Source organism: Tiliqua scincoides, chromosome 1 (assembly GCF_035046505.1).
Source record: "Tiliqua scincoides isolate rTilSci1 chromosome 1, rTilSci1.hap2, whole genome shotgun sequence".
NCBI lineage: Eukaryota > Metazoa > Chordata > Lepidosauria > Squamata > Scincidae > Tiliqua > Tiliqua scincoides.
In genome coordinates, this window is record NC_089821.1 from 193,420,636 (window position 1) to 193,492,724 (window position 72,089).

Here is a 72,089-nt window from a genome sequence, read left to right on the forward strand (position 1 = left end):
GAGGGGCTGAAACGGGAAGAGGAAATCAGGAAAGCCCTGTTCCATGAACAGAATATCTGTTCACAGACAGAATGTTGGGATCCAAGCCAAGGTTCTTTTGGGAATGGTGACTGACAATAGAGAATGACATTTCATACCACTTGACATCAGAGTAATTTCCTTTCACATAAAAGACATGTGCCACATGAGTCTTTTTCCTGAACTGGCATTTGTTAAAATCCCAAACTCGCTCAACTCTGTGAGTAACAGCACTCACTCCTTGCCAGTGCCCTTGTTAAAGTTACTTTCTATTGTGCTCCGTCTATGAATCAAGTTGTACCTCACTTCCTCTATTGTTAGAATGTTTCTTTTCCTCCTATCAGTTCTTCTGAAGTGTGATTAAATACTGAGATGAACCACCACCCTCCTCATCCGTCAATTCCACTTTTTCCATTTCTCTGCCCTCACAAGACGTCCTCTGAATTAAGATCTGAAAACACACAAACTTTTTTCCCCTGAAAACACTCATTAAACACACATTATAATGCCTTAAGGTTGTCAATTAATACTGATAGGAGTATTATACTCCTTCTGCCATCTGATGGTGGTATTGAAAGATTCTTTCTATAGGTCCTAGACTTCCTCTGCATTACATGACAAAATATGCAGTAAGAATGTGTCTCCATGATGAGTGTTCCTGGAATCACTGTACTTGTGAGAACATCTCCATGCCTTGATGTTCTCATCTGACTGTACATTATTCACCCTCCCCGTTATTCGAGAAAACCACACGCCAGCCACAACTGTTTGCCAACTCAACATGAGGTAGCAATAGGATCCCTAGCTGAAAACAATTTCTTCACTCTTAACCTCAGCCTTATCGGAATTCAATCCAATAATCAGGAAGGTCACAGTTGCAAAGCTTTGAATTAAAATATCCTCATTAAAGGGTTGTTTTTTAAAAATCTACTATATTTTTGAGTTGTGAAAAGTTGCCTCAGTCTGTCTAGTCACAGCATTAAATGCCAGAGGCAACAACACATAAAAAAGGGAATTCCTTTATTCATGAAAATGCTCTTGGTGTGCAGTTGTAGTTCCTTTTTTAGCTAACACATGAGCTGGTATCACACTATTTCAAAAAGGAGCAAGAAAATACACTTTCATCCCATTGTGCACATTATACTGTATCTAAATGTTCCATAAATCCAGATGCAAGCTGTCAAAAATTCCTTTGGAGAGTGTGGAAATTTGAGCCAGTGTCTCCTATTTATTAATAATTATTTTCAGCTGGGTTGGCAAATGATTAAAACAAATGTCAGACTTTAATGTTACAATGTAATTATTTCTTTCAAAATCTTAACCCTCACATGAGAATGATTTTCATCAGTGGAAAGGTGTTCTATCTGACAGAGAATATTAGGGAAGATGGACATATGTCACCATGTGCTGGGATTGGGGGAGGGGGGAAGAAGTTGATGAAAAAGTGACCCACTGCTTGATCATTGTGTACTGATTTTCTATTAGTTTGCAATCAACATTTTAGTTACCATATGATTTGTGGAACCAGAAGGGAAGCAGGAATTTTCCAAGTGTCGCCATGTATACTTGTAAACAGCAGTTACTACAGCAGGTACCTTAAGACGACTATGCTTTCTTATCCAATGGAAACAAAAGCTAAACAAGAAGCACTTAACAGAACATTCTTACAATACAGTAACTTGTTTTCCTGATCCAAGTAACCCACCTTGTCAAGAAACACACAGAAAGTCTGCTTGTATAACCTTACCTCTGCCATCTCATGTTGACTTATCTTCCCTGGCTCTGAATTCACTATATTTGGCAATAGCTTCTGGCACTTCTTCAAATGTACAAAATTCCCTGCATTCTGGAGTGCAGGCTGATATAACACCTTGACAAGAATGTGCATCTCTTTGAATTTCTATTCACTAACTAAAGGCCAGTTACACGTACTTGGCTACTGTGACAAGTATTACCTGAGGGTTTTGCAAACTACTTTGTTGCAATTTCAAAACAATGTCTTGTTTGCTGGAGATGGATAGTAATATTTTTAGGCAGAAAACAGCCATGGTTGGTGGGCAGGTTTCTAGGATACCATTAAATTTTCTCAGTTTGATCAACTTTCTGATCAAGAATCAGCTTCAAAACATTGCATGATTAAGGAAGCTATGAAAAACACATCTTGTTTAAATATTATAGAAACTTTCTGACGGGGTGGGCAAATCCAGCACAGCTTGAATTGAGTCGACCCCTGAGACTCGACTCAAAAATTAGTCATAAGGGGGGCACTTTCCAAGTCGCCAAGTCACCCTTTCATGACTCTAAAGCAGCGGTCCCCAACCTTTTTGGCACCAGGGACCGGTTTTGTGGATGACAATTTTTCCACAGACTGGAATTGCTAGGAAACTGCTGTCTTCAACAGTGTACATGCATCCCACCCCATTTCTTGACAAAAGCATTTCTTTATGAAGTACTTGTCCATAAAGCATTCAGTTAAATACATATTCTGCTACTAAAAGAACCAAACGTACTGAGTACCCAATCCTAACTCCCAGTTAGGCTGGCGCAAGTCCCTTGTGCTCACTTGGGGGCGTTGCAAATGTGCCGTAAGGCACACCTCCGATCACTCAGGATTCAATTTGTTCTTGAATTTGACTATCCTTTTGTCAGATCTCAAACACCCAAATTTAATCAACCTCCCCTTGGGAGCCAGCATGACCTCTCCCCTTTGGTGGGGTAGGGGGCCTGCCTGATTCTGAAACTAAGAGGAAGACCGTTTGAACTGCATACGTACTTGGGAAAGAGGGTGTATATAACACCTCACAGGATTGCTGGGAGGACAAAAGGAGGGGAGAAACTATATACACCACCCTGAGCTCCATGGTGGAAGGGTGGAAGAAAAAATGTGAGAAATATTCTGAACCTGTCTCAGACTTGACCTACACCCCCCCCCCCGTATCCCTTCAGATCTATGCCAACTAAAGAGCTGGCATAGGTCTGAGGACTCCCATAGGGAACCAGACAGTGGCCAGAGAGGTACATACATTTTTCTTTACTTACTTCTCCCAGCCAGTCTGGTCCAGAGCCTTTGCGCAGGATACAGCAGCCACTGCACCAGCCCTGTGTCCTGCACACCCACATAAGATTGGGCCGTTTGTCCAGTCCTTTTCCAAAGTCGTCTAAGGCGATCATCTGAATTACCAGAAACTGAATTCCATCAGTGATCCATGTTTTGTGTGAACCCTTTGCACTGAACAGCAGGGCAAACAGTTGTATTTGAGACCCCCCCCCCCCCGAGTTCTAGTATTACAGAGAGAAATGTTTTCCTCTGCACTGTTCATATTGCCTTATGGACCATTCTTCTATTCTGCAGTGCTGGTCTGGCTGGACAACTGTTGCTCAGCAAGTGTCACCCAGCATGGAAAATTAATGCAAGGCAAAGCTGGAGAAAGGGCAGAAATGAAGAAGTGAGAAAGAGTTCAGCTTTTCATAGCATTTTATAAAGTATATTGGAAAAGAGATAAAATACAGAAAAGGAAAATGGATTTAAGATTTCTGAAAATCTCTGTAAAAATAGTACACAGAGAGGAGGCAGAAATGGTGGCTCTGACATGAATGATGTGATACATTATTTTTAGTGATGGGTGGGCCATATTCCACTGCTCTCAGGTTAGCTTAGAACTTGTTTGACTTCTCAGGAAAATCAGAACGAAATGGGATCATTTCCCAAGATAATTCTAGGTTGAGGAAATTACAACTGCCTCCCCACCAGCCCTTCCTGTCAGCTCTTCACCTTCCCAAAAACACATTTTCCCTAGACTTTACTCAATGGTCGACAGGTGGGAGGAGCAGCAGAGGTGGCAAGGTGGGATTTTTCTCCCCCTCTCACCTGCTCTATAGAAACACACCAGAAACACTGGTGGTGGCAGACCAAGATTTTACACTCTCCGTAACTCAATGCTTTTGTCCAGAAATTGGGGGGGGGGGGGCATGTGCACACACATTGTTGAAGACTGCTGTCTTCTAGCAATTCTTTCCAATTTCAGTACAATTCACTGTGAGATCTCTTGTATTGAGACTGGAAAGAATTACTAGGAATTGCTGGGAGAGAGACTTTTTGAAATTATTTTCTTTTGAAATGTAAATTAGTGCATGGGATAGGCACCACGGCACAGGCTAAACATTAAAGCTCCCTGCTGTGCTTCCAGCCATTTTGTGTGCATCTAGGGATTGTCACTCCCAAACTGGCCTTTTCAGCCACACTAGACACTGTTCCAGAACCACCATTCAGAGCGCGATACCATAGTCTTTCGAGACTGAAGGTTGCCAACAACAACAAAATCAACAACATTTTTCATGCACAGGCCAGCTGGGGCTTGGGCAGTAGCAGAGAATTTTTACTTACCTTCTACCTTGTCCCCAATGGGCCTACTCTGATCTATACCAACCCTTTTGCTGGTATAAATTTGGTAGGCCCAAGAGGACATGGTGGGCTGTTGAAAAAATATAGAAATATTTCTGTAACTAAATAATTGCCTATAGAATAAATAATAATTCAATCCCTAGTGAATGTACACTCTGTGGTAACCCTGTTTTTTCAATGTGCAATGTATAAAATGGGCCTTAGCGCAGTTTAGATGGGAAGGGCTACATTTGTATTAGTTGCATTTTACAACTTGCATTTTAGAAGAAGTTACAAGCTGCATTTGTATTAGTTGGAGACCATTAAACCATGGTTAAGAAAAACTTAACTATGATTTTCATAGTCTCCATTGACAAATTACAGTGTGAAACACTGATCAAAAAACAGATCAAAAAACAGATAAAAAAAACAGAACCAAACATCATGGTTTGAAGTGGATTAAAAAAACCACACATATACGAAATGACACTAGACATTTATGCAATGTCTGAATTCACAGATAGTAGATTGTCCATTTGTAAGCCTGCAGAACCTCTTCACAATAAGAACAAGATTCATGATGAAGTGGAACATTAGAACAGATGGGAAATAAAAGTAAACAAGTTCTTAACCATGGTGTGCTTGTTGTATGGCTAGAAGCTCAAACCTTCTTAGGTTCCAAGTTATGGTTAGCACAAGTAATAGTTGATGAGATCTCAATTCAAACTATCTGACTCACCAAAGTAATGAGCTTTCTGGTCCTACATTTCCATGAAGTCCTCTACCTAACTTGAATTCCAAGGATGTTGACCTGTGAAGAATGAATTTTGGTCCACTTTTGTGTTAAATGATAGTAAATTTACGTTATATCACAAGTACTTTGAATCCATATGCTCAAAATACAAATGTAGGAAAATACAATCAAGTTTCTAAAGGCAGAGAAACCCTTAACTGTTTAATGTCATGGGGCCAATTTGTGCAATTATCTGACCTGTTGGCCAAACCTAGCCCAACCCACATGGAAGTAAGATACGATTACCTGCGTCCTCAACTTATATATTACTTTCCCTTTTCTACTGACGTTAAGTCATTTCAATCATACTGTGTTGAACTGAAATTTTTGGTAACTACTGAAATTAAACAAAACCACACACCATACAGTTTAAGTAGTTACAAAGTAAATAATATTGGTACAAAGAGCCAATTTTAATTCTCTTTATTTCAAGGAAAGCTTTGTACACTTAATAGCAGCTAAAGGCCTTGAAAAAAGTCATATTTAGAAGGTTGGTACATGATAAATAGGAAGAAGTTAGGCAACAATTTAGTATAAAAATCACATTCCAAAACACTGCCTTTTATTGCCTCATAGGGAACAAACAAAAAACACCAAACACATACATCCCTACTCCTCAGAGGTCTCCTTTATATCACGTATTACTTCCTATCAATATGAGACTTCAGGTCCTTCCTAGTATTTAAAGCTTCCTTTAGAATGCTGGAAAAAATGATAGGCAAAATTGTGTAGAGGAATCTCCTATCTTTACTGAATCATAATTCTGTATAAACACAGATCAGTATCAGGCATATTTTTAATTAAATGATTCATGTGCAGAGTACAATCCATTTGACTCCAGAGCTATCCTGTCCAATTTTAGATAAAAATTCTGGGAAATGGTGGCATAGAATGCACCCTTTGTGGTCTGAAATTTTCTTCCTGTAAAACCTTTTGCACATTTTATTCATTTTCCCTTCACCAGTTCATTTACACACTTTTTGGGATTTTTTTAAAATGTGTTCCAGTTTTCCTTCAAGACTATTCCTAATCACCTCAATTGTTCATAGTCATTCAAGTAAAATACAAATTATAACTGATATTTTAAAGAAAAAAAATGCCAGGATTTTAACCTATTAGGACACCTTATCTTTTGAGAAAATGCTCTTTCAAAAAAGCCTGTTAAAACTGAAGCTATAAAGAATGACAAGGAGAACAAGGGGCTGTGGATTAGAGCCCAAAGCAGGATCACAGTATTCCACAAATGCTCAAGCAAGCACTAGCAGAAGAGTTTGTGTGCAGTGCTAGCTTAGGGGGGTTTTACAGCACATTTCCATTTTCATGTCCTTTCCAAGTGAAATCTTCTCGTTTAGTTCCACTTTTAAACCTTGTACTGCAGCACTGTGTGACAGCAACACCTCTTCCACCAGAGGAAAACACTTTTGGCTCTGTGACATGGACTTGAGGTATAACATTTTATACAAGGAACTGCCCTAATTTTAAATGGTAATTAAAAAACAAAACAAAACATGCACCCAAGGAACAGTAACATAAATCAGATTTTAGGGCTAAAGGTAATCTATTGGAAATTACCATGGATCTGGCCATGATCATACATTCCTGGGTTACATCAAAGTTTGGATTACTGTAACGTGCTCTATGAATTGCATTTGAAAAGTTTTCAGAGACTTCAGCTGGCACATAATAAGACGGAGAAGTGAACAGAGCTGGGATCTGGAGATGCAACTCCTCTTTTATACCAACATCACTGGCTGCTTTTCTGTTTCTGGGTTCTGTTCAAAGCCACTTCAAAGCCCTACATGACTTGGGACCAAGACATTAAAAGAAACATTTTCTCCTTTATAATCCTTGGTCAAACCAAGAGACCCTTCTGTGTGTCCCACCAAACACAGCCTTCTCAGAAGGGATGCCAAGGCCTATGGAGCATCCTGGAAAAGTCAATGCCAGGATCTCTGGCCCCTCCCTGATGCCAATTGAAAATATTCTTGCTCCAGCATACCTTTGACCTGACCTCCAGCATACCTTTGGTTTGAATCTACAATGCCGGTTCTTACTGGTTACTAGAAATGCTGCTCTTCTTGTGTTAGTTTGTACTTAGTCGTTGATGTTTGTTAGTTGGGCATTTTTCAAGAAAATGAAAGGCAAAATATACATTTTAAAAAAAAAGTAAATTAAATGCATTTAGATTTTAGTTAATTTCCAGAGAGCAAATAGGAAGTTATACCACATGGTGAACATGATCTCACAAAATTCATGATTCAGGATTCCCTGGCAGTTTGTGCTTCAGAAGAAGCACCAGAAGAATCTCAAATGGGTTTCTTCAACCTAAAAGAGACAGGGGTATGCAACTTTAGGATTCTCTCATATTGCCTCCAATCTGGAGATTATTGGTCCTGGTTTTGATCCTGACAAGTAACTGATCTTGTCACCCTTTGGAACCCTTTGGATCTTGTCAGCCCTGTGTGAGACCTAACTTATGGGAAATAAGAGTATTATTCTGTTTTATGACAACTGTCATATTCCTATGACAGGATACGTTGCTAAAGCAGCCCTCGTGTAGGCAAAAAACGTGTTGCTGGCAAGGAAGAGAAACACTATGTCCAGTAGCTGAAGATGTGCTTCACTCAATAGATGGTCACTGCTGTCCATTCCAAATCTAAGAATCCAAATACAGGTATAGCCTCGTGCATGTGCACACACTCCTACATCACAGAATTCCAGATGGCACTGCTACCTTTGTAGCAGAATGAAAATCCTTACACAAAGCATTGTTCTGTATAAGAGGTCCCTAGAACTAAGGTGAGAATCGTTCTATACTTATTTTTAAAAGAAAACACACAATTTCAATTTTTCAAAGATCCCAGTGACTTTATACACTGAAATAAGGCATAAGTTTTAAAAAATAATTATATTCAGTGGCCATCTGCATATTATTTAACAGAACTCAATCCTAAATGCAATACCTGGAACTAAGTGAAACTAAAGCCAGAGACTAACCTTCATGTATAATACATGTTGGATCAGAACATAACCTGTGAAATACAAAACATGCTGTGATGGTTATTTAAAATTCTAACTGCTTGGTATAAAAAAGTGTAACCACTAGCTTGCATAACAAAGTATGAAATCCTGAAGAAAAGAGTAACTTGATCTTTTAACAAAGAGTTCCTGCAAGTTGACATTAATGGAATTGCTCTTTTAATTTTCTAGATTAAAGGAGAATTTTCACTCTAAAGACAAGCCATTGCAACTTTAGAAAATATCCCTGTTTATTCATTAATAAGAAATACAGAGTGGCACATTTCCATGTGTTTCCCATGCTTTCAGCTTCATATTTTTAAAAGAAAACAGACTTGCAGCAGCCTTATAAAGTTTCTCATGTCACAGTAGAAATTAGATGGCAGTGGAGAAAACATGGGTGATGCAGAATACGGCCAGCTCAACTGCTCTTATCTCATGATGGATCTTTCTTCCTGTTTGGCTTGTAGAAGCAAAGTCTTCTGGTAAGGTCGATCCCACCGAACTCAATGGAACTTAAACTTTGACTGTAACTCCAGCCCAAGATTGGCCCTCATATATGCTGACATTTCAATCTGCAGATTGGGGGAGGACACTGATGTGAAGAAAGTTATCAGGGTAACTCATATGTTCACTTAGCCACTGTACTGGTGTCTCCAACATTGGTTCTATTCCATGAATCACCACTTGATTCTTCTTTTCACCATCTAGTTCCAAGAAGAAGAGACAGACCACCAATCAAACATTTCACAAGTTGGAACATGTCTGGAATAACAGATGTTTGACTTCCCAATATACTGAGATTCTTGTTTTGTTCCTCTGATAATTATCTTGCTACTGCGTACTTAACTGAACAAGCAGCAGGAAACTATTTCATGAAGAAAGTTGAAGCTAAAAATACATCCGATTTCAAGTGAATTCTGTTAAGTCCTTAGAAAAATTCTGTTAAACTGAATCATAAAAGTACTGGTTGTTGACTGCACTTTTCCATAACGATCATAATTTTACTAGGTTAGAAACAGGTTTACATTACTTCCCATCACATAAAACTGTAACTATTGCCCTAAATAGCATTTTAAAAAATACCACCAAACATCCTAAATCAGGGGTGTCCAAACATTTTGGCAGGAGGGCCACATCATCTCTCTGGCACTGTGTCAGGGGCCGGAGGAGGGAGGGAAGAATTAATTTACATTTAAAATTCAAGTAAATTTACATAAAAGAATATATTAGAGATGGAACGTATAAATGAATGAAGGTCTTGCAATAGCTCAAGGCCTATAAAAGGCCTTGCATAAAGCAAGGCTGGCCTTTCCTTTGGTGCCGCTGCTGCATCACAGACATGAAACAGCAAGCAGTGGAGGGAGCCCTCATCCCACAGCTCAAGTGAGAGGGCAAACAGTCACCCTCACACTGAGAGAAGCTGCATTGGGCTACAGCAAGTCTCCAGAGGGCCAGAGACTCATTGATGACTTGGGGCTTCCCGCGGGCCGGATTGGGAGTCCCCGAGGGCCGCAAGTGGCCCCCGGGCCGGGGTTTGGGCACCCCTGTCCTAAATCATAAAGGAGTACATTTAGATGGAAGTGCAGCTTCCACATAAGCATGCTGTTGATAACAAGGTTAAAACAATAAAAAAAAATCAGTCATTCACAATGGGGTGGGGAAAGAGATAGAATACTGGGGAATATGGTACACAGATCAGAGTGGTCAGTGATGTGGAATATGGTACACTGATCAGAGTAATTACTATGTAAATATAGTAAACAATTTGGCATGTCTTCTTGCAAGAGACTAGAATTGATCAAGGTTGGGGGTTTCAAAAAGCATGCCAAACAAGAGATGTGTAGTAGCCTTGGGGAGAGGTTGTGTGTTTAAATATGCAGGAACTGAATAGCTGAAGACCGGATGAGAGAAACTCAAGTTGTTTAATATTAATCCAGATACAAGAGCTTTGTTGCCAGCTCTAATAATTCAATATTGCAGATGACCAACACCACAATTAAAAGTTTTCATGTTTCTGTCACTTTTAAGCAAGAGCCAATTAAAAAACACTTCTATCCTGTTAAATGAAACTGCCTGTCGATGAGTCAGACCATGGGTTCATCTAGCTCAGGGGTGCCCAAACCCTAGCCCTGGGGCAACTTGCAGCCCTCGAGGACTCCTAATCTGGCCCTCAGGGAGCCCCCAGTCTCCAATGAGCCTCTGGCCCTCCAGAGACTTGCTGGAGCCTGTACTGGCCCAATGCAACTGCTCTCAGCGTGTGGACAACTGTTCAAACTCTCACTTGAGCTGTGGGATGAGGGCTCCTTCCACTACTTGCTGTTTCATGTCTGTGATGCAGCAGCGGCAACAAAGGAAAGGTTGGCCTTGCTTTGTGCAAGGCCTTTTATAGAGCTATTGCAAGACCTTCATTCATTCATATAAGTTCCATCTCTAATATATTCATTTATAGAAATTTATTCAAATTTGCAATGTAAATTAATTTTTTTTTCCTGGCCCCCGACACAGTGTCAGAGAGAGGATGTGGCCCTCCTGCCAAAAAGTTTGGACAGCCCTGATGTAGCTCATTGTGCTCTACCTTGATTACAGTGACTCTCCAGAATTCTGGACAGGAATCTTTTCCAGCAGTACTTGGAGATGCCAGAAATTGAGACCGGGGCCTTCTGCATGTCATCCAAGTATATGCTTTACCATTGAGCTATAGCCCTTCCCCAAAGTTTTGCAGCTGGGGAATAAAAGACTCACTAACAAGAACTCCATTCAACTTCATTCAACTTGAATGAACTTCATTCAACTCCATGTGTTCTAAGTAGGCAGAAAAAACAACTTCTTGGGCCTTAGCAGAACAGAAAGAGGTTTAAACTGAAGGTTTTCGCTAACTTGGAATGCAATTTTTATTGAAGAGACTATACCAAATAAGTCAGGGAAATTATTACAGAAAATCTATCTAACTAAGGTATAAACCCTTAGGTATAAAAAGCGTGGTTATCCTGTTACAAATGCAAAATCTTGAGAATGATGGTCAGAACTAGATATGTACATATATGATTGGGCCCATTATATGACTGTGTATTTCTATATACCATGGAAGTTGCACAGGGTCAATATCGACAACTGAACTGTGGTGAGGGAAGGGGCACAACTGTGATACTGATCTGGATCAGCCCTTGCCCCCAGCAATTGCCCCCAGCAACTATGGGAACAGAAAGTCCCATATTGGTATCAACAGAAGCTTTCCTCACAGGGCAAGCACCAGCCATGGGGAAAAATTCAGATCAGGATCACACAGGGGGAAAGAGTTAAAATCTCTTTGAACATAGCCTGCATAGCTATTTCTGTTTTTTAAAAAATGCAGACCCCATTCACAGAATAACTGTATTGTTTAGTTGGGCCCCAAGATTTTGGAATGTGAAGACAACACTCTCCCATTGTCCAACCTAGACTATGGGAAAATTAGCACTTGTTCACCCACTTCTCCTGCATGTGTAGATAAGGAAGTGCCTGTTCAACTGGCAATATCCTGCCACACTAGTTCACCCCTTTCTCTTGCACTTCTTCATTCTATATAACAAAAAAAGGTGTCTAAGTTCAGCATGGAGGAAGGTCTCCAGCTATTCTGTATTCATCTTTCCATGAACTAAACAGTTGTTTGTTTTTACACAGCTTAAGTGGTCCAACTTCAATAACCTTTACAACAATGTTGTACATTTAGTCAATATTTTAATCTCCATATTACAGAGATTAGGCTATGGACAATAGCTTGCCTATGGTCACCCAGCAAGTTCACAGCTAAGTCAGTATCTGAACCTTAAAATCATCTTAAAACAATTCCTGAACCCAAAACGTAAAAAGCAAAACATAACAGCAACAGTGAAATAGATCCGTACACTAAAAATGTGGATAGTTCTTAACTGGGACTTTTTATTTCTATTTGGATCAGTAAAAATCCAGCTAATTGAAAATTCAAGATGTGATGAACCACAAGCTTAGAGTCTGTACTGCATACATCATGCTGAAAGATTTCTGCCTCAGCACGGTGGTAATAGTCAGTGGGGTCAGGTCAAAGAGGGTTAAACTGAGTCAGGATATAGCCAGCCAAAAGAATACATCAAACACTGACTTTAAAAGGGCAATTAATCTTAGGCAGAAAATGCTTCCTGGGGAATGAGATCTCAATCTTAAGAGCACACTACATGATGTAGCAGTAAAAAAGTACATATACAAGCTTAGAGAGCTTTTATCCCATGATCACAAACAGAAGGGGAGTGCTGTTTATAAGAGAAACACAAACCCTAAAACTTAAAGTTGTTTGGGACTTAGCTCAGTGGGAAGCACCAAAAATTCCTGGTGCACACTGAAACTTAAAAAAAAATATTTTGCTTAATATTTGCTAAAATTTGAACATACACAAGATAATGAATGTGCAAGGCACAAGGGAGGTTTGGAAATAGTGACAATATGGAAAGATAATTTTTAGATTGTGAGCCCTTTTGGGACAGGGAGCCATTAGTTGTTTGATTTTTTTCTCTGTAAACCGCTTTGTGAACTTTTAGTTGAAAAGCGGTATATAAATACTGTTAATAATAATAATAATAAGATACACAAGCATTGTATTTACTGAGTACATTTCAGACTGAGCGCTGGGGGTCTTCTCACATGAGTGTAAAAGCCAGAAAAGAAAAAAGCTTGCTCATATTGATTTCTAGCCACATCAGTCTTGCCCACACTGAATCCATCAGAATCTGCTTCTGGCACACCACTACAGATGTCACAGTTTGGCTATCTGCAGTGGCATGCAAAAAACCATACTCCAATATGAACTAAACTCAGGATGGTGTTAAAGTATTTTTAATAAATCAAGAAAACACATGCTTTTATCACATCTTTTTACACTCATACCTTCAGGATTAATTGCAGCAGGGCAAACTTCTTTTAGGAGATCTCCCAGCGTATGTAGCTGTCCATCTACAGCAACAGGACGAAACAGTTTCTGTATAAAAGGTCGCTCAGTTGTTGCCTGGCAGCAAGAGATAACATTAGTAAAATGACAACTACACTTATGAAGTTCTATATGCAATTTATCTTAAAGGAGCAGATAAATTTAAGTCCCCGTGAAATTCTTCCAACAATTCAGCAGTTACGAATGTCTACAAAATCTCCACTTCTAGGAAGTTCCTTACTGTACAGGTGTGCTAGTCTGCATTATTATGATCTTATATCACCAATTTAACACTTTACTTTCAACCTTTTTGGGGGGTGAGTAAGGACCACTTTGAAAAATCACCTTGGCAGGTACCACTGCCACCAGAGATGGCTACTGTGAGAGAAAAATGGGCTGCAGTCACTCCTGCAGTGAAGGAATGGCTTCTCTGATTGCTACCTCCTAATCAGTCTTCCACTGTGCACCTACCTTCCCCAACTCCTTCCTTTCTCTGTTGAAGGGCTAGTCTGTCACACAGCTGCCACCTTGCTGCTGATCCCACAACCATTGCCACATCCAGAGGTTTCCGGTCAGCCACAACAGTGTAATGCAGACCCCTCTGCAGCAGAGTCAAGTGCCACCTACCATACTACTAGACCTTGTACCACTGGTGGTAAAGCAAGGCTGTACTCACAGTGATTTAGAGGTGACAGAGGAAGCAGACTTTTAAAGTTGAGTTGTTGAATTGGGAGAGAGGGAGAAGTGGACGGAAAAAGACAAACACCATAAGGTAAGAATCATTCAACTTTAAATGCAATTCTTAAATTCTTGTATGCATAGCTGCATACAAGCCTGTACCAACACAAATTTCATGTGTGGCAACATGATTTTTGCTTGTTTTTGAAGCAGCCCATATCTTGATCCACCAATATAGTGGTATAGCAGAGAGCTACAATCCAAAATTCGGAGGGATGTAGTGACTGACCACTGCAGAATTCTCTCAATATAACATATTTATTTTAACAAAAATATTGCTCACTTTCATCAGTAAGGGACACTATATTGGTTTTAATAGTTTAAAATCCAGTTAGCCAAATATTGGACACACAAGATGTAAACATGACAAAACATAACCCACAAATTATAATTCTTAAAAGCCAGACTACTCATCTTCATTTTTAAAAAATTAGCTTTCCCAATAGTATTTAAACAAGCTCAAATTACCGTACATTTTTAACCCACACTATAACCATCTCATGATATCCACATGTGAATATTTTAACATTGTAAGAAGGATGTGTTTCGGCAGCATACCAACATTTAATGGGTAAGTCTGATTAATTTTTGAACAAGTGAAAATGTCTGACAGTCTCTGCTTGGAAAAAGTGGAAAATCTCTAAATCTTCATATTTAGTAAGGAATATTTGTCACCATACGAATCAACTAAGGAAAAAGTACATTTTTAAAAATTTAAATGCCTTCTAGAATATACTTGGCTGACAGATTTTCAAATTTCATTTCAGTTATCTTACTTAAGTAGCATCTTCAGTTTGAGAATGAGTGACAGTCCACTGACACTGAGAAAGATGGGTCTAATACAAGCTGTCGTGCATCATGCCAGCTTGATGTTGCGCCTAGGAAACTGGTGGGGTTTTTTTGGTTTGAAGGCTGCCTTGTTTTTGAGACAGGCTCTTCATTTCTGCACTTCTCTGTTTTGTTGCCAGTTTTTAGATGTGCAGTTCTCCCTTTGCACAGGATTTGTTGTTTGCTCCATGGCTGTGCCAGGAGGAAAAGGAAAGTGTGTGCATGTGTGTTGATGGGAAGGCAGAAGCAGCCTGACCTGTTGGCAAGTTGCAGTGACTTTGAGATGATATCTGTGTGCCTTGTTTCCTGGTGCTTTTTTTCCTGTGTGATCAAGTTTCTTCCCATGAGGAGTTGGCATTGGGCACAGTGGTGGTGGAAGGAAGCATTGGCAAGCAAGCACTAGTCAAGGCCATTCAGGGGTGGAAGATGTTTGTCTCTGCTAGGGGATGGGGCAGATGTGGAGATAGGGTGCCCTGGTGATCGGAGGAAGGCGCTCCCTTGGCCTTTCCTGGGGCAGTGTAAGGAGGGGGACAAGAGGGAAAGTGGCTGTGTTGTGTATGTGCTCTCTTCATTGTCTGTCCCCTCTCTCACCCACACCACTTCCTGTTCTAGATGGGACACAAGTGCAATTTCCCACTCACTCCTACAGGCTTTTGCATGTGCGTGACATCTGCTGCCCCCCCCCTTCATTGCTTTGCTGCCTCTGACACTCCAATGAGTTCCAATGCTTCTTGTCGTCCCCGCTTTCTCTTTAAAAAAACTATTGGATGTTTTCTTTTTGTTCAGTGTGGATGGCAGTCATGGTCTGTTTGGGTGGGCTGGCAGGTCTCTTCTATTCATCTCATGGTCATGATACTAAAACGCATTCATTGTGTTTCCATACTGCTTCTGTTTTTGTTATTCAATCATTGTCTTGACTGTGTGCACGTAGTTTTCAGACATTTTGGAATTTGAGTGTGGAAATGATGGGCCTGTGAGGATTCCTGTAGCTTGGAGAAAAACTGGGAAATTCTTCTCATCCCTCATGGTGCAATGGTGAGATGTTGCTGGCTCTGAATCATCAGTTTAGCATGGTGGTACAGTTGCCCTTTGGTGCCGATTGCTTAAATTTTAGCCTGAAGGAAAGCTGCTTACCAGACCCCAGGCCTAAGTGGTGTGGCATGGAATGTGCTCTCTCATTCATGCCAACTGGGCAAAGAGGCATCTTTTAAAGTGGTATCCTCTTTTATTTAGGAGGGAGAGAGCAACTATCCCTCCTACCCCAGCATAGTGTCTTTTCCAGTGGCTGTTGCTGGTGTCTCTTCCTTATCTTTACTTTTATTTTTAGAGTGCAAGCCTTTTAAGGGATAGGACACCACTGATTTATTTCTATGTAAACTGCTTTGTGAACTACTCTGTTGAAAAGTGGTATATAAATATTCTTGATACTAATACTAATAATGCCATGGCTTATGGGAGAGTTTGAAGTGGACACCTGAATTGAGAGTTACGTTCCTCAGGACATGTGCCCCTTGGCTCTGGATTGCCATTTCCTGGTCTAGGATGCTTAGGTCTTTGGAAAAAGTTGACCAGTTTGGAGCTGGTGAATGTCTATGACAGTGGTATTCAGACTGTGGCATCACAACGCCCCAGCCTGAGGGCCCCGGCCTCTGCCCCCTGAAGGGGCGGGGTCAGGAGGGGAAGGCAGTGATGTGAGCCCCAGGATCATGTTACTAACAGGGTTGCAGGGACTGGAATGTACTCACCAGGCCCTGCAGCAGGTCCTGGGGGTGCAGGGAGCCCTGCGTGAGCATCTGCAGGGCTCCCCAGCATGCAGAAAGTGAAAGTGGAGCAATTGCGCTCCACGATCGCTGTACTTTCACTTTCTGCAGGCTGGGAAGCTCTGCAAATGCTCGTGCACGGCTCCCCACACCCCCAGGACACTGTTGCAGGGCCTGGTGAGTACATCCCAGTCCCTGCAGCCCCTTCCCTCCCTGCAGCCCCTTCCCCCGCTACCTCCTCCCCACCCCTGCAAGGACTTACAGCAGTTTTCAAACTCCCTGAGAGTTTAAAAACCACTGGTCTATGGGATTCTTCTTCATGTCTATATGTATGTAGAGTTTTATTTGTGCCAATTGCTAGTGGTACACAATGATGGATTTGAACTATGCTGAAGCATAGAGCCTGGGAAGTTATGGCTTCCAGCTTTTTGGGTCAGCTCCTAGAGTCCAAGCAAAATTTGTCAAGCCCTGGTCTAACATATCCAGCAACATCATTCACACTGCAGAGACAATAGCTTGGCTGAAGGGTGAGAAGATCTAGAGCCCAGCTCTCATCTTCCCATTTCAACCCTGTTTAACCAAGTCATTGTCACAGCTACCACTGTAACAGTTGCATTGTGGTAGAAAGTGAAGGTGACTGAGGAATTAATGGAGGAAATGGCACGGTGATATCCTAAGGTGATGCCTGCTTCTCCCCTCAATATGCAGCCTGTTCATACAGATTATGTTTTAGTTAAAGATACTAGCCCTGTACCACATACAAACACTCCAACAATTTTCTCCTCAGTTATATGTTGGCAACCTTCAGTCTTGAAAGACTATGGTATCGCGCTCTGAATGGTGGTTCTGGAACAGCGTCTAGTGTGGCTGAAAAGGCCGATTCGGGAGTGACAATCCCTTCCACACCGGGAGCAAGTGCAGTCTGTCCCTGGTCTGTCTCCCTGGCTATGGGCCTTCCTTCTTTGCCTCTTTGCCTCAGACTGTTGGCCAAGTGTCTCTTCAAACTGGGAAAGGCCATGCTGCACAGCCTGCCTCCAAGCGGGCCGCTCAGAGGCCAGGGTTTCCCACCTGTTGAGGTCCACTCCTAAGGCCTTCAGATCCCTCTTGCAGATGTCCTTGTATTGCAGCTGTGGTCTACCTGTAGGGTGCTTTCCTTGCACGAGTTCTCCATAGAGGAGATCCTTTGGGATCCGGCCATCATCCATTCTCACAACATGACCGAGCCAACGCAGGCATCTCTGTTTCAGCAGTGCATACATGCTAGGGATTCCAGCTCGTTCCAGAACTGTGTTTGGAACTTTGTCCTGCCAGGTGATGCCGAGAATGCATCGGAGGCTGTACTGCAGCGAGTCATGGACTCTTCGCTCACAACAGGAGAGGAAACTGAACGCTTTCCACATGCGCTCAGTTATAATAGCTGAGTTATAGATGGTAAATCCATTTGGACTGTCTAAGAAGTTTTGTCAAAATATGTTTCTGTGAGACCACAAACTTCTACATAGCTAAACAAAATGCAGAGAAGTTGTTCAGAAATTGAATTTAGTGAAGTCAAGAAACCCTACTCTGAAACATGTACCTAGATACTCACGTATAGTACGTGAAATTTTTGCCAAGTAATCAAGCTCCAATTCTCACTTCGCCTGGTCAATCAGAGGGCAAAGCCTTTCAACTCTGAACAGTTTCGTTTCTCAAGGCAGACAGGCACCAAGTTTCTAAAGCAGCAGGCAGGCGGGCAGGGCAGAGATCGTTTCTACGGCAACTGGGAAATTCCAGTCAAAGTTAACCTTTTATTCTCCTTCCTTCTGCCGCAGCCTGGTTCTGCCTGGCAAATGCTTGCAAAGCAGGTCTGTTTTTGAAACACCAGGATGGGAATCCTCCTTTCCATTTGAAGCAGGCTACAATTCAAAGCGCCCTTACTTAAGAATAACACCCACGGAAAGCAGTGGGCCTACTTCTGAGTAAAAAGGGCTGCAAATATATGCAGCTGCCTCTCTCTGCTGTGAAATGAATTGCACACTCCCAGTTATGCGTTATATGCTGCATGTAGAGCTTCTGGCTTAACACACCAGACACCTTAAAGGTGGATTTGATTCATGGTTCAACCTTTTTCACTTGCATATCCCTTGGCAGCCCATTCCCATAAATTGTACCCTTCCTATTAGCAAAATGTTTGTAATTAATAATACAAGCCCTTATCTCCCCCATATGAAAACCCAAACTTCATGTATTTATTACAGTGTTTTCTCTTTTCATCAGTTTGAAGAACAGAAGACTCTGCCTTTGCAGAGTTTTGCACCAGAAGTGTGCTGAGAAATTCTGGGTGATTGATCACTTTCCATATTATGTTTCAGCTTTTTTACTGTGCTGGTTTTCAATCACTGGTTCATGCATGAATTGATGACCAAAAACTAGCTATTGGTGGGACTTTCACAGCCAACTAGCAAACTTCCTTCCAGGCCGTGCATTCTGGAGCATGGCCTGCCTTTTTCTGCCATTATTCCATTCTTTTTCAAGTACCCCTAAAGGTCCTGTTGAGTGTCCCTGGGAGTACATGAATACCAGGTTGAGAACCACTTGTATGTTGTTTATAGTGCACTTACTCTGATAGTGTTTACAAAAAGGTGGTGAAGACCAGAATTTAAAAAAGAGTAAAAATGTATCTTATGATCTTTTACTGTGTTTTTAATAAATTAGAGACTACAGTTCTTAGGTAACAATTAGTGGTAGGTTATTTTTCAGGATCTGGCCTCGGGTAAAATCAGACAAAACTATAGTCAGACAACCCCCTAAGTTTCACCCCCGACTTATCTGAGGGTCATAGAAAATTCCATGATTGTTGACTCAAAACTTGCCCTCGGCTTATCTGTGGGGTCAACTTATAGGCGAGTATCTGTGGTACTTATGATGTCTGAAATACAAGCTGCAGTTACTCCAAGTACCCCAACTCCATTACTACATCTACCCTGGATTAAAAGATGTGTGGCTTGAAGAAAATACAAAAACAGAATAAACATCCAGACAAGTATGGCAAGTTCAGGTAAAGAGGATTTACTACCACATTAAGTCATGCTAAATAAAGTTTTGAAAACAATTATATAACTAACTGTGCTTATCCTAAAATCTTTTTACTATAGTCAGAATTCTGAGGGCTCACTATCAATAGGCAAATAGAAGACAAATGCAAAAATTTGAGCTCTGGAGCTCAAGAATTCTTAAGACACAACTGCACACAATTCAAACTAACTTTCTTCCTTTTCTTACCTTGCCTCAAGTAACATTATCAAAATATCTATGATCACAAGCCATTCCATGATTGCAATTTGCGTAGCCTCTCTTCAGCTGTATTCATTCTAAGTTCTTGCATAGTCATGGCTTCCAACCAACAAGAAAATTAGCGCTGACAGGACGTTTTAAAATGTTGTTTCATTTACACAATATGTCCCCACTCCCTTCCCTAAATCATCTGTGCAAATATTTTCAGTTGTCTTTGAATCACAATATTGTCAAGGATTGAAACTAATCAAATGTCACATAACCCATGAAGACAAGCCTGCATACAACCATTTTGAAAAATATTTATACTCTTAATGTTAGATCAATTCAATTATGAAGCACTGTTGTTCTTTTGAAAGCTAATAATTACATAGTTCTTAAGAATTTGAAACAAATGTATATGTAGCATGCCCATAGCGGAAACCTTAAGTTGTCATGGTCTGTTATTTAGCAAAATATTATCATTATGTCTACAACAGTATCAAAGTAATGTCAGCAACACTTAACCTAAATAATATGAATGTCTCAGAGACTGTGGTTGAATTAAAGGCAGCCATTAGAATTACACACACATCTGGAATGAAGTTAGACTTATTTATTTTTATGTAGTAAGGTTTATTACAATTTTGTCTAGACAATAATGCTGAAATGATTTTGGTCACAAATAGTTTAAGGACAATTTTCCTAATCATATGTGGGCAACAGCCCATGTCTTCCTCACATCCTTTCATTTGGCTGGATATGTTGTAAGGAATAAATGCAACTCTCCTGATCTCCTACATGATTAAGAACAGCATTATTTTAAGAACTAGGGATAAATTATGGCAACTGTTTAGACTGAGTCTTCCACACAGACTGCTTATGAATCTCTTACCTCCCTCCTTCAAAATTCCACCCCCCAAAACCCTAAATTCCATTCACAGTTTATTCAAGTTACAAGTATTGTTCCCATAACTTTAATACAAGCCTAAACTACACTGCCTGCAGCATTAAAAAAAACAAAACACCACACTGTAGCTGTTGTGGCTCAGCAGATGCAGATACTTGAAACATGGTCCAAGAACACAACACCGAATCTGCTGCTCCCTTCAAGGTAGAAATATCTACAAAGCCAGAAACTCAAAAACACTCTAATAGATATGTTCATGGTTAATGGACGTGTGAGCTAGAAGGCCAGCTGGCCTGCCCCGTATCCAATGTGGGGCTGAGGCAGGCTGTAGCACAAGTCGGAGTAAGGGGAATGAACTACCCATGTTGCACCACTGCCAGCCCTATGGGGCTACTAGGATTTGCACCAGCAAAATCACCAAAACAAATCCGAGCAGCCTAGGTTAGGCCGATTCGGCTGGGGATGGGGGTTAGGATCCTAAGTGCTGGAGTCCAGACCCACACCCCCATCTAGGCCAGCCCACCCACGGCCCATTACTTCATTCTTCCCTCCCCCCCACCATCTCCAATCCCCCCCCCCACCAGTCATCCTTAGCCAGCACAACCTTACCTTCTTTGGCAGGTGCAAAAGCTAGATGCAGCCTCCACAGGCTGGCATGCATTCTTGCGCTGGCCCAGTTGACTCTGGAGGAGGCGTAAACAGCCTTATGACATGTTTGTGATAGTACTGGGCCAGCGCTTGGATTGCACTCTTAGCTACACTAGTAGCTAGTACTAGAAGTACTCCATTCAATATTGTTGTGGGTAAACTCAATTTAAACTTATATTTGCATTTCTATTGCAGTATTTACTTACAAATTAATATCCTGACCTTCATGTTCCTACTTCAACTTACAACAGTATTCAAATCAAACCCCAATAATAACCAATATGTATTTAAAACATTATAATATCAGAGCAGGTGAAAAAAGGGAAACAAAGTAGCAGCATAATTAAAAAATAATGAGGACCAAGAAATCAGACCAGAAATCTGAGGACCAAGAAAGGCGGTATAGAAATACCTGTATAAAAAAGCCACCTTCTTTTGCAAAGGAAACCAAGATCTGGCATTATGTATTAATTGATGTTTAGTCTTAATTCAGATTGCAGTTTGAGGATGTTGCAAACTGACTGAAATTTACTTTGTCAATGTCAGTTTTCCTACTGAAGAATTGACTTTTACAGCAAAAATACAAGATGGGAAGTCTGTAATCCCAGTTCCATGTGAATTACATGTTCACAAAAGCCTCAGAGCAGCGAAGGCTATACAAAGAATATCTGTAATTGAACAACTTTAACAAATTCAAAAAATCTAATGTCCCCTGATCCACATATACAAAGACACTCTAAAATGTGAAAAACTGGTAAGATATTAAAATCAGCATTTTACAAATTGGGAGTAAACACTTTTTATTCTACAAAGACTAGAACATCATGAACTAAGACAAAATTATTCTGCAAGCATTCAAGCTTAAGAAACAGGAATCCAGTTTCCCACAAAATTAAAGTTGGAACCAGAAGTGTTTGAAATATATAGAAACACCACAAGGATGGCCATTTTCCCTAGATTTTTTAAAGTAGTTTGGCATGCCAGAATTAACCCATTTTAAAATTGGTTACCCAAGACTGAACAATATTACCCAAGATAAAATGTATCTCTTACCTGATATATTCTAAATGGAATATAGCGAAATCCACTATCTTCTGGTGGATACTCCATGAGTTTCCGGTTTATAGCCCAAAATTGGTCAAATTTGTCTAAAAATAGAAAAAAATTCTTTCTGAAGCTTATAGCAATGGAAGCATTCAAACAGAGGCCTGCAATTTTTTTTCTACATCAACCTTCCCTCAGTGCTTACAATGACAAAGATGCCTCTATTCACATTCAGGAATGAAAAGATGGACTCAATCACATAGTTATTGGTGAAATTAATCACAAACTATGTTCACTGAATTTTTGTAACGCAGGCTCATTTTTGTGACAGCCGTTCAAGTAAAAAAGGTAACCTAGATTTTTCCCCTGCCAAATTCACTGAAGACATCTTTTATCCAAGGTGACCTTCTCATCAGGCTTATAAAACACGGGTGATCCCTCACATCAAAATGAGAGCTCGTCTAGTGTCTTCTATGATAATGAAATAACCACACACGCATACACAAACACACACACACAGGGGGCTGTCTGAATCAGAAGATTTTCTGAGAGCTCTGCGGGATTTTTCTAATGCTAGGGCTACCAACTCATCAGAATCCCTGGTTGCCCTCTGGAATGAGCCATGGTCAAGGCTATGGATCAGATCATTTGAGAGTAACCTCCACACCTTCTCATATAGTCTATGCCAGTCTCACACATTTAGCACCAGGACCCACTTTTTAGAATGAGAATCTGTTGGGACCCACTGGAAGTGCTTCTTAACAGAGTAGCTTTAACAGAGTAGCTTGTTAAAAGTACAGGTCTGTAGTATCTCACCAAATGCAGTCACATACCGTGGTAGCATCAAGTCTAATATATTAAAAATAAAACACTGATATGAATGAGGACCCACCTGAAATTGGCTCACAACCCACTTAGTGGGTCCCGACCCACAGTTTGAGAAACACTGCTCTATGCTGAACCCTCATTTTTAGCTGCAGGCGATGAAATGGCTTGGCAAATTCTTGAGTGACAGTGGTGGAAAATTCTCAAAGAATCCAACTGAACACGTTAGAGCTTGTAATTAGGGCCAACTCTGTGGCAGTGATAGCAACCAAGGTGTTTTTTTCTTCTTCTACTTTTTAACCTTTTTATTGTATTTTAATGAGCATTGTAAGCCATCCCAGGCATTATGGGGGGGGAGATAAATAATTCAAAGCTATGTCATCAGGTTATCAGCCAATTCTTTGTATCTTTGAGAGGGGTTCCCTAACAATCCATAAAGCATTCAAACTACAGCAGACCCTTGCTTTATGAGCGGTTCAGCATACAGCAAAATCACTTATGATGGAATCTCCATAATAAAATAAGGTTCATTATACGATAAGTTAAGCACTTTATGAAAAGTGTGCACCACCATGACTAATGTGAGATAGGAAAGAGGGAGTAGTGGCCAGTTAGTGTATGACATGGCTGAGCACAGGAGCTCCTCACATCTTTGTTCCTCTCCTGGCAACAATGCCACTTTTTCTGAAGTGGCTGAGGCAGGGCCATGGTGAACACTTGAGAGAATAGAGGAGGAACGGGCTGAGTGAGCGGCTGCAGTTGGTTGCACTTTGCAGGCAGCTCTGCGTTGTGTGTATGGTTTAAAGATGTCTAAGCTCACTAGCAAACTTGAGATGCAAAAATCTGGCAACAGTATTCTCTTGAGTCTCAGTGAGGTTTTAAGTACTACACCCTAGAAGCAGGCTGGAGGATGAAAGAAAACTCTGTTCAGTGGAAGTGCTCCTGGGATCTTGGAATGAATGACCAAAAATCAATTACTGGATACACTTTATGGAATCTTTGGAGCAGATTAGTATTATACAGTGTACGGTTCCCTGTATCCAATTCTGTTGCAGTCTCAAGAGGTTAGTGATAAGTATATATACATACAACCGCAGATCTAAACTGGAGTCTGCCGCAGTAGTGTATAAAATGGAGGGTCAAGGTGCAATTTAAAAACACAGGACCTGACAGCAATGTTGCATCTGATCAGTGTCATGAAGCACTGCAATGGTGCTTACACAAGCAGTTAAACCAAAATGATACAGGTATGAAGACAAAACACAATGTTTCATAGAAAAAGCAACTTGCAGATGTATCACTAAATATGAGGCAGTTATCACAACTGCTACTTTCTTTTCTTTTTTGTGGTCATGAATTTTGTTTCACAGGAAGGTTTAAAATCATCCTATTTAGAATGAAAGCCATACTGAAAGATACAGCATATATTAAAAAAGTTCTCTTGGTTTCATAAGTTTTTCCTTATTTCTCTTTTACTAAGGGCTGAAATATAAAATTAGCATTTGAAAGCTTTCAAAACATTATCTGTTGGGTTCCACAGGTGCAGTTTCCAGTGACACACACTGAAACCCATACAACTAACATTTCTGGGCAACCTCTTATCTTGGATTACCACAATGTTCTTCCAAACAAACCAAAATACATTTCTGCTTGAAACCTACAGTGAAGAGGATCTTTCATAAGCTGAATAAAGAATGATAGTAGCAGAGCAGGCCTTAGAACTTCACCTATTTGCTTGATTAATCCATTTTAACTTGATTAACCCATTTTTGCCCAGCCCACACATGTACACATTTGGTCCCTGTTGTATATATACAATGTTGGGCAGAAATGGTTCAAGCATACTGCTTGGTATCCAGGGGTGAAGCCTGTCATAGTGATGCCTGTACTTGGTGATACATCTACCAAGCTGTTATTGTTTTTAAATTGTTCTCCCTGTCTTCTCTAAATGTTTCATGACTGCCCTGCATTACTTCCTAAATGTTCAGGATCAAATAGGAAGTAAACTGAGCAGGCAAAGTATTGCAGAAACACCAAGTCCTGCAATTTTCAAACTTTTAAACATGGGACATTTAGACCCAGGAAGACTAAGATGAAAGCTTGCAGGGACAGAACCAAGGGAGATCTTAAAAGATCCTACCACTAAATGCAATTTTTATAGTTACAACTTTTTCTAAGAGAGATTTTTTTTTCACTCAAATACCCACATATATTGTTTTTATGGAAAGTTTATAGTTTCATCTCCTACGCCCTCCTTACAATAGGTCATGCACAGTCAAAATACCTAGCCTGAAGAACATGTAAGAGATAAGTTCCTTCATGCAGCATTTAAATAGCATATACGACTAATACTGAAAATATAGGATAGAAAAAGAGAAATTAGTCACAAAAGTCACATCAACAGAATCCCAAGCAGCTCCAAAAGATAAACACTTTGAGTTGTAACCAATTACAAACTGTAATAAAATTGGTCAGTTGTTTGATATTAGGTACATCACCACTATACTTTTTAGTGGAAGATTCACAGTAAACCACCATTTTTGCATCAGAGATGCAAAAGATGAAAGAGATGAAAGACTGGGTGAATCTTATCCTAAATGCAAAGCATTCTTCATCTCTAATTAAGGAAAAAGCTGACAACTACATCACCACTTTAAAATAATATCTTACGGTATAAATATAGCAGCCTGCTAAAAAACAATCCAGTCATTTTCTTTAGAAGTTGTACTTACCATTCTGTAATCCCATCCAGAGTTGCTTATGATCTTTTTTTTGCATTTCATTGATAACTTGACTCTTATGCTTCAAGGCATCTGCTTCTTTTATACAAGACATGAAATGGGCTTCTATAACATCCTTAGAGGGACAGTGCAGAAGATCTTTCTCTGGAAAGTTCTAGAAGCAATAAGTACAAATATTTCATAAGAACAGTTCATCAACTCAGAGGTCTTTAGAGCAGGGATGTCCAAACTTTTTGGCAGGCAGGCCACATCATCTCTCTGACACTGTGTCAGGGGCCAGGAAAAAAAATTAATTTACATTTTAAATTTGAATAAATTTACATAAATGACTATATTAGAGATGAAACATATAAATGAATGAAGGTCTTGCAATAACTCAAGACCTAGAAAAGGCCTTGCACAAAGGAAGGTCAGCCTTTCCTTTGCTACCACTGCTGCATCATAGACGGTAAACAGCAAGCAGTGGAGGGACCTCTCATCCCACAACTCATGCAAGAGGTCGAACAGTTGGCCGTCATGCTGAGAGCAGTTGCGTCAGGCCAGTGTGAGCTCCAGCAAGTCTCCGAAGGGACAGAGGCTCATTGGAACTGGAGGCTCCCTGCGGGCCGGATTGGGAGTCCTCGAGGGCCACAAGTGGCCCCAGGGCCAGGGTTTGGGCACCCCTGCTTTAGAGTAACCACAAAGGCATGGTTCATAATCCCCATCAGCCTTAGGGTCTAATCCTATCCAACTTTCCAGAGCCAGTGCAGCTCCAAGGTAAAGGAACAAATGTTCCCTTATCTTGAAGAGGCCTCCACAACTGCCCCCCCACCACTGGATGCAGCACATGCCCCCCTTCCAGCATGGTTGCATCAGCGCCGGAAAGTTGGAGAGGACTGGGCCTTTAATGGCTTTAATTTATAACTTCAGTTTAAGATGCCTTGCACTAGGGCAGCCATTTTCAACCACTGTGCCATGGCACACTGGCTTGCCAAGGATGGTCTGCTGTGGGGCTTTGGGGTAGAATTATTTGTTAGTAGGGCCACTGAGGGATGTGAACCCCTGCTGTCTGTGCAGTGTGCCTGGTCAATTGTCAAAAAACCGATGGTGCACCTTGATAATTTTAGTGTATTGTCAGTATGACACGAGATGAAAAAGGTTGAAAATTGCTGCGCTAGGGTAAGTAGGATGTTCCAGGTTTCCAGCTCAGGTTAGCAACAAGCAATGGAAGATTTCCAACAACATGTCTAGCCACCATATTCCACCTGCTGGAACTTGCTCCTAAGGATGTGAGATATTGTCTCCTATAACCCGTTCACAGCAAAGCAGGCAGGAGACAAAGTCACTAGAAACTGGGGGATAGTGAGACTTCCTATCCCTAGGATCTAGGTCTTAAGTACCCTTTGCTATCCCTAAAGGCAAGGCTACTAAAAGCATACACAGGCATGTCCCAGTATCCATGGGGGGAATCAGTTCTGGAACACCCTGCAAGGTACCTGAATCCACGGATACTGGAGACGCCATCGCTGAGTCTACCCGCGGCCTCTGCAAGGCTCAGAATGGCTGTTTCAGTAAGAAAAAAAATCACTTCTTATATCTTGTCAAACCAGAAACGTTTTTATCCTTTAAAAGGCATTTTGAAGGTCTTTTAAAGGCATAAAAATGTTACTTCCAGTATTACGAAAATAAGAAGCGACTTTTTTCCTGTCGAAACAGCTGTTCTGAACCTTGCAGGAGCCGTGAGGTGTGTGGCCTCTGTAGGGCTCAGAAGAGCTTCCGGAGGCGAAGGGAGCACAGTTTGCCTCACCTCTAAAGGGTGTGGCGGGGGGAGGGGGTCGCATCCACAGTGAAACAACAGATATAGGATCTGTGGATTCCGGCCCCCCATACTCTCAAAAAGCACATTCTGTGCTAGATTATTGATATACAGGTGGGACCTAGGTATCCACTGATTTTACTCACCACTGATACTGAGGCCCACATTTAAATGCTTTATAACAAGGAAAGAAGCACCAAAATCCAACTTCCCACCTTCGTGCTGTTAATTATAATTTCATTCCATGAGATTCCATTATTCACCACATCTAGTGGCTGAATGCGGTATAGCGTCTATACCAATGCATTCTGGAGTAACAATGGAGGAACAAGAAACCTAGAAGTGGATCTTTAAAACTATTTTTCCACTGCTTTGGTATCCACTGATTTTTTTATCCACTGGGGTTCCAGAACAGAACTTCAGTGGGTAACAAGGCATGGCCTGCATGTGCAGTTGGCCTGAGTACTCACAGTAGCATACGTACATAAGCAGCAATTGAACTTTGTCACATTATAGACCATTGATCTAGTTTGCCAACAACTGCATACCTTTATATAAAGCTCAGTGTGTGAGAGATGCCTGAAAGACTTAAAACTAAAACTCTATGCATTCTACAATTGAACTAAAGTCAAAGTGTAAATGATAATGGGGAAATGTTTGTAGGCCCCTAATAATGAGTGACAGATTATGACAAAGCATGTGTAAAATCCCATTTTCTACCTACCATTAATTGCTCTCTCTTCACCACATCCATCCAAGAAATGGCAACACCTGCATCTGGTTTCAAAACACTATAAAACTACAAACTGGATTGTATCCGTACCTTAAAGTGTACTGTGATATTCCAAGGAAGAGCTGTATTTGATGCATGAAGATCAAAAAGCAAACCAATAGGGTAGTGCCTAGAAAAAGGAGAAAACGTTAAAAGCAAGAAACTTAAATGTTAGACTTGCAATAGTAACCATTTTTAATACAAAATTAAATATAACAATATTTAAAAGGATCCAATAAAATTACTGAAAAGAAGAGGCAACTACAGAATTCAGCACTTTCCCAGGCCCTCAAAATAATTTAGCTCAGTGTAATCCAACTTTCTGCAGCCAGGGGGCCACATGACCTCTGGTTCTGCAAACCTATAAATCAGTGGTTCTCACATGTTTTAGGCTGAGACCCACTTCTGAGAATGACAATCTGGCCGGGACCCACCGGAAGTGATGTCATGACTGGAAGTGACATCAAACAGGAAGTGCCATCATTGTTATACCAGAGCCTGAAGTGATGTCATCAAGCAGGAAGTGACATCACTGTTCTCACATAGGAACTCAAATGGCAAATGATAAAATAAAATATTGCAGCTCAGAAGCTTTGTCCAATTCTCCTCCCCTTCTCCCCCCCCCCCCCCCGCTACCAATGGCTTCTCAGAGCACAGTAAGCCACAAATTGAAAATCAGGCTCAGAAAATGGTGTCTTGCTCAGTATAACTAGAAAAGCCAAACAAACAGCAGTTTGCAAAGAGAGCCCAAGGAAGGATTGTTGTCTGCCTTGCATTTCAGAGACCATTCTTTGCAACAGATGCATCTTTCCACATACATCTCTAAACTATGTCATCAACCAGTCTCTTAGAGTTGTATTGCATACTATGCACATGTTGTATTAACAGGACAATCCAATGCATGTCTACTCAAAAGTAAACCTCATTGTGTTAAGTTGGGCTTACTCCTTACTCCCAGGAAAGTGTGCATAGTATTGCAGTCTAAGGGTATGGGGACAGAGGGATGGAAAGGGCTGGAGGGCAGGGTTCAGTCATTGCAGAGGTTTGGAGTTTTTTTGTTTGTTTGTTTGTTTTTTGAAAGAACCAGAAAGAGAGAGAGGAGGCAAAGGGGTGTCACAACATGGACCACTGAGTATCACACTGCAGTTCCAACTTGTGCGAGTGCATATTCCACCCCCCCCCAATTAATTTGCTTAAGAAAAGGAAAAAAAGATCAACCTTCAGTCTGACTGCCCCATTTGAAGTGATTCAGTCTACTGTTCCTATCCCAGAAGACCAATTGAAAAGCAGTGAAGCAATACTTGAATCTACAGTAGGCTATTTACACTTCCCCTCAGTGGCAGAAAGATGAGGTCAAATTATATTAAATACATACAGGTGGAGCCTATTTATCCGTGTTAATTCCATTCCGTGACTCAGCACAATTAACAAAAACACATTGTGCTAAATTCCATAGAGTTATGCAAATACACTGCAGCCTGACACTTCCGGATGGAAGGAAACTAAGGCAGCTGTTATCAATCCCCTCCCCTCCATACTCAGCCCTCCCCGTTGCCAGCTGCCCAGCTTCTTTCACATGAGATGCTGATCTTTTAATACTCCAGCCCTATGCATTTCTACTCAGAAGTAAGACCCATTCCGGTCAATGGGGCTTACTCCCAGGAAAGGGTGGAGAGGATTGTAGGTTATATCTCATGATTTGCTTGGTGGGAAGGCTTGCTTGTGTTGGTGATTGCCTGCACCATCTCAATGGGGGGGGGAATTTGGCAAACACTCCCTGGGTTTTTTAAAGCAATCCCCTCTGTTGCTACCACACCTGCCCCATGTGTGTGTGAGTGAGAGAGAGCGAGATCGCGAGCGAGCACGCATGCACACACACTAGCTCCACCTTGCTGCACGTGTTCTGGCTACAGAGATTTTCAGCCCCCCCTCCCCCTCTTCAGCCTCTTTGCTGGCTCAGGGGCTCCAGGAGTGTTATTGTTTCTTTGCAAGGGGAACCTCTTCCAGGGCTCCAGGGCTATTTCCCTGCCTGGGTGAGGCAGAGCCTTTTTGCAGTGTTTTGGACTGCGTGCAAATGGAGTGAGATGCCAGTGCAGGGCAAGGGAGGCAAAGGTGTGTGTGACTTTTGGTTCCCCGCCCCATTTTCATTGAGACAAATCCGCAGATAAAAAAATCCATGGATAAATAGGCTGCACCTGTAGTTATATTTTAGCAGCAACTGTTACCCTGCAGATGCCCAATCTCATCTGATCTCGGAAGCTAAGCAGGGTCAGGCCTGGTTAGTACTTGGATGGGAGACCACCTGGGAATACCAGGCGCTGTAGGCTTATACCATAGTCTTTCAAGACTGAAGGTTGCTAACCAGTAGTTATATTTTGTATCTGTGTGATCCACCTGACTTGAGAGTAAGTCTCACTGAACTCAGAGTAGAGCTTGCTTCTGAGTAGACTTCTGAGTAGATCTGCAAAGGGTTTGTAGCACCTCAATTGGAAGTTAATCAGCAAGCTCTTTGTGGCTGGAGGGGGGTGGCAGGGGCCTCCCTTTGTTATTCCAAGGAGTAGAGAAATGGCTCTGCAAAGAGACCCTCACCCCCGCAATGACCAAGGAGAACACTTGGAGGCAAGTAATTGTCCTGTTGCTGCAAAGTAATAACAAAGGCAGGCAGGGTGACTCCCTGCCGCCTCAACTGACTCCACTCAAAGTGGGATTCAGCCTTGGAAGGTGAAAGGAGGGAGGGCAGGTCCCCTCAGACATCTTGAATAATTAAGGGAGGAGATTATTATTATTACTATTAACAGTATTTATATACCGCTTTTCAACTAGGTATATAACTAGATTCAACTAGATTAGGGGGACATTCAAATGGGGGGACATTCAAAAAAAGAGAAGGGCTCTGCCACCCCCTCCCAAGGATTGCTGCAAGTAACAAAAGAAGCCCTAGAAGGAAAGGGAGGAGGTCCACTGCCCTGAATAATTAAGGGGGGGGAGAGCAAAGACCAGGAAGTGCCTGCCTTTCCAGGCACTTGAAAAAGCAAAGCATGCAGCTCACCTCTACATCGAGAAGCACACACTCTGACTAAGCAGGCTCAGCCTTGCTCTTTTGCGCCTGGGTGGAGCTTACTGCTGTTCTAGCCAGGGAAAGGCTGTAACAGCTTCAAAGGTGGAGCCGACAGTCTATTTTGCCAGGCTCCAGTTTCCAAGATGGCAGCACCCACTTCAATTGCCAGGTTCCAAGATGGTGGCTCGCACCTTCTTGGGACCCACCTGACATCAGCTTGCAACCTACTTGGTGGGTTGCGACCCACAGTTTGAGAAACCCTGCTATAAATAATTGGTGGTGACATGACGACATTGCCACCATTATTTCCATGCTCTGAGCCTGCTGAAGTCATTCAGCAGGCTCAGAACATGAGTGGTGGAGGCAGGCGCGGCAGGGCTTTTTGATCACTATGCTGCACTGTTCTGGCTTCTCCTTCTCTAAAGGAGAAGCAGGAACGGTGCAGCAAGGAGACCAAAAAGCTTTTGAAGAATGAGGTGGTGGTGAGGCGACTGCAGCTGGGCTTTTGGGGCCACTAAAAAAAGGCATCAGCCCAGGTGCCTCACGTTGGACCACACCAAGTTAAATGAATATAAAATCATTCTCATATATAAAAACACTCCCCTATACTAACTGCAGAATGTTGTCAAAGTCATAACACGTGACAATGGAAAAAGCATAATGATAATGTAGATCATTAACTCTGTAATTTATACCCTACCATCTGACAAGAAGCACTCTTATGTGAAAGTGAAACATTAAGTTTTAACATAGAATAAGGCTGCAATCATATACAGGCGTGCGTTGTTTAACAACCATCCGCTTAACGACTCACTGCATATATGTCAGCGACCAAAGCACAACAAAGAGGCTCTTAATGAGCCAGTCAGGTCTCCTATAGCCTGCAGCAGAGTGTCTGTTCACACAATAAAGAGGTTCTTAATGCAAAGAGACAGCAATCTACCTTCAGTAGCCTGTGCAGCCAGTGTCTGTTTATACAACAAAGTCACTAGATTGGGCTGAATGTTCGCTTAACATAATTGCATAATAACATAGATTGGAAAATGTATCCCCATCGTTAAGTGACGCACATCTGTACACACTTACCTGGAAATAAGTTCTATTGAACTCAGTGGGACCCACTTTTAAGTAGACATGCATAGGATTGTGCTTCAATGCATTCATACACACTCAGGGCTAGTTCAGATAACCAAACCACCAAAAATTTTCGAATCATGAACACAACCTAGATCATGCTCTCCACTCTATCACTTCAGGTCACATACGGTATCTTGCTTTGTGTAAATAATAGCAGCCTGATGGCTCATTTGCCCTGAGGGCTGGGGATAAGAATAGGCCCTCAGTTTGGCTGTACTTGTCGTAAGAGGCGACTGAACAGCCACCGGGTAGATGGGACTTGTTAGCCTGGGAAGGCAGCTCATCTGAGAGAAGGAAAACTCTGATCCCAAACCTCCGCTGCCTTGTGGCTACATCCAGTTATGGAAAAGGCTTCAGGAGTCAACCTTGAGGCAAAATCCGGAGCCGGAGTCCCTGAGGCAGTTCATGGCTGAACACAGTCACGTTCTGGCAACTCCAGCAACGTCGCTGGAACCAACCGTATTGGCTTCTGCCTTTCCATTGGACCATTTCAGCGATGTGGAGAGGGGGGATATGCTGCATGGGTAACAGTCTATCCTCCATACCTACTTTACCCAGGCTTTGCGCACTGGAGAGGACACTCTGTTCCAGAACACTATTCAGCGTGCGATACCATAGTCTTCCGAGACTGAAGGATGCCAACAAAAGATGGCTCATATGAAGTTGCAAGTCATGATTTACAAAACAGAATATAAAACTGGAATCTAATCAGATTTGGAATGAAATGTCACAGTTTTGCAAAAGGAAAAAAAGCTTTTTCTTTTGGAGACAAGTGGGAGCAAAAAGTACAGAGGCTCAGTAGGCTTTGAATAGTCTGAAGTAGCCAAGCATGTCAACTAGCCCTACATGCAATGGGTACATTCTGCATGAATGTGGCCAATTTCGTCAATTGCAATAAATCTCTGAATTGGGGCTGGGACTCTGGAAAGTAGTTGCATTTCCTCTGGAAAGTAGTGCATTCAGTGGGACATTCACTTAGGGACAATTCACATCTGAATCTTCCATGCTTTTAGGACATATGGAGTAGCCCCAAAGTCAAGTGCACAATCCTGTGAGTATGACTGCTGCCATCACCAGTGGAAACTAGCCTAACAGTTCATAGGAAAAGAATATTGCAGCCAATTGTTCAGACACTTTATTCAGCACTGGAACAGAGGATGTAATGGATTGTGATTCCAATCTCCAGAGACTCTGAACAGGATTTTCTCCAAAGAAAAAGAACCATTATTTTGAACCAATGTGTTTAGACATTACTTGTCATTCCCTGTTGGCCAAGAATTTTAGCAATTCCCAACCCTTTCCCAGGAAAACTAATAGCTACTACCAATGAAGGTATATGATGGTATCCTCTGATGCAGTCTTATCTGGTCTTGGCATGATAATCTCCCAGAAACAGAGTCTTGATAGTGGCTAAGAGACTGGAGTACAAATCAGGACTGGTTTGAATATTACCTTTGCCTTGGATTTGCTTGGAAATCTTAAGCAATTCCCTTCCTCTTACCCTCAACCCTCCCTCCATCTGCAGCATAGGGATAATGATACTTATGTTGCCACTTTATTGTAAAATAAGATTATACACTCAACACATTTCTATAGTGGTTAAGTGCTTCTGACATATTAAGCATCATCACTGTAGTGAAGGGCTCAATTCAAGAAGCAATATTGGCTATGCTTCTGGCTAGGCCTCTTCACAAGTTCCTTTATAAGACATGGCTTATGGGAAGAAAGTGCTTTTCCTAGCAGCAGAGTCAACAATGCCAAGGGATATATTTAAAATAGATTGGTTCTTATGTGGTCAGCAACTTAGTTAACACATTTTACTTCTTGAAAGTCAGAACTACTGCACCAGCAGTAAAATCTTTTACAGCTACTTTACTCAGGTGACAGATTTATAGTTTGCTCTGCCTCTTGACTCAGATAAGTGCCAGAATGATGTCTTGGTTTTGGACAGAGTAAAAAAAAAATCATAGTACAATAGCAGTCATAATTAAGAAATGGTGACAGTAAGCCCATTGTTAGTTTTCTAGCAAGCTTTGGTCACAAGTCTATATTCAGCTCTGCCCTGCTGATTTTCAGTTAAGCACAACTGGAACTTATTTATACTTTTAATCTTATGGGTCTCAACCTTCTAGCAGTCACTTCAAAAGAAATAAATAGGAGGAAACTAAGGGCACAATCCTAACCAGGTCTACTCAGAAGTAAGTCCTATTTTGTTCAATGGGGCTTACTCTCAGGAAAGTGTGGTTAGGATTGCAGCCTAAGAGGAAGTTGGTCAAAACAGTTACTTAAAGTTCTTCACATCAGTCCTTGATGAGTGCCCTCAGTTTCCCTACTCCTGACCTTCTAAAACTAATGTTTCAGCTCAAATTCCTAGGAAATCCAACAGGTTTTCAGTGATGGAATTTCAGTGTAGGAATGCTCATAATTGGCTTCTGTAAATCCCAAAACTAAAACACTTTTAGAGAAAGCCTGGATCTTCTACAAACAAAAACAATCCTACCATAACATTTTAAGATTCACACTGTCATGTAAAATATTGCAGCCATAAAGTTTGAGACCAGTTTAGGTGGCCATCTTATATATGCTGACCTAGAAGTAAGTTCCACTGAACTCAGCTGGGTTTACTTCTGAGCAGGCAAGCATAGGCATGTGGTGTTATTTGTCTTTAGGTCTATTGCCTCCACTTACAGAAAAGATTCATATTGCCCAAGAAGTTCAGAAGCTGGTTGGATGAAAAAATCTCACTCTATATCTAGCCTTATGGTCTGACAGTTTTACTGGTAATTTGACACAAATTTCAAGACAGTTGCTGACAGAAACTGAAAGTAGTAAACACTTAAAACTGACAGAGTGGAGGGGGAAGGTCCCTGAAGCTACAAGCCACACATAATTAGATATGCCTTTTGCAATAACAGCCTTCTGTCACCTCTACAATCTTCCTAGTTTTGCTCTTTCTTTCTAGTTGCAGCATAAAGCTAAAGGGTCCAGACTGTGCGACTATCACCAGTACCAAATTAAATATGCAATTTAATGATTTAAAAAAAAATTCAATGTTTATGAACAACTTGACAATGATTATTATTAAGAACACTGCTTTTCAACAAAAAGTTGAGAAGTGAATGAAGTAAAAGACGACAAGAATAAATTGGTTACCTGTCCCCATAAGGCTTGCAATCTAAAACATACACACACCAGAGACACCAGCAAAAAGACACTATGCTGAAATAAATACCAAAAGTTGCTCTATATCTGCTAAAATATAAGACAACGATCCATCAGAAGTTACTTCTTTGGCCAGTTAGAAGCATATCTACTAGCAGAATTATATTATTGCTGAAATGTGTTTGTGTGCATCTGGAACAGACATGTGCAAATTAGAAACTGTAAATCACCACTATTGGTCATTCAGATGTTACACTGCCATATAAAGATTGTGTTAACTATTTACCCTTTCCCTGGAGCAATGAAAGGCAAATAGGCACACATTATCATGCAGATGTTACATTGTCTTAGAAAATGTGTGACTTTACTACTTGTATGTTTCACATGCACATGGTGTAGTGGTTCAGGAGTTGCCCTTAGACTTGGAAGTTGGCAACCTTCAGTCTCGAAAGACTATGGTATCGCGCTCTGAAAGGTGGTTCTGGAACAGCGTCTAGTGTGGCTGGAAAGGCCAATTCAGGAGTGACAATCCCTTCCACACTGGGAGCAAATGCAGTCTGTCCCTGGTCTGTCTCCCTGGCTATGGGCCTTCCTTCTTTGCCTCTTTGCCTCAGACTGTTGGCCAAGTGTCTCTTCAAACTGGGAATGGCCATGCTGCACAGCCTGCCTCCAAGCGGGCCGCTCAGAGGCCAGGGTTTCCCACTTGTTGAGGTCCATTCCTAAGGCCTTCAGATCCCTCTTGCAGATGTCCTTGTATCGCAGCTGTGGTCTACCTGTAGGGTGCTTTCCTTGCACGAGTTCTCCATAGAGGAGATCCTTTGGGATCCGGCCATCATCCATTCTCACGACATGACCGAGCCAACGCAGGCGTCTCTGTTTCAGCAGTGCATACATGCTAGGGATTCCAGGTTTAAATCCCCACTAAGCCATGAAGCTTCCTGGGTGACCTTCGGCCAGCCACTATTTTTCAATCTAACCTAATTTACAGGGTTGTTGTGAGGACAAAAGTAAAGAAAGACATCATGAATACCACCCTCAGCTCTATGGAGAAGGAGTGGTATAAAAATGTGAAACTATATTCCTCTGCCCTTAGGAATATACTTTTTCAAGCATCAAAGACAGCAGAAGCAGAATTTTAAAAATCATGAGATGTTCAGATGTAATTTAGTCTTCATGTAGATTGTCAGATTTAAGGTAAACATGTTTTAAAGCCTTACTCTTTTGTCAAAGAGAAATTACAGGATATTAGAACATGATTATTCAGTAGGTCCTCCTTATCCATGGGCTTAGCATCCGCAGATGCCAAACCCTGGCTCACAGAGCCTCTTGGCCATGAAAGGAAGCCACTTCCAGTTCATGCCTGTGAAGATCATGTCTGGGAGGTGTTCTAAGGCCAGGGAAGGCCCAAGGCCTGCTCCATGGGCCTTCTCCAGTCTCAGAACACCTTCCAGATGTGACCGGAATTTGCACACACAAACCGAAAGTGATTTCCCATCTTGGCTGGGAAGCCTTCTGAAGATGCTGGGAGGCTGGCACAACCTCCAGAAGGTCTGGCAAGTCTTCCTGGTGAGTCCCCGTCTGTCTCCCCCCCCCCCCCCGGCGGATTTCATTATCAGCAGATTTCAGTATCAGCAGTTGCCATGGAACAAATCCCTCACAGAAACTGAGGCCCCACTAATCATGTTTTACATTATTGCAATCATTACAAGTTCAAAGAGGCCATTTCTAGAATATGACAATATGATTTAGGACACTAAAGCCAAAGAAGAGGGAAAAATCAGTTCTACAAACCCTAAAAGAATATTGGAAGTAATCTGTGGTCAGTATGTGAAATACTGTCGCTATCTATCAAGAACTACTACAATATTACAATCACACTCTGTAACAAGACAGTCCCAAAAGGGTTAAAGCAGATATCAGAGGTGTTGGCTGTAGATTAGTAACAAAGTAGAAGCCAGAAATTAATTCTAAGTTTGCACTTTAGCACATAAGTTTATTTAAAGACTTCATGCTGATAAAAAGGTTCATTCTGGAATTTTTTTTAAAAATGACCCATCTAACAGGACAAGACACAATCTAATAACAGATACGTTGTCATGTAGCACCATCTGCTGGTTAGGTTGCTGAAAAGCTAGCAGACAGTAAATTCAACCACTTAAAATTCACACATCACACTCAGACCTAACAAGTTAAGTACTGTATCTTCACATTTCAAAGAAATCATTCAGCAGCAAAACCTAGAAGCTTGACTCCAAGCTTATGCTCACATAAGGATTTTCCCCAAACCTCTCCATGGCACCCCCTCTTACAAAATGCACTCCTGTTGGCAGTGCTGGATTTAGACTTGGTGAGGACCTAAATCAGTGGTTCTTTGCTACCCACCATCAGTGTGGAGCTCAGCAACATGACAGTTTGGGCAGTTATGTGACAATGTCATCACATCACTGCCAAAACTTCTGGGTTGCTGAGCGTCTGCAATTTTTTTTTAAATGAAAAGACCGCCACCAGGGCCTCTGCATATTTGGGCGTTGTTTCATCATGTTCAAGCTGACAAGTGTGTTTTAATCAGCGAGAATGCAATGTGACAAGATCTGGAGCAGGCCAAAGACAGCTGCACGTGTTTAAAAAAGTGAAAGTTTGTGGCAACCTGGAAGTTTTGGTGAAGTGGCATGTAGCGTTATGTGACCCATCAAAAATTGGGTTGTGTCATGACCCACAGTTTGAGAAACATTGCCCTAAGCCAGTGGTTCTCACACATTTAGCACTGGGACCCACTTTTTAGAAATGAGAATCTGTCAGGACCCACCAGAAGTGATGTCATAACCAGAAATGACATCATCAAGCAGGAAAATTTTTAACAATCCTAGGCTGCAAACCTATCCACTTACCCAGATGTCCCATTAACTATCATTGTTAAAAGAATATAAATAGTAGCTTGTTAAAAGTACAGGCCTGTAACATTTCCCCAAATGCAGTCACATACCATAGTAGCATTGTCTAATAAATTAAAAATAAAATATTGAAATGAATCGGGACCCACCTGACATTGGCTCACGACCCACCTAGTGGGTCCCGACCCACAGTTTGAAAAACACTGCCCTAAGCTATATAAAGTTGGAGACCACTTATTAAAACATTACTCCAGAATCTGCTGCACAAGAGTAGACCTGAGCACACTGCACCCTTAGTCTCCACTCTAGCCTGCAGGCTGCCTTCCTGCTTATAGCATTTGGTTAAAGCAAGACATGTTATTGCTTTGCACAAACGTAATGAAGATAAACAAAGGTAACAGGCATGAGGAATCAGATATAGGGTTCCACCTTATCCACGGTTTCTTGCATCTGGGGGCAGGGGGGGCGGGAAGGAATGTATCTACCAGAGGCAAGGAACATTTTACTAACAGAAGACGGAATGTTTTCAGTTTCCCTCACAGAGAACTCCTGTCTAAAGTCAGTTCAGTCACAACTGTGAGGTTGAAAACACAAGGCACTCCATGAACAGCCCTTAAAATATTCATGCCTTGTCCTAGCATACCCCAGCTGTTTGGAGAACAGGCATTTATATATGTGTGTGTGTGTGTGTGTGTGTGTGTGTGTGTGTGTGTGTGTGTGTGTGTGTGTGTGTGTGTGTGTGCGCGCGCGCGCGTGTGTATACACACACACACACACACACACACACACACATATGTATAGGCTAGTTATGTGTGTTTAGATTTTGAAAACTGGATTTCCATGTAAATTGTTTAATGCAGTGATTCTCAAACTTTTTAGCACTGGGACCCACTTTTTAAAATGACACTCTCTTGGGGCTCGCCTAGCTTTATGAGACTTTAAAAGGGCAGGAGGTCTAGTCTAGAGGGTAGAGCTGACGTTTCATCTGAAGGTCACCTGTTGAAGATCACTGGAAGCCCCAGGAGTGGAAAGACCTTGACAAGCTAAGCAGAGCTCTTTTGGGTGAAAGCCAAAAGATGCCGGCTCTGAAGCTCTTTGTGTGGGAGGAGACAGCAGCCAGAATGTGACTAGACTGTGAGAAGATCCAACTGGAATGTAGTCAGTTCTTGGAAGACAGAACTTCTCTGTTCATTGTAAAAACTCTTTTGGGGGTTTAGAGAAAGCCTGCCCATGTAAACCGCCTTGAATGAAGCCAAGGGAGAAATCCAATGGCCAGAAAGGTAGTATATAAATACCTGTTAAAAATAAATAATTTATTTACAAGTAATATTTTTATTTACTTGAAAAAACTTGATCCATTTCTCAAGGAATGAGGCAGCCCTAATGAATAGCCTCAAGGCTTGAGGAGTTTAGTTATGTGACCCAGCCTTCCCCTGCCCTCACTAACTGTCATTGATGGATTTGGGGGGGGGGGAACACCAGAAAAGAGATCCTCAAACATTTCTCTCTCTATACAGCAGTGATCTTCAACCATTTTTTTTGCAACAACCCTAATATATAAATAAATAATACATGAGACTGAGGACACCCACTTTCAATTCTGCCCCCCTCCCATGACCTCCACCCATCCCCATTGCCACACATTCCTCACTCCCACAATGCCTTCCCAAGCCCTGTTCACTGTAACCAAACACTCTTATTAGAGAGAGTAAAAAACATTACTTTGAAGTAAAAGCAATTCTAGTACAATTGTTAAGAACCTGAGCAGAATTGGGACACTATCTCCTGGTACCTGAAGGGGTACACCAGGTGCCTTCCCCTTTACCTGGTGGTGCTCTAGTAGAGTGGTCTTCAACATTTTTCATTCCCATAAGTTGCTGCGACCCTACAACTAAGACTTTGCAACCCCATTGGGGTCTTGACCCCAAGGGTGAAGAACACTGCTATACAGTATTTACATAAGCTTGCAAATTTCAGGAGCTCAGCAATGTGCTGTGCAGTTATTAGCTATCTGATTTTTGAATAGCCTTAGGGCTTGAGGCAATTAGTTATCTGATCTTTCAATCTTCCCTGTTTTCACTGGAGGCTCTGCAGGACCCACCAAGAATCGAGTTATGACCTACAAAGTGGGTCCCCAACCCACAATTTGAGAAATGCTGGTTTAATGGAATAAGATTCTATAAAAATATATATAACTACTATAGGATTTTAGTGTCACAGGCTTTTATCTCAGTCTTTGATGGTCATAGTCAAGATAACTATATTTTTGTCCAAAGTAAGGTTGCAAGCACTTGCAAAATGAAGGCTACAATCCTATCCCCTCTTACCTGGAAATAGATACTATGGAATGTAATGAAACGTACTTCCAAGTAGACAGACATAGGTTTGGGCTGTAAATTTAGAACACTAACGATTGGTTCTAGATTAGGGCCTCCAAACTGTGACCTGCAGACCAAATCCAGTGTTACGAAAAAACCATCTGGGTGCAGCATGCAGTTTTCCATTTTGTGCCACAGTCACCTTTCTTCATGCCCAACCTTCTCACCAGGCAGCTGCTGCCCCCGGGAAATCAGGGCACAGAGGCATCTGGGCAACAGGTATCAAAAGTGGCTGTCCAGCTTGAGGCTATGAGATGATCGAATGTGAAGAAAGGTGGCTGCAGCATGGGAAGTGCCACACCCAGATGGCTTTGTTGTAGTGCAGCAGTTAGTGGTCTGGGGACCACTGCTCTTGATAAATGTGCTTTATTTGTCAGATTAAACCAAACTCGAGTATGCACCAAGAGGAATAAACATCTAACAAAAAAAATTTTCCCCACCCCCAAGGCAAAAGGGGGGAGGAAGAGGGTTTCAAGCAAACAACTTTTCCAAATTGCTGGGAACATCAGTTAGCTCTTGAATTCTGAACTTGATTTTTTTGAAGTTATTAATGCAGGAATAAGCAGTACATGTCAGCTCTCCTTATCTGCAGGTTTGGGACATGCAGATTTGACTCAATGTGGGCATTCTGGGGTGCAGGGAGGCCTTGTGTAGCCTTCCCATGCCTCAGAAGGCCTACCAGATTCCTCCAAAAGTTACTTCCAGTTTGGGCCCAAAACAGGAAATCTTCCAGTCATGTCTGCAAGGTCCTGTGAGGGCTGACCCACAGATTTCATTATCTGCAGGTACTGGTATCTGCAGGGGATATGGAAATGGATTCCGCATGGATACTGAGGTCCAACTGTACCTCTAAGATGCATGCCATAGTCAAATACTGATGCAGAATTGTTCGAAAGCAAAATGACACTTAATTACAAAACTATCATTAATCATTTAACTTTCCAACTTACAGGCTTGGGGGCAAGTATTAATTGGGACCTGAAATATCCTCATGCTTTTTTACAGAACTAAGAGCCCAATCCTATTGAGTGTGCGCCAGTTCACCACCAGCATGCACTGTCGCAAATGTGCCACAGTAAGGTTGCAGGCACTTACAAGATGAAGGCTTCAATCAAAACATGCCCAACACCAGAACTGGCCGAGCACAAGCCCGCACTAGGACAGTGCCAGTCGGAGGCCAGCATTCCTCCACCAGGCACTCTGTAGAAAGCACCTGGCAGCAGAGAGGTAAGCTGGGACATGGGAAGAGGAAGTGTTCTGGGGTGGCTGAGTTCTGAGATCCAGAGCCCCATGTCAGGCTGCCAGGCTTGACCCAAGGCTTCTTGATGCTGGATAAAGAGCAGCCACAGAGTCAAGTAGCCCCAATGAGGGACTACTTCCCTTACTTGGGGAAAGGGGCTGAACATCCCCTTCTCCTGAGGAGCCAGCAGCAGCTGCCCAGTGTGCACAGGATACTGTGGCAGCCATTTTTGGTGCTGCAGCATCCCAGGATTGGGCTGCCCTACCATAATAAACTGATGAGATCTTAAATTTCACAGAATCAAGAATTTTACATTAGAAGACATGTGAAACCTGACTAGCAACTATTTCACACTGGTAGAAACAGAATCATGATAGATTCACTAGAATCAGTTTCCATTTAAAGAGAAGGCATCTTGTCTAATGGTCCAAAGCAAAAAAGACCTTATGCTGTTTTTATGGCTGTTGCAAAGTACGACATTCCGCACAGTTTGGTAAGTCAGTACAGGGGGTGGGAACAAGGCGGAAATCAAGACAGGGAAGAGGGTGAATTGAGGCTGAGAAGAGGGTAATAGAGGCAGCAAAGCACCAATGATATCCTCCCCTCCTCCCCAGGCCTCAATCTGCTTTCCTGATCCACTTGAACTTGTATCAGCTATATAGTTGGTGCAGGTCTGAGTAGATCTATTCAGGTGGCAAGGGAATAAATGTTCCCTTACCCTGAGAAAACCTTTAGGGCCTGAAAATCCCCCACAAGATACAGCAGCTGCATCACCATGCGGGGAGTTACCTAGGATTGGGCTGCCTGGATAGTTTTCCAATCAAATACGTACACCAACTGTTGTTACTAGAAATCTTGCAATAGCAACTATTAACTAGTACCACTTAATACAAGTACATAATGGAGAATCACCTGCACGTCATCGAAGAACACAGGCATCAGGACCTCCCCCCAAATGACTTCAGAGAGCAAGCAAGTTGGTATAAAAAAAGACAGTCTTTTAAATGTACTGGTACCAATCATATAGGACTCATAAAGGTTCAGTACAGTCTGGAACAAAAATGTGGCATCCCTCTTCTACAATGTTGTAAAATCCATTTTTAGTATTTTACTCACTATTTCAAAATAATTGCAAGGTTTGGTATGCCTTTTCTAATCTGCCCATCATCAAGAACAATATTCAGGCAGAAAATATACACACATATAATTATCCAAAACTCACCATTTTAGTGGAGTACCTTCATATTCAAACCATATTTCCACAATATCCTCTTGCCTCATAACCTTCTGAAAATGTTTTTTCACTTTGTCCGTTACAAGTGTCAAGTAGCTTACTCTAGGTAAAAGCAACTGGAAGAAAATGTTAAGAAATATTTACAGATTTTACACATTTGACAGAAAGTGTTTGTGGCTTGAAGTTTTAAAAAATTATTATCTTAAATGCAGTACTATCATGCCAATTGGAAGCAATGGATGCAATTAAGCAAATGTGAGATGGGGAACAGAGAGAAAAGAAGGAACTTGCTCCAGGCATTGCATATTACTGCAGCTACAGCAAGGCATCAGCATTTTCATCACCACCATAGATCATAGGACTGGGTATTCATCATTTTTAAATAAGAACGTAAGAACATAAGAACAGCCCCACTGGATCAGGCCATAGGCCCATCTAGTCCAGCTTCCTGTATCTCACAGCAGCCCACCAAATGCCCCAGGGAGCACACCAGATAACAAGAGACCTTCATCCTGGTGCCCTCCCTTGCACCTGGCATTCTGACATAGCCCATTTCTAAAATCAGGAGGTTGCACATACGCATCATGGCATATAAAATAAAGTAGCATCTTCAACTGCACAATTGCATCTTCTTCAACCCTTTGTAATGTGTGCTTACTTAACCACATGGTTGTTGGATACATACAAGCAACTGCACATTGACATCCTATTCATATGTTCACTTGCAAGTACGTTTTCGGAGTTCTGTCATTTCACTTCTACTGCCAGGAACTGTGTCCTACTGCAGTAATTTCAACCTGGTGGTAGGAAAGAGAGGCAAGACCCCTCTATTAGACTACACTGGAGAACACACAATTTGCCTCTGAAATGAAAATAGCTAATCTTTATTAATTTTGATGTGCTAAACTGAACACAAAAATGACAATGAAATTTGTTGATTGGCTCAAGTTCAGGAGAAACTAAATTCACGGCATATGTAGGTGGTGGGAAAGAATGGGACGTTTACTAATATATGTCTATGGAACTGTCTATTGCAGATCTCACAAATAAATAGCCAATTTTGCATTTTCATTGTCATGTTTGTTTTCAGCACCTCAAAATCTATAAGAAATGACTAATTTAATCTTGGGGGGCTGACCTTTGTAAATATTTGTTGTCCAGTGATTATCAATGACCAACTGCCATTTGGCTCCTTGCCTCCAATAAAAATGTCCTGACTGCAGCAATAGCAAGGTTAGCCATCAAGGCCATTAGGACCACTATGATACTGCAATTAAGGTCAAATGTGTTCATTGAATAATTGCCAACAACCACTTCCCTTCTTTCATCTCCCTAGTTCTCTGTTTAAGACTTTGACCACCTACGGGACAGTGAACCATCTTCTCATACTTTTTGCTGTGTAAACTGCTTTACTTTTTTTTAAGCAGTTACTTATTTTTAAGTAGTACAGAAATCTAAAGTAAATAGGATTACATTGTTAAACAAAAATTATCAAAGCAAGCACCACAGCTATATAAGTTCCATTTAAAAGGAACTTTAAAAGATGTCTATCCTCAGAGAAATCAGAGAATAAGGAACACATTCTAGCTATGGAACAAGGAGATTAATATGCATCAACAAGAGACTGCTACTTTCAGCAAAAATCAGAACACAATGAAAATATAACCATATTTAGAGCAAAGCTTCTTGGGTACAGGCTGATTCGGTCTTCATTTGATTAACAAGTGCTCAATTGTATTGCAGGTTTTTCCAAATACAATTCAGCCTTGTATTTTCAAGTTGCTGCTACTTCTTGGGGAAAACACGTGTATGTGCACACAAAAGGAACTACCCAAGTGCTGCAGAAGCATAGAAGGAAACAAATACAAATAATGACTAAGCAGGCATTTAAGCTACAGTTCCTCAGTGCTGGTTATATGGATTCCACAACTGGAATTCCCCACATCTTTTTCCAAAAAGCAGTTGTGGGCAGCCCCCAATCTGAACTGTGGCTGAGGCACAGGCACTGAGGCTGAGGATTTGGGACATGCAGTTTTCCAATGCATGTCATCAGTAATCCATGGAATGAATGCTTAATAATGCTGGTAAAGGCATGCCCCCATATTTGAAGGGTTCTGTTCTGGAACCCCCTGGGGTTAAGTTAAACTGCAGATATGGGAGAACGCTGATCCCTGCCCTCCAGAGCTGAGGGAGCTCTGCTATGCTCACCTCGACTCCAAAGGGGATGTGCATGAGCAGAGGGCCTGTGGACACAATCAGCGGATTAGTGAATTCGTGGATACGGCTTTGTGGATACGGGGGCCCCCTGTATTATTATTATTCATTAAAAATATTTATGCACCACATTTTAACAAAAAAAGTTTTGGCTGTTTACAGACAAAATCAAATAACTAAATGTCTCCCTGTCCCAAAGGGCTCACAATCTAAAAAGATGCAGAACTTATTCCAGTAAATAGTCACTGTAAAGACACTGTGCTGGAGTGAAAAGGGACAGTTACTCTCTTCCTGCTAAATATAAAAGGAGCACCACTTGAAAAGTGCCTCTTGTTGTACGACCAGGCTCTGCCATTTTGACTAACATAAAGGAGGTTTATATAAAGGGGAAAATCATTAGTACAGGGGTGTCAAACATAAGGCCCGGGGTCCAGATGCGGCCCCTGGAAGCTTTTTATCTGGCCCTCAGGCTCTCAGCTGCTGTGGACTGCTGAGGTGTTACCGCTGAAACAGCTGCCCACATGAAAATTGGACTTCCCCATATCTTGAAATATGATCAGAATTTGCGTATTTTCTCTTTTGTCATTTGCTGCTAATGAGTTTCTATGTGAGAACAAAGTGCTTATTTCTGACCATCATCTGCTTAGTGATGTCACTTCCAGCCCTCAGCAGGCACCCTGAATGCTAACTTCGGCCCTCTGTATGAAATGAGTTTGACACCCCTTCATTAGTACCTATTTGTTAAAAAGAAATAAGCAACACATCATGTTCCTCAAGTTTAGGTAAGGACTAGGTATTAATAATACTACTCTACATTTTTAAAAAAATACTTACATAGTAAGGTTCAGCTTCTCTTTCAGTAATCTCATCTTGATATAGTGTAAAACAGGTTGGTATTCGCCCAAACCACACATCTCTAAGTACATCTTTGTCATCTGTCATTCTTCCAAGTAGTACAGAAGCACATGAAGGCTAAATTATTCCCTTAGAAAAACACTACAAAGAAACAAAACAAAGACAGTTTAATAGAAGAGTGACCAAATTGTATTACTCTTCATAACACTTCCACACCACAATAATGAGGGTGTTACATTGAGTCCCTGAGTTACGGACATCCAAGTTATGGATATCCACACTGGCGCTTCTGCGCAGGCACAGTCTATCTACAGTGGTATTTTTGCACAGGTATGAAAATACTGGCCATTTCAATTTACATAGGTTCCAATTTCCAGAAACCTCTGAAACGGAACTGGTTCTCTACCTTGGGAACTTAGTTTTTGAATGTACAGATGGTTGGCTGAAATGGTTCAGGAAACATTATCACCTAAAACAATGAAGATGTTCCCAAAAATATAAAGCCTAAATCTCTTAAAAAATAAGAGCCTGTTTTTACTAACAAGTATTTTTATCTACAATAATTAGTTCCTAAGTTCTCAGAGCACAAGGCAAGACTTGTCTGCTTTTTAAAACATACAACTTGTTTTGGCTGCAATCCTGTGCATCCATAGCACATATGGAAGGAAAGCGTGCACATAAACCCAGAGAAGGTCTGAAAGTTCTTGCTGTAGTAGAAATTTACTTCTAGGCATGTGCACATTTTCCTTCCAAATCATTCTGCATCTATCTAGAACAGGGGTCTCCAAACCTTTTGGCCAGAGGGCCGCATCAAATATCTGACAAGCTGTTAAGGGTCGGATAAAAAAATTTAAATATAAAATTTATATAAATAGAGATAGAACTTAGATGAGTGAATAAATAAATGAATGGGCTCATTTATTAAACCTCTCTGGCCCTTGGAACACCTTCCAGACATTACCAGAGCATAGTTACAGTCATGTTCAGCCAAGTGGGCCAGAGGCTTTCAGGGGACAAGAGGCTGGCCATGGGCCGGATAGAGGCTTGCCACGGGCCGCATCTGGCCCCTGGTCTGGGATTTGGAGACACCTGATCTAGAATATAGGATTCAGCTCATAGCTTCTTAATGCAAGAGCAACTCTCCTCCATCTAGTCCAGCATTGTATTTTCAACTGAGATCTGCCAGATGCTTCAAAGGAGCCAATAAGAAGAGCATGAATGCAAAAGCCCTGACCCTTGTCAACAACTGGTATTCACAGGTATATCGAGGAAGAAGCATGGGAGTTCTGCAAATTATCACAACCAATGGCCACTGACAGACAAATCCATGAAGAATCTGTACAACTCTTTTAAAAGTCATTTAAACATGCTGTGGTAGCAAACTTTACACACTGTTTTAAGTAGTACTTTTGCCTACACTGAACTGCTGATCTGTTTCATGACTTCAAATGCTTATATTATGAGGAAGGGTGAAAATAAATGTTTATTTCATTTATGGTTTCAGTAACTTATGATTCCATTTGTTAATGCTATTGCAATTTGTCAGTTAGCTCTAAAACTTTATCCTTTGTCACTGCAAATTGACTTAGCTTCTCGGATACCCTCCTCAAAGACAATAGGTCAAGTATATATTACTCTTCAACATCTTTGGATGAAGACAAATGCAAAAAATTAAGTTTGTCCTGCCACCTCTCTCTGGCCTTTACATTAATCCCTGGCTGTTGATAGTGCATACCTGGCTGGTTTTCCATTTATAATATATAATTAACCTACTCCAGAAATTTGAATCTGACAAATATTTCTTTAAACAGAGCAAAGTTATACTTTTAGTTTTAACAATAAAGTTTATTTATATAGTAGATGGTGAAGCATACTCATTCCTGGATCATCATCAGCAATTTCAGAAGACTAGCAAAACCAACACTTCAAACTGAAATGTGGAGGGAAATAAGTTACAACAACTGAAGCAACATGTTTTTTTTCCTCAGTTGTAAGGTGCATGTTTTCAAGCACCTGAGAATGTGAGCACCACAATCCCAAGACCCAAAAAATGCAACATTCATTCCCCCCCCCAAGCATCAAGTTATTAAAAGAGTGCTGTTAGAGACTTGCAACACTCCACAGCTACACTGCCAGACAGTAGGCAACTGGGATAGCATCATAGCCACCTACTACACACAGAAGGCTATCAACAGACAATCAAGTTTATTGACGGTACTAAATGCTCTTTATGTTTTGTTATTATTATTTTTTAAATAAGTGGGCTCTACTAAAAAGGAACTACCTCTCCCCCATAAGAACAGCACTGTCTTGGACAACTGTCATCTGAGTGGGGTGGTGCCAGCTATAATATCCCAGTGCTATTAAGGACACAATCCTGTGCACATCTACTCACAGTCTGAGATTAGCTGGTCACTCATTATGAGGGCCATGTAGGAAATTTTTTCTGTCATCCGAATTGGCAGTGGATGGCAATTTTTTCACCTACCCTACACTGGAGAGGGAGGGAAGGCATATTCAGTAGGTTTCATGAATTAAAAATTGGTCACTGTGTTTAATAAAGTAGTACAAGTTCAACCTAATTGCAATCTGATGTCTTTGTTGGGGGATGCGAGTGTAAACAGAATGCCAGATGCAGGGGAGTGGCAGTGAGAAGCAAGTTCTTGTGGCCTTGTATGTGCTCCCTGAGGCATCTGGTGAGATACAGGAAGCTGGATTTGATGGGCCCTGGGCCTTATCCAGCAGGCTCTTCTTATGTTCTTACTCAAAAGTAAGTTCCATTGTGTTCAATGGGGTTTACTACCAGGAAAGTGCATATAGGATTGCAGCCTGGGTCTGATCCAGCAGGGCTCTTCTTATGCTCTTACTCAGAAGTAAGTCCCATTGTGTTCAATGGGATTTGCTCCCAGGAAAGTGTGTACAGGATTGCAGCCTGGGCCTGATCCAGCAGGGATCTTACTTCTTATGCTCTTACTCAGAAGCAAGTCCCATTGTTTTTAATGGGGCTTACTCCCAGGAAAGTGCGTATAGGACTGCAGCCTGAAACAGAATCTGGGAAGGCCTTCAACCCACACTAAGTTCCTCCCAATACAAGATGCTTCTGCGAATGCAGCCTCCAAGCTGAGCAGGATGGGTGGGCAGCAGAAGGGAGCATCCACCCCCCATGACCTGCATTAAGTGCCCCTTTTAGGGACCTCCTGGCCCTTCTCCTAGAGCGGTTCTCAAGACAGCAGGCTCAATGGGGGGCACGCCTGCCCCTCCACGCCTGGGGCCCCTCCACAGAGCTGGGAGCCAGGGCAGTTCCCTGGACTGCGGATGTACACGGGTAGGGCTTCAGGAGCGGGTGGGAAACTCTCCCAAGCCCTGCGAGGAACGCCACTAACAGGACGCTCAGCTAGAGAGAGGGGCGCGGTCCACGCCTCAGCCGAAGCCCCCGGGGAGGGGAGGGGGGCCTTCCTCCCACTCCCCAACAGCCATCACCTCCTCCTTACACAGAACCAGGGGGAGGGGACAGCGCCTCGCGCAGCGACCGTTACCTGACAGTTGGCTTCCTCCCCAACTATTTCCTTCGGGGCGCGCGCAGCCTCCGTTCAGCTTGGCCCCGCCCCCTCCCTCCGGCAATCGCAAGGCAGGCAGCTCAGGCCTTCCCTTTAAAAAGCCCCTCCGGCTTAGGACCCTCGCCTCGGCCCCTGGACCGCACCGTTCGCCTGTCCTTCCCACGCAGCCCCGCCCCCCCGTCGCTTTCCTCCTGCGCGGAGGCGGAAAGTCAAGTTCCAGGCTAGGCACGCGCCCTAAGAACCCGACGGCTCTCGGCTGCTCCGCAACCCGGAAGTGGCGGCCGGGATTGATTGTGGAGACCCTAGAGCCAGGAAAGGCGAGAGAAACAAAGTGTTGGCTGCAGTTGGAACTTCCGGGTTCTTAATGGGTGTTTTTTTTAAATCTTCTCCAGGGGTGGATGTTCCCATAGAGAACTACCCCGGAGGCTGCTGCAGCTGCTGTTCCTTCCCCCACAGCAGCAGCAGTTCCTGTTCCTTCTAAGTCAGCTCTTTTCTTGTGGGCTTGAACCACTGAGACCTTGTCCTGCCAGTGCCAGCTGCAGCCTGTCCCTGCACTGTGGTGAGGGGGGCAGGTGGACCTTCCTAGGGGAGGAAGAGAGAGACCGGCCCCTTTTCTGTGTCGTCTGCTGTCAATAGTGCAGGCCCCACTTGGAGGGCTGGCTGAGGCTGGGCTCCCAGACAGAACAGCACCAAACACCCCTCAGGCTGCAGCAGAAGCCGCCCTGCTTCCTCCTCAGAGCCCCTCCAAACCCTCTCAGTGCCCACATTCAGCACTCAATTGCATGCAGAGCTCTGGCACTCCATTGATTTGCATGTGGCCACACTGCAATCCCAACCACACTTTCCTGGGAGTAAGCCCCATGGACTAATGGGGCTTACTTCTGAGAAGACATGCAGAGGATGGGGCTCTCAGGCTGCAACCACACTTTCCTGAGAATAAACCCCACTGAACAAAATGGGACTTACTTCTGAGTAGACCTGCTTAGGCTTGTGCCCTGTGGTTTGTTTGTTTTTTAAATTTATGACCACCACTACCACCAGTCCCCTTTTTTTTGAGAGGGACTCACAGCCCAAGCCTATGCATGTCTACTCAGAAGTAAGTCCCATTTGTGTCAATGTGGCTTCCTTCCAGGAAAGTGTGGGTAGGGTTGGGCTGACAGGCAGTGCTGTCCCATCACAGCTATGCTAAATCAGGGGTCTCCAAACCCTGGCCTGTAGGCCAGATGCAGCCCTCGGCCAGCCTCTGATCCCCTGAGAGCCTCTGGCCCAGTTCACCAAACCCAATCAGAGTTGTGCTTGTAAGGTGGGGGAATGGGGGTCCATTTAAGTGTGTACTTTATTTCATGGGCTGTGTTTGTGCTTGGAGAAGTTCTGGACATTTGAGCCCACACATTTATTCATTCATCTAAGATACATCTCTAATGTATCTATTTAAATTTTATATTTAATTTTTTTTCTGGCCCTCCACACTGTGCCAGATATTTGATGCAGCCCTTTGACTGAAAAGTTTAGAGATCCTTGTGCTAAATCATCAAAGCATGCACGCTTGGAATGCACAATGATGGACTTTGAGGATGGGAACTTTGGAGAAAAAGCACTTTGCTCAATGCGGGGGACATTTTTGCACAAGCTGTCTGCTGACCTCAAAAAATACAGGCTTTGAGTACAGGTAAGGTGCTTCTGGAGCTCTCCACAACCACCCAACTGACACTTATACAAGGGGTATACCACTATACTAGGGGTGCCCAAACCCCAGCCCTGGGGCCCCAGCCTCTGGCCCTCTGAGCCCGTACTGGCCCAACGCAACTGCTTTCAGCGTGAGGGTGACTGTTTGACCACAGCGTGAGCTGTGGGATGAGGACTCCCTCCACTGCTTGCTGTTTCACATCTGTGATGCAGCAGCGGCAGAGAAGTGCAAGGCCTTTAATAGGCATTGAGCTATTATTGCAAGACCTTCATTCATTCATATAAGTTCATCTTTAATATATTCATTTATGTAAGCTTATGTAAATTTATTCAAATTTTAAATGAAAATTAATTCTTTTTTTCCCTGGCCCCCGGCACAGTGTCAGAGAGATGATGTGGCCTTCATGCCAAAGACTTTGGACACCCCTGCACTATACTGTAGCACACTAACAGGAGATGCAAGAACAATGAATTTGGAAAGGTAAGTAAAGTGGGGAATACCTTGAATGTTGCAAATCTCTCCGTCCCTTTTCAGGATTGTCAGTTATGTCTTGAGTATCTCAGTAGCTAAGAGCAGTGTCCTTCACCCAGGGAAGACAGGGGAGTGTGCTCTCCATCCATAAATGGCAGGCACACCACTCCAAACATTGCTGCAACTGGCCAAACACTGACAAGACTTTTTGTTTTTTAGGATTTCAACCTGAGCACACAGAGCAGGGAGGAAAAAACAGTTATTGCACACACAGTTCCACTGCAACTGCCATAGAAAAGAGAAAGACATCACTCTGTCCTTCCATAGGGGATGAGGTGACTGGGGCTAGAGCACGGCATGCACATCTAGAGGTGCTGCCCTCTTCATTCACAAACACTGGCCATGCATCAGGGTCCAGAAACTGTTAGTTGCTCAGCCACTAACCAATGCCTGTTACTCTTTCTCCCTGCATCTCTCTTTCTCTCCACATACAGTGTGTAGATGACTGAGTTTGACAGCCTAACCAGCCTGTATGCCCAGTTTGATTCAAGCTGTTTCTCTGTAGGGTTGCCAACTTGTTTCCAGCAGGTCCCCCATAGCTTTGTAGCCATTTATTATTATCCACCCATTGAGTGTTAAGTGGTACAGGTATACTGCTTCTAAACATGGAGATTTCATTTAGTTTTCATAGCTAATAACAATTGTTTAGAGCAGGGATGCCCAAGCCCCGGCCCTGGGGCCACTTGTGGCCCTCAAGGCCTCTCAATACAGCCCTCAGGGAGCCCTCAGTCTCCAATGAGCCTCTGGCCCTCCAGTGATTTGTTGGAGCCCACACTGGCCCGATGCAACTGCTCTTAGAGTGAGGGCAACTGTTTGACCTCTCGCGTGAGCTGTGGGATGAGGGCTCCCTCCAATGCTTGCTTTTTCACATCTGTGATGCAGTAGCAGCAGAAAAGGAAAGGCCAGCCTTGCTTTGTGCAAGGCCTTTTATAGGCCTTGAGCAATTGCAAGACCTTCATTCATTCATATAAGTTCATCTTTAATATATTCACTTATGTAAACGTATGTAAATTTATTCAAATTTGAAATATAAATTAATTCTTTTCCCCCCCCCCCGGCCCCCAACACAGTGTCAGAGAGATGATGTGGCCCTCCTGCCAAAAACTTTGGACACCCCTGGTTTAGAGTGTCCTTCAGTTTGTCTGGGGTGTGTGTGTGTGTATGTGTGTGTGTGTGGCGCCTGGATACGTTATGTAAACGTTGGATTTCTTAACATCTGAATATTGTCATTCTTTGTTTCTCATGAGACTATGGGCCCAGTCCTATCCAACTTTCCAGTGCTGATAGAGCTGTGCCAATGGAACGTGTGCTGTGTCCTGCAGTGGAGAGGGAGTCCTGGAGGGCTACTCAAAGTAAGGGAATGTTTTCTTCCCTTACCTTGGGGCTGCATTGCAGCTGCATCAGTGCTAGAAATTTGGATAGGATTGGGCCCTATTATGATAAATCTCTTTTCACTAGTTTTTTCCAACCTACAAACTAATACAGCCTATGATGCAGCCTTTGGCATTTCTAACCTAATAATTCAAATACTCATTTCTAGTCAGTGGAATGGTTTAGAGTAAAAACAAACAATGCCAAAGCCTCTGACCTCTCAAGATGTAATTACCTTAATGTTGTAGCCACAACATCCCTCCTTCATGCTTAACTATCCACCTCTCCCATTTGTTGCAGAACCAGAACTATGATCCACAAACCAGATGAGTAGGAATACTTGGCTCCAACAGGATTAAATCAGTTGACGTCCAAATATTCTGCTTTAATTTTAGTGTTGATTGAAATCTGCATTAGATGTGTTTTTTTCTTAGACTTTTAAGCTATGCCAGAGTAATAGCCTTTTTTAATTGTTCAAAAGGATAATTCATATTCATAGATAGAAAAAGCAGATATAAAAAACATGGAGCATCAGTTATAAAGAGATAAAAAGACCCCATGGTAAGAGTCTAACTTCCAGTACTTCCAAAGAAGCAAGTAGTTTTATCTATGTGTGACTTCAAAAGAAATACATTTGCATTGCTTTGAACGTCCCTGATGTAATTATGCATTCAGGGTGCGCTTCTGTGAGAATGATAGACTTGGATGGAACTAAATACATTTGAAAACTGGACAGACTAGTTCTAAACTAAATAAGGGCCATATCCTAACCAACTTTTCAGCCCTGGTGTAGCTGTGCCTATGGGGTGTGTATTGCATCCTGTGGTGGGAGGGTAATTATGGAGGCCTCCAAAAGGTAAAGGAACATTTGTTCCCTTGCCTAGGGGCTTCATTGCAACTGCACTGGCACTGGAAAGTTGGATAGGATTGGACCCTAAATGAGACAGAACCTCATACTGAAGCAGACAAGCAGATCTGTGATGAAGATATGTATAGCACAATCCTATGCATGTTTACTCAGAAGGAAGTCTGATTGAATTAAATGGAACTTCCTCTCAGGATGTGCAGCCCAATTAGATAAGAATACAAAGAAAAAAATTAGGCTGCAATCTAGTATAAACATTTTATTGGGAGTAAGCCCCATTGAATATAATGGGGCCTACTTCAAAGTAAACATATGTAGGCATGTGTTAAGAATTCTGTTTTTCTTTCACTTTGCCTGCTGTGACTCAGGCTGCAGTCCTATACACTAAGTTAGGGGTGTCCAAACTTTTTGGAAGGAGAGTCACATCATCTCTCTGACACTGTTTCAGGAGCCAAAAAAAAAAGAGTTAATTTACATCTCAAATATGAATACATTTACATAAATGAATACATTAGAGATGGAACTTACATGACTAAATGAAGGTCTTGCAATAGCTCATGGCCTATAAAAGGCCTTGCACAAAGCAAGGCCGACCTTTCCTTTACTGCCACTGCAGCATCACAGACATGAAACAGCAAGCAGTGGAGGGAGCCCCTTGTCCCACAGTTCACAGGAGAGATTGAATGCTGAGAGCAGTTGTGTCAGGCCAGCGCGGGCTCCAGCAAGTCTCTGGAGGGCCAGAGCTCATTGGAGACTGGGGGCTCTCAGGGGGTAGATTGAGAGTCCTCAAGGGCCACAAGTGGCCCCAGGGCTGGAGTTTGGGCACCCCTGCACTAATGTATAAGTAAGACCCATTGGATGCAATGAGGCTGCTTTCTGCACTGATACACTTAAGACAAGGTGCTCAACTAAAATCTTATGTACACTTACCTGGGATTGAGCCCCATTTAACACAGTGGAACTCGCATTCAAATATGTTAGCATTCTCCAGTGCCTCAAATCCAGGTAACCTAATTTGCATGTTTGCATATAACTTTATATCCCACTTTTCATTTAAAATTCTAAAATAGCTTACAAAACAAAGATAGTAAAACATCACAATTTAAACAACAATCAGCGTTTGTGTAGTTCTTTTAGAGTGCAAAAAGCACTTCACATGTATTATTATGTAATCTTTACATCAACCATGTAAAGTAAATAAATATTATTATTCCCATATTGCAGCTGAAGCTAAGAGGGAGTGGCTTGCCTAAGGCCACCTACTGAGTTCATAGCTGAGGAGCGAGTCAAACTGGAGTGCAGCCTCTACACCAGATGGCACTACTTCCCTTATATGTCAAGCAGGTGGCATGCTTAAAAATTGAAATAACAGGATGCCATGGCAGTCCTACTTCTAAATAAACTTACATAGGGGTTGTATAGCATCATCACAGTTAGATAGAACCATGTCCATTAAATAGTAAATGAATGAACTACATTCATGAGAGAAGGAACATATGTGAACATTTAGGAACATATTACAATTGACACAGAGATGCAAACAATTTTTGGTCTGTTTTTTTGACATATTTCAAGAATAACATTGCAGCTGCATGGTCACAATCACATAAATTAAAAAAGTGTGCAAATAAATTCCTAGTATATTGGCAACCTTCAGTCTCGAAAGACTATGGTATCGCGCTCTGAAAGGTGGTTCTGGCACAGCGTCTAGTGTGGCTGAAAAGGCCAATCCGGGAGTGACAATCCCTTCCACACCGGGAGCAAGTGCAGTCTGTCCCTGGTCTGTCTCCCTGGCTATGGGCCTTCCTTCTTTGCCTCTTAGCCTCAGACTGTTGGCAAAGTGTCTCTTCAAACTGGGAAAGGCCATGCTGCACAGCCTGCCTCCAAGCGGGCCGCTCAGAGGCCAGGGTTTCCCACTTGTTGAGGTCCATCCCTAAGGCCTTCAGATCCCTCTTGCAGATGTCCTTGTATCGCAGCTGTGGTCTACCTGTAGGGCGCTTTCCTTGCACGAGTTCTCCATAGAGGAGATCCTTTGGGATCCGGCCATCATCCATTCTCACGACATGACCAAGCCAACGCAGGCGTCTCTGTTTCAGCAGTGAATATATGCTAGGGATTCCAGCACGTTCCAGGACTGTGTTGTTTGGAACTTTGTCCTGCCAGGTGATGCCGAGGATGCGTCGGAGGCAGCGCATGTGGAAAGCGCTCAGTTTCCTCTCCTGTTGTGAGCGAAGAGTCCATGACTCGCTGCAGTACAGAAGTGTACTCAGGACGCAAGCTCTGTAGACCTGGATCTTGGTATGTTCCGTCAGCTTCTTGTTGGACCAGACTCTCTTTGTGAGTCTGGAAAACGTGGTAGCTGCTTTACCGATGCGCTTGTTTAGCTTGGTATCGAGAGAATGAGTGTCGGAGATCGTTGAGCCAAGGTACACAAAGTCATGGACAACCTCCAGTTCATGCTCAGAGATTGTAATGCAGGGAGGTGAGTCCACATCCTGAACCATGACCTGTGTTTTCTTCAGGCTGATTGTCAGTCCAAAATCTTGGCAGGCCTTGCTAAAACGATCCATGAGCTGCTGGAGATCTTTGGCAGAGTGGGTAGTGACAGCTGCATCGTCGGCAAAGAGGAAGTCACGCAGACATTTCAGCTGGACTTTGGATTTTGCTCTCAGTCTGGAGAGGTTGAAGAGCTTTCCGTCTGATCTGGTCCGGAGATAGATGCCTTCTGTTGCAGTTCCAAAGGCCTGCTTCAGCAGGACAGCGAAGAAAATCCCAAACAAGGTTGGTGCAAGAACACAGCCCTGCTTCACTCCGCTTCGGATGTCAAAAGGGTCTGATGTGGAGCCATCGAAGACAACAGTGCCCTTCATGTCCTTGTGGAAAGATCTGATGATGCTGAGGAGCCTGGGTGGACATCCAATCTTGGGGAGAATCTTGAAGAGGCCGTCTCTGCTGACCAGGTCGAAAGCCTTTGTGAGATCTATGAAGGCTATAAAGAGTGGCTGTCGTTGTTCCCTGCATTTCTCCTGCAGTTGTCTAAGGGAGAATACCATATCAGTGGTGGACCTGTTGGCTCGGAATCCACACTGCGATTCTGGATAGACGCTCTCTGCAAGTACCTGGAGCCTCTTTAGTACAACTCGGGCAAACAGCTTTCCTACAACGCTAAGGAGAGAGATGCCGCGGTAGTTGTTGCAGTCACCCCTGTCACCTTTGTTCTTGTACAGCGTGATGATGTTTGCATCCCTCATGTCTTGAGGTACTCCACCTTCTCTCCAGCAGAGACAGAGGATTTCATGCAGCTCAGTGACGATGATCTCTTTGCAGCATTTTAGGACTTCAGCAGGGATGCTGTCTTTTCCAGGTGCCTTGCCAAAGGCAAGGGAGTCCAGGGCCACGTGAAGTTCTTCTAGGGTTGGTTCACTGTCAAGCTCTTCCAGCACAGGCAGGCACTCAATGTTGTTCAGTGCTTCTTCGGTGACTACATTTTCTCTGGAATATAGCTCAGAGTAGTGCTGCACCCAGCGTTCCATCTGCTGCGCCCGATCCTGGATGACCTCGCCTGTGGCAGACTTCAGAGGGGCAATTTTCTTCTGTGTTGGACCTAGGGCCTGCTTGATACCATCATACATCCCCTTGATGTTGCCCGTGTCAGCTGCTATCTGTATCTCGGAACAGAGCTGGAGCCAGTAGTCGTTAGCACATCTCCTGGCAGTCTGTTGGACTTTGCTGCGAGCAGTTCGGAGGACCTGCAGGTTGCGCTCACTGGGACAGGCCTTGTATGCTGCTTGAGCGCTCCTCTTTTCCTCAATGACTGGTGTCAACTCCTCAGAGTGGGCTTCAAACCAGTCTGCCGCCTTGTTGGTCTTCTTGCCGAATATGGACAAGGCGGTGTTGTAAACGGTATTCTTGAAATGTTCCCATCTGTTGGATGCGTTTGCGTCGGCCGGGCCTGGAAGAGATTCCTCGAGCGCTTGTGCAAATTCCTCCACTTTTCTCTGATCCCGGATCTTGCTGGTATCAATGCGAGGTCTTCCTTCCTTTTTCAAGTGATACAGTCGCTTTGTTTGCAGTTTCACTCTGCTGCACACCAGGGAGTGGTCAGTGTCGCAGGCAGCACCATGATAACTGCGTGTGATCTTGATGCTGGGAAGGCTGGAGCATCTGGTGAGGATCAGGTCGAGCTGGTGCCAGTGCTTTGATCTTGGATGTCTCCAAGAGACTCTATGTTGGGGCTTTGTGTTGAAGAATGTGTTGCTGACACAGAGACCGTGATGACAGCAAAACTCTAGCAGGCGTTGGCCATTTTCGTTCATCCTCCCAGTGCCAAACTGACCTAAGCAAGTGGGCCATGAACTGTTATCAGCACCAACTCTAGCGTTGAAATCGCCGAGGATGAACAATGGCTCTTTTACAGGGATTTTCTTGACAGTGGTGGCCAGGTCATCATAGAATTTGTCTTTGGCTTCTGCTGGAGACGACAGAGTCGGTGCATAAGCACTGATGAGAGTGATAGGTCCTGCTGATGACTGGAGCTGCAGGGACAAAATTCTTTCACTTCCCACAGTAGGTGGGATGATGGATTTCAGCAGGGTATTTCTGACCGCAAAGCCAACGCCATGTTCCCTGGTTTCGTTTGGTGGTTTTCCCTGCCAGAAAAATGAGAAATTTCTCTCCTTGACAGATCCGGAATCTGGCAGCCTAGTCTCTTGAAGGGCGACGATGTCCATCTGCAGTCTGCTCAGCTCCATGTCGATGACAGCTGTTTTGCGTGCGTCGTCTATTTCTTGCAGGTCATCAGAGAAGCCAGGTGTCATTGTCCTAACGTTCCAGGTGCCCAGCTTTAGGGCAGTAGTTTTCTGTTTTCTGTTGCATGGTGCAGAGTTGTCGATCCGCTTGTCGGTTTTCACCCTAAACCCCACGCACCCCATGAGGTTAACGGACCGTGGCGAGGCAACACCTTACTGGCTGGGGACTGCCCAGCTTAAGGCGGGCGGTAGCTGCCCAATGAGATGCAATGATCTCTCCCACCGTCGGAAGCAGCCCCTGGCGTCATGCTCTACGCCAATTGAGCAAAGACTTATAACCGGTAAACTGCTGCTTCCCGTGTTGTGCCGACGCCGTATGGCGAAGTTGGAGTGTCCTCTCCAGTGCGCGAAGCCTGGGTAAAGAAGGTATGAAGGATAGGCTGTTACCCATGCAGCAAATCCCCCCTCTCCACGTCGCTGGAATGGTCCAATGGAAAGGCAGAAGCCAATACGGTTGGTTCCAGTGGCGTCGCAGGAGTTGCCAGAACGTGACTGTGTTCAGCCATGAACTGCCTAAGGGACTCCAGCTCCTGATTTTGCCTCGAGGTTGACTCCTGAAGCCTTTTCCAGAACTGGATGTAGCCACAAGGCAGTGGAGGTTTGAGGTCAGAGTTTCCTTCTCTTAGATGAGCTGCCTTCCTAGGCTGACGAGTCCCATCTACCCGGTGGCTGTTTAGTCGCCTCTTACGACAAGTACAGCCAAACTGAGGGCCTATTCTTAGCCCCAGCCCCCAGGGAATTATATGGAAATAAATTCCATATAATAATAAATTAGGGTATCCAGGGTAAAAAAAACACAAAGGTACCATAGTTAATATTGTGCATAATTGCATTAAATTTGAGACCTAACTGATTTTAGAAAAAGTAGATGTCACTTTCGATGGTATCAAGGATTTGTTTCCCCTTCATCCAGAGAACTTTATTTATATAGATCTTTAGAGAAATCTTTGGGCCCCTTAAAAGATGATATTGTTGCAATCATATCATGTGACCACTAGGTCGTCCTAGAGCTTCTGCCACTTTTATAGCTCTTTCAAAAAGTTGTGAATAATTGTCATTGAGTTTAACTGAAGATTGTTAGCTTGAAATTTAAGAACATCTCAAATACTTCCAGTTGCTGTTTGCTATTCCCAAACCAATGTATTGCTCTATATCAGGGGTGTCCAAACTTTTTGGCAGAAGGGCCACATCATCTCTGTGACATTGTGTCTGGGGCCAGGGGGGAAAAAGAATTACTTTACATTTCAAATTTGAATAAATTTACCTAAATGAATATATTAGAAATGGAACAATATATTTGAATGAATGACGGTCTTGCAATAGCTCAAGGCCTATAAAAGGCCTTGCACAAAGCAAGGTTAGCCTTTCCTTTGCTGTCGTTGCTGCGTCACAGACGTGAAACAGCAAGCAGTGGAGAGAGCCCTCATCCCACCACTCAGGCAAGAGGTTAAACCAGTGATTTTCAACCTTTTTCATCTCATGGCACACTGGCAAGGCACTAAAATGGTCAAGGCACACCATCAGGTTTTTGGCAATTGACAAGGCACAATGTGCTGTCTATGAGGGGTGCACATCCCCCAATGGCCCTACTAATAAATTACCCTTTTCGAAATTCCCACGACACACCTGGGAACCATTCATGGCACACCAGTGTGCCATGGCAGAGTGGTTGAAAATGGCTGGGTTAAATAGTCGCCCTCATGCTGAGAGCAGTTGCGTTGGGCCAGCACAGGCTCCAGCAAGTCTCTGGAGGACCCAGAGGCTCACTGGAGACTGGGGGCTCCCTGAGGACCAAATTGGGAGTCCTCAAGGGCCACAAGTGGCTCCAGGGCCAGGGTTGGGGCACCCTTGCTCTACATCATAGGTTAATTGATGTAGAATAATGATCTCCACTTTGTTGGATATTCAATGTCATTATATTTCAGACCAAATCTAGTATGTATGTATCTATAGTATTTATTTAAATATAAATATTTAAAAATTTTATATGCTGCATTTTCTTTTAAAACTAAGGGCGCAATGCTGACTTGCTCTTGGGCTGGCACAAGTCCCTTGCACCGGCCCAGGAGGATTGCAAACATGCCGCAAGGCACATTTGTGCCTCCTCAAGAGTCAGATAGGCTGGCGCGCAGAGGCACACTGGCCCACAAAGGCTGAATTCAGTCTCTGCACCGATGGAGGGAGCGAACCTTGTGTTGGCCAATCTCAGCTAACGTGAGGCTCTGTTGAGGTCGGGGAGGAGGCGGGAGGAAGGCATTCCAGGGTGGGGGAGGACAGGCAGAGGGTGGTCCCGGGACAGGCAGGCAGGAAGTGGGAGGCCGGGCTGATATCCTGCTGTTGTGCCAGATCCCAACCCCTGTTCCCCAGCAGTGCAGAGCGGCTTCAAGCCGCTCTGCTCTCCTCTGACTTGTAGCACCTCAGGAGATGGTGCAAGTTTGAGGAGACCCATAGGGGCTGCAGTGGCTTACCCAGGGGTAAGGGGAAAAGTAAGGGGCTTCTTGTAGTGGGGGATTCAATTATTAGAAACATAGAGAGGGGGGTTTGCGACGGATGTGAGGACCGCATGGTGACTTGCCTGCCTGGTGCGAAGGTTGCGGACATCACTTCTCATCTAGACAGGCTAGTAGACAGTGCTGGGGGAGAGGTAGCGGCTGTGGTGCATGTTGGCACCAACGACGTGGGCAAGTGTAGCTGGGAGGTCCTGGAGGCCAAATTTAGGCTTTTAGGCAGGAAGCTGAAAGCCAGGACCTCAAAGGTAGCGTTCTCTGAAGTGCTACCTGTTCCACGCGCAGGGCCAGCTAGGCAGGCGGAGATCAGGGGTCTCAATGCGTGGATGAGACGGTGGTGTAGGGAGGAGGGGTTTAGATTCGTTAGGCACTGGGGAACGTTTTGGGACAAGCGGGGCCTGTACAAGAGGGACGGGCTCCATTTGAACCAGAATGGAACCAGACTGCTGGCGCATAACATTAAAAAGGTGGCAGAGCAGCTTTTAAACTGATCCCTGGGGGAAGGCCGACAGGAGCCGAGGGGCATCCGGTTCAGGACTCCTCATCCCTATGGGATGAGGATGGGGAGGTTAGAGAACAACAAGACAAAGGCAGGGTAGGAGAAGAAATTGGGAAAGGTAGGGTGATGGGATGTGATAGACGGTTTGGCACAATGAGAGGATGCGGGGACAAAGGAGCGAATAAGCAGCCCATCCTGGGGCATTCCGTGTATAAATGCTTTTATGCGAATGCCCGAAGTCTACGAGCAAAGGTGGGAGAACTGGAATGTCTGGTGACAAGGGAAAATATTGACATAGTGGGCATAACGGAAACCTGGTGGAATGCGGAGAATCAGTGGGATACCGCAATCCCGGGCTATAAACTCTACAGGAGGGACAGGCAGGGGCGTGTTGGAGGTGGGGTGGCCCTTTATGTTAAGGAAGAGATAGAATCCAGCAAAGTAGAGATTGAAGGTGGGTCCGACTCCACCGTAGAATCTCTGTGGGTTAAATTACCAGGCTTGTGCAGCGATGTAATACTGGGGGCGTGCTATCGTCCTCCAGACCAGAAATCTGATGGGGACCTTGAAATGAGGAAACAGATCAGGGAGGTGACAAGGAGGGACAGGGTTGTAATCATGGGGGACTTCAATTATCCTCATATTGACTGGGTCAATTTGTGTTCTGGTCACGATAAGGAAACCGGATTTCTTGACGTGCTAAATGACTGTGGCTTAGATCAGCTAGTCACGGAGCCCACCAGAGGACAGGTGACTCTGGATTTAATTTTGTGCGGTACGCAGGACCTGGTTAGAGATGTAAACGTTACTGAGCCATTGGGGAACAGTGATCATGCTGCGATCCGTTTTGACGTGCACGTTGGGGGAAGAATACCAGGCAAATCTCTAACAAAAACCCTTGACTTCCGACGGGCGGACTTCCCTCAAATGAGGAGGCTGGTTAGAAGGAGCTTGAAAGGGAGGGTAAAAAGAGTCCAGTCTCTCCAGAGTGCGTGGAGGCTGCTTAAAACAACAGTAATAGAGGCCCAGCAGAGGTGTATACCGCAAAGAAAGAAGGGTTCCACTAAATCCAGGAGGGTGCCCGCATGGCTAACCAGCCAAGTTAGAGAGGCTGTGAAGGGCAAGGAAGCTTCCTTCCGTAAATGGAAGTCTTGCCCTAATGAAGAGAATAAAAAGGAACATAAACTGTGGCAAAAGAAATGTAAGAAGGTGATAGGGGAGGCCAAGCGAGACTATGAGGAACGCATGGCCAGCAACATTAAGGGGAATAATAAAAGCTTCTTCAAATATGTTAGAAGCAGGAAACCCGCCAGAGAAGCGGTTGGCCCTCTGGATGGTGAGGGAGGGAAAGGGGAGATAAAAGGAGACTTAGAGATGGCAGAGAAATTAAATGAGTTCTTTGCATCTGTCTTCACGGCAGAAGACCTCAGGCAGATACCGCTGCCCGAACGGCCCCTCCTGACCGAGGAGTTAAGTCAGATAGAGGTTAAAAGAGAAGATGTTTCAGACCTCATTGATAAATTAAAGATCAATAAGTCACCGGGCCCTGATGGCATACACCCAAGGGTTATTAAGGAATTGAAGAATGAAGTTGCAGATCTCTTGACTAAGGTATGCAACTTGTCCCTCAAAACGGCCACGGTGCCAGAAGATTGGAGGATAGCAAATGTCACGCCTATTTTTAAAAAGGGAAAGAGGGGGGACCCGGGAAACTATAGGCCGGTCAGCCTAACGTCCATACCGGGTAAGATGGTGGAATGCCTCATCAAAGATAGGATCTCAAAACACATAGACGAACAGGCCTTGCTGAGGGAGAGTCAGCATGGCTTCTGTAAGGGTAAGTCTTGCCTCACAAACCTTATAGAATTCTTTGAAAAGGTCAACAGGCATGTGGATGCGGGAGAACCCGTGGACATTATATATCTGGACTTTCAGAAGGCGTTTGACACGGTCCCTCACCAAAGGCTACTGAAAAAAACTCCACAGTCAGGGAATTAGAGGACAGGTCCTCTCGTGGATTGAGAACTGGTTGGAGGCCAGGAAGCAGAGAGTGGGTGTCAATGGGCAATTTTCACAATGGAGAGAGGTGAAAAGCGGTGTGCCCCAAGGATCTGTCCTGGGACCGGTGCTTTTCAACCTCTTCATAAATGACCTGGAGACAGGGTTGAGCAGTGAAGTGGCTAAGTTTGCAGACGACACCAAACTTTTCCGAGTGGTAAAGACCAGAAGTGATTGTGAGGAGCTCCAGAAGGATCTCTCCAGACTGGCAGAATGGGCAGCAAAATGGCAGATGCGCTTCAATGTCAGTAAGTGTAAAGTCATGCACATTGGGGCAAAAAATCAAAACTTTAGATATAGGCTGATGGGTTCTGAGCTGTCTGTGACAGATCAGGAGAGAGATCTTGTGGTGGTGGTGGACAGGTCGATGAAAGTGTCGACCCAATGTGCGGTGGCAGTGAAGAAGGCCAATTCTATGCTTGGGATCATTAGGAAAGGTATTGAGAACAAAACGGTTAGTATTATAATGCCGTTGTACAAATCTATGGTAAGGCCACACCTGGAGTATTGTGTCCAGTTCTGGTCGCCGCATCTCAAAAAAGACATAGTGGAAATGGAAAAGGTGCAAAAGAGAGCGACTAAGATGATTACGGGGCTGGGGCACCTTCCTTATGAGGAAAGGCTACGGCGTTTGGGCCTCTTCAGCCTAGAAAAGAGACGCCTGAGGGGGGACATGATTGAGACATACAAAATTATGCAGGGGATGGACAGAGTGGATAGGGAGATGCTCTTTACACTCTCACATAATACCAGAACTAGGGGACATCCACTAAAATTGAGTGTTGGGCGGGTTAGGACAGACAAAAGAAAATATTTCTTTACTCAGCGTGTGGTTGGCCTGTGGAACTCCTTGCCACAGGATGTGGTGCTGGCATCTAGCCTAGACGCCTTTAAAAGGGGATTGGACAAGTTTCTGGAGGAAAAATCCATTATGGGGTACAAGCCATGATGTGTATGCGCAACCTCCTGATTTTAGGAATGGGTTAAGTCAGAATGCCAGATGCAGGGGAGAGCACCAGGATGAGGTCTCTTGTTATCTGGTGTGCTCCCTGGGGCATTTGGTGGGCCGCTGTGAGATACAGGAAGCTGGACTAGATGGGCCTATGGCCTGATCCAGTGGGGCTGTTCTTATGTTCTTATGTTCTTACCTTCAGCTGAGCCACTTTGCAACCCTATCTTGTCTGGATACAGTGCAATCCTTCTGGCTTGCCTGTTCCAGCTCAAGATAGGATTGACTGCACAATGCTCAATAAATAGAACAGTCCACTACATGGATATCACACCATTATCATACCATAATGAATATACGTACATGATGGATGCAATCCTGTACCCACTTTTTAGAGACTAAAGTTGCAATCCTACCCTGCGCTGGAACAGGCAAGCCAAGAGGCTTGCGCTGTATCCAGTGCAGGATAGGGGCCCAAAGTGGTTCAGCCAGAGGCAAAGGGAAACTTTTCCCCTTTCCCCCGGGTGAGGTGCCTTTGCCCCTATAGGTCTTCTTGGACATACACCACCTCATGAGGTGGCGCAAGACCAAGGAGAGTGGAGTGACTTGAAGCCGCTCCAAACTCCCCGGGAATGGATGTTGGGATCCAGCATAAGTGCTGGATCCCAGCCCCTGGCTCCCGCTCCCCACCCACCCACCCCAGGGCTGCTCACCGCCTGCCCCCCCACCCAGGAACACCATCTACTTGTCTCAGTCCTGAGGTAACATACCGGAGCCACTTCTTCAAGTTGAGTCCTGAGTCTCCGCTCCCCTTGACGCGAGTTGCAAATAAGTCATAACGGGTGGCCTTCGCAACTTGTTCAGAGCCCTTTTTAGAGTCACTATGACTTGAGTTAGAATCTTTTCAAAAAGCAAGTCAAGCCACGAGGCAGCCATGGCTCCATAGAAAACATAGAGGTGCTGGTGGTGTGTGTGTTTGTGTGTCCCTGGATGTTCCCATCCCATCTGCCGCCCATCAGCGATGTGGTGACATCTCTTCACTTCACATCACCTACCCTTTTCATTTCACATCATTTCACATCACTTCAAACATTTTTCATTTAATTGATATAAAAGCTCTGTTAATATTCTAGTGTGCGCAGAAGAGAAGAAAGCAATCGATTCCTTACGAAACCCCACCACTGCTGACCCCTGTTCACATCACAACTCCCGATTCTACAGGGAAGCATCCCAGCTCAGCAAGGCAGTGCGAATGAGGGGACAGAAGCAGCAGGTGGGAGGGAGGGAGGGAGGGAGGGAGGGAAGTCACTCAGCCAGGAGGCTTTTACCACCCAATCCTTTGCAGCTCTATTCAGAAGTCTTACTGTGGTCAATGGGGCTACCAGGTAACTGTGGAGGATACTAACGAGTGGACTGCACATTCAGTCATTGCAGCCTAGCCTACAGCACACAGGGACATAAGCAGGGGTGAAAAACTGGCATGGGACAGAGGCATACAGGCAATCTGGGAGCAGGCAGGCAGGCAGGGCTGACCTCATAACAGTGATGATAATGGACCCTGGCTCAGTGAGGTGGTAGCAAGTTGGCCACATGGTGGCAACAACAGCAGCAACTTAGGGCACAATACTAACCAGGCCTACTCAGAAGTAAGTCCTATTTTGTTCAATGGGGCTTATTCTCAGGAAAGTGTAGTTAGAATTGCAGCCTCAAGGAGACACCCAGTCTCCTCTCACATAACAATTCCCCTTTCACCCACACCCACTGGACTGGTGACAAGCTGGCTCCTTAGCTCCCTGGGCCATCAAGGCATGGAACCGCTTCCCCCCTCCATTGGGCTCCTCTTTCTCTTCTCCCTCACCCAGACAAAAAAATCAAGCCAGGCATTTGATCAATCAATCGTTCAATCCTTCCAAGATGGACAAGAAATCTCCTCTACCTTCCCCTGGGCTGCCCCCACCTCTCTCCCCCCCAAGCCTCATGCAGCCTTTCTCCCTCCTCCCTTCTTGTTTCAGAGAAAAAACAAAAATCACTTCCAGTTTCAAAAGACACATGTACCTCAAGTCTGCATGAGTCGTGAAAAACATATTTTTGCGACTAGAGTCAGTCATCCAAGTTTTGGCCCGTCCCTGTTTATAAACCAATGTTTCCCAAACTGGTGGGTTATGACCCACCAGGGGAACTGGAAGCAGGGCATTTCTCCTTAAGGAGAATGGCTCTGCTCTGATGGCTGCAACAACAGTATAGGGTCATGGAGGCTTGCTACTTCCGATGGAAGTAGCTGCTGATCGAAGATAAGGATAGTTTACAGACGCCTCGAAGGACATTGGAGGGGGCTGCAAGCTCCAGGACCCTGCAGGAAGCCAGCTCAGCTCCCAAGGTAAGAAATAAGCACCTTGGTAGCAGTGCTGTGATTGCCATGGTACAGTTGCTGCCCCCCTCCCCACCATCCGCACACAAATAATTACCTAGTTCCCAACTCCCCTATAGGGAGTTTGGGAACCACTGTTGTAAACTATATTATATACTCATGCCTGAGGTTTCATTTGTGTGTATGTGTATGTGTTTTTTGTTTTTGTTTTTTTGCTTTTGTTAAAAGATTTTATTGCACAAGACTAAGTGAGAAAAAGGGAATCAAGGTGGCACTGGACTGAATTTTACAGGAACTGAAGTGGCTACAACAGCAAACAGTAAGGGCAAGATCTGACTGGTTGTATTTGCAAAATTTCCCCAAAATACTAATTTTTGGCATGATAACTGTTTTTATTGGAACTCTTCCAGAATAAATAGTTGTATCTCATTGTCTGGTCTGACGGTATTTCACATGCTTGCCAGTCACTTTGCGCCTAATTCTATCCAACTTTCTAGTGCTGATGGAACTGTGCCAGTGGGGTGCATGCTGCATCCTGCAGTGGGGAAGTAGTCGTGGAAGCCTCCTCAAGGTAATGTTTGTTCCCTGACCTCAGGGCTGCATTGCCACTGCATCAGTGCTGGAAAGTTGGATAGGATTGGGCCCTTTAATAACATATTGCCTTATGGAAGGCAAGATGTTTGGTCCAACACTTGCATATAACAAGGATTACTTTCCTGAAGAGCAAGCATGGGGCTGACCCATCTGTGAGACCATCTGAAGCCATTGCCTCAGGTGGCAGGTTGGTGGAAGGTACCACTTCTACTCTTCCTTCACCTTCACTACTTCACCTCTTCCTGCGCCCCTGGATTAGAAAAGGGTGAAAAAAGGGGAACAGAGTGGAAGGGGAAGTGTGCAGCCTGAAGTGCTCACTGCTTTTTTCCCCCCCCCCCCTTCTGCTCTGTTCCTCTGTTCCTTTTTGCATCCTGGGAATGGGGGAAAATGGAAGAGTAATGGAGGGATGGTGGCTGGCATGGTGTGTGGCATTTGGCATTCTAGCTCAGATGTCAGGAGGTCTTGGGCTAATCTTTAAGATGCAACACTTCTTGCAAGACTTTCTATATCCTTGCTGAGAAAAAGGTTAGTCCTTTGAAATGAATGTCTAGTCAGCCCTCTTTGAGGCTGGCCTTAGGATCCTTCCCTAGGTTTTGCTAACAAGTGAGCCATGCAAACTCATAAAGATAACATGGGAAAATAGACTTCAGAAATAAAAGTTTTAAACATGAAGAAAAAAGTACACCTTGCTCCTCTTGATACTCATTTTAGATTAAGATAATAATCTTATTTTAATGTTCTGTTCCAGAATTATTACAGTATTGTTGTTCATGTAGTATTGCCTTTTCTTGGATTAGGAAAAAATGTTAATATTAACTAGACCCTATTTATCTCTGCCAATGTTAATATATACACTGCAAACAAATAAGTCACTGTTGACATATTGATTCATAGCACAATCCTATAAATGTTCACTCAGAAGTAAATCTTACTGTGTTCAGTGGGGTTTATTGTATTGTATGGTATATGATTGCAGCCTTAATACATCAATCTTCTATTCCATCTCTAAAATGTTTTTAAAAATTACTTTGCAAAATTTATTCATGTTACAAATAAACAACTTATTAACACAATTCTATCCTTGAGTAATGCTGGTGCATGTCTGGGATTGACTGGGGCTCAACTTCCTGCCCCACGTGGAAGAATACTACTATTGTTGATTGGTGCAGGAAGTTTGTGGAACATATCCTTAAATTTTTTAAATTCTGTTTTAAAGCCACAGTGTTCCCAGATACTTCATTGTGGGCACAATCCTAGCCAGGTCTACTCAGAAGTAAGTCCTATTGTGTTCAATGGGACTTAGGGCACAATCCAAACTGCGCCCTATGCTGGCCCAAGTCCCTTGGAGGGACTTGGGCCAGCCTGGGAGGGTCGCAAACATGCCGTAAAGCACATTTGCGCCTCCTTGGGAGGAAGCCAGGCTGAGAAGTGTTCTGGCCTGCAGAGGCTGATGGAAGCCTCTGCGCCAGCTTCCCCCCAGTTCCTTGCATTGGCTCATTGGCAAAGATGAGCAGATGCAAGGATGAAAGGCAGGCATGAGGGGGCGGGGAGGAGGAGGGAGGGAGACTTTCCTGGGCAGGGGGAGGGTGGGCAATGGGCGGCCCTGGGGGCGGACAGGAGCAGGAGGCGGGGCTGGGATCCAGCAGTTATGCCAGATCCCAACCCCCGTTCCCGGGGAGAATGGAGCAGCTTCAAGCCGCTCCACTGTCCTCAGACTTGTGCCACCCCAGGAGGTGGTGCAAGTCCGAGGAGACCCATAGGCACCAGCAGCGATTACCCAGGGGTAAGGGGATGTGTTCCCCATTGCCTCTGGCTAAGCTGCTTCTGGCCACAATCCTGCGCTGGATACAGCACAAGCCTCCTGGCTTGCCTGTTCTAGTGCAAGTTAGGATTAAACCCCTACTCCCAGGAAAGTGAGGTTATGATTGCAGCCTAAGAAAGAGATCCTACTCTCAGCTGTGGCATCACTAGAGGCAGCAGCACCCAGGGCAAAGACATCATGATGTCACTTCCTGTTTCTCCCAGAGGAGGAGGCAGTCATGGCTTTACAATTGGGCTGATGCTTCCCATTCTCAATGAGAGTCTCCAAAGGAGAAGGAATGGCAGCCCAATTGCAAAGCTGCCACTAACACCTCCTTCTCATGTTTCCAAATCAAAAGGAAGAGGACACGGCTGCCAAAACACAAGGAGGAGAGGGCTTTGCAATCTGGCTGCTGTCCCCTGTTCCTTCTCCTTTGGCGACTTTTGTTGAAGGCGGGTGGAATGGGGACAGCAGCCAGAATGCAAAGTCACTGAAACACAAGGAGGTGGAGGAGGAAGAGGGGGAGGTTGGTAGTGCTGCTCCTCTTGTTGCCACCATCTTGGTTGGGCCGCACATGACACCCCCTTCTGGCCTGGTACCCAGGGTGGATCATCCCTGTCCCACTTGCTATGCCACTAGATCCCAGAATTTCCATCAGAAAACAGATTTTTTTTTCCTTGCAAAACTTCATTATCTTTAACAGCTGTATGACATTCAGAAATTAAGCAACTTATGCTTATTCCATCACTTTATCGTCAAGCTAAAAATTTCACTTGCTAAATTTTAGCTTGTCCTGTAGCTATGAAAGGCCTTGCAGTCCGAAAAACATGTTTGTAATCTTATCTCCTTCTGTAAAATCCACAATGGCTCCCCTCTGTGTCGTTTATTTTTCACTTTTTAAACAAAAACGTATTTGAGTTGTTTTAAATGTATGCTTCTTGTATCTTGATGTATTGTTTCTAGTGTAAAGTCTCCTAGGTGGTGTTGGATAGATTGGAGCAGGTGGTTTTATATACCAATAAAAAGACACGTATTGCTATTTTCCTTCCAATGTTCCCCTTTAATGACAGTTATCACATAAAATTAGAATAAGTTTGACCTTTCTGACGCGTCTCCGTTGGAACAATGAGGGCATCTAGTTTATCAGAAAGGGTCTCCTTGATTTGAAATTCCAGGGAAGTTTGCGAAAGAGTTCATGGAACAGCAGCAAGTAGTTTTTTTTTCCCTTCTGCTCACTATTCTTTGGATTCAAGCCATACATTTGAATGTTCTGATTTGAATCCTTAGCAGCACAGTACTATAAATGTTATATGTCGAGCTTCTGGCTTAACACACCAGACACCTTAAAGGTGGATTTGATTCATGGTTCTCCTGGAGAGGTTCCCAACCTTTTTCACTTGCATATCCCTTGGCAGCCCATTTCCATAAATTGTACCCTTCATATTAGCAAAATGTTTGTAATTAATACAAGCCCTTATCTCCTATATATGAAAGCCCAGACTTCATATATTCATCACATATTTTCTCTTTTCATCTGTTTGAAGAACAGAAGACTCTGCTTTTGCAGTGTTTTGCACCAGAAGTGTGCTGAGAAATTCTGGGTGATTGATCACTTTCCATATTATGTTTCAACTTTTTTACTGTGCTGGTTTTCAATCACTGGTTCATAGATGAATTGATGACCAAAAACTAGCTATTGGTGGAGTTTTCATAGCCAACTATCTACCCCCCTTCTTGCCTTGCTGGTCCTTTTTCTATCATTATTCCATTCTTTTTCAAGTACCCCTAAAGGTCCTGTTGAGTGTCCCTGGGAGTACATGAATACCAGGTTGGGAACCACTGTTTTACTGGTATGTTGTTTAC

The 72,089-nt window shown here is 43.5% G+C and overlaps 1 protein-coding gene and 1 pseudogene across 1 annotated transcript; one reads left to right on the forward strand and one right to left on the reverse strand.

The window, feature by feature from the left end:
* Positions 1-5,600: 5,600 nt before the first annotated feature.
* ATG5 (autophagy related 5) lies at positions 5,601-50,431 on the reverse strand. The gene is made up of 8 exons (XM_066613078.1): positions 50,168-50,431; positions 46,611-46,772; positions 43,551-43,678; positions 28,514-28,592; positions 25,887-26,049; positions 22,339-22,433; positions 13,110-13,227; positions 5,601-8,917 (listed from the first exon to the last, which is right to left on the reverse strand). Exons 2-8 carry the CDS (start codon positions 46,716-46,718, stop codon positions 8,781-8,783), a joined length of 828 nt encoding a protein of 275 aa, XP_066469175.1. The 5' UTR covers positions 46,719-46,772; positions 50,168-50,431; the 3' UTR covers positions 5,601-8,780.
* On the forward strand, positions 30,670-30,789 carry LOC136636999 (5S ribosomal RNA; annotated as a pseudogene).
* Positions 50,432-72,089: the final 21,658 nt, after the last annotated feature.

Bases quoted from the DNA above. Each gene is read 5' to 3' on its own strand.
- ATG5 (XM_066613078.1), bottom strand. From the start codon at position 46,718: ATGACAGATGACAAAGATGTACTTAGAGATGTGTGGTTTGGGCGAATA. The intron at 26,050-28,513 runs GTACGGATACAA...TATTGCTTCTAG, and splicing joins ATATCACAGTACACTTTAAG to AACTTTCCAGAGAAAGATCT. The intron at 13,228-22,338 runs GTAAGAGATACA...TCTTGCTGCCAG, and splicing joins TTCCATTTAGAATATATCAG to GCAACAACTGAGCGACCTTT.